Genomic DNA, 72,089 nt, shown 5'->3' with positions numbered 1-72,089 from the left:
CAAAAAAGAAAAATATAACTACAACCAAAATTCTCTCTCTGCTATAATCTACCATAAGGTCTCCATATTGACATCAAATAATAATTGTTATATAATAATAATAATGATAATATTGTGATAATGTACTTTTGGGATCTTTATTAAAGTGATTACCATAGTCTGTGAGGTATAGTACATTAAGCCATTACAAAACACTGGTATCAGCCTGTATAAGATTGGGCAAGTAGTCTTTTATAGTGACTAAAAGGAAATAGACAGCAGAATTTGATAATGTAGGGGGACCTGGGGAGGTGGCAGCTGAATAAGAAAAATCTGGATATAGTTACTCTATAAGGAAATTATACCATCATAGAGCACCAGGAGGGAACTGAGCTTGTGAGCTGTAAAATGCCAGAATTATTGAGGAATTGTGAGCAAATGGATGAGAAAACTTGTCAGTGTATTACTCATTCACAAAATGTCTTAAAGCCAACCCTCCTATTAATGTCTACTTTGAAGAAAACAGCAGCAAAAGTAGTCCATCTTGGAGAAGGTGATTAGGCATGAGATGAAACAGTTGAGAGAAGCGACTTCTATGAGAACTGAGGAAGAAAACAAAAACAAAAAAGAGAGTGTGATACATGGGGTTCAAGGTGGTAGGTGTGTGTGTTACAAAACATAGGAAAAAGTCAACATTTGTAGCCTGAAAATAAGCCTGTAGAATGACGTTGTCAGAGAGTACAGAAGACCCTTGAAGAGGACAAAGAAAATCCCTTCCTCTGAGACTTGTCCAGAAAAAACTGTCAGATTGCTGAGGACATAGATTATGATGGTAAGGAGGGGCTGAGTCAGTGGTCTTCAACCTCCAGCATCTAATGTCTGATGATCTGAGGTGGATCTGATGTAATAATGATAGAAATAAAGTACACAATAAATGTAATGTGCTTGAATCATCCCAAAACCATGTGCCCCACCAGTCCATGGAAAAACTGTCTTCCATGAAACTGTCCCTGGTGCCAAAAAGGCTGGGTGATGGGGCTGTGCGCTTTCACATTTTTTCTAGCAAGTAAAAGACAAAGTCACTGATTAAAAGTAAAAGGCCTGGTAGTTTTATTCTTAGTTTTTAAAGGAATCTCCATACTGTTCTCCATAGTGGCTGTATCAATTTGCATTCCCACCAACAGTGCAAGAGGATTCCCTTGTCCCCACACCCTCTCCAGTATTTATCGCTTGTAGATTTTTTGATGATGGCCACTCTGATTGGTGTGAGGTGATATCTCATTGTAATTTGCATTTCTCTAATAATGAGCAATATTGAGCATCTTTTCATGTATTTATTAGCCATCTCTATGTCTTTGGAAAAATGTCTGTTTAGGTCTTCTGCCCATTTTTTATTAGCTTTTTTGTTTTTCTGGTATTGAGCTGAATGAGCTGCTTATATATTTTAGAGATTAATCCTTTGTCAGTTGTTTTGTTTGCTATTCTTTTCTCCCATCCTGAGGTTGTCTTTTCACTTTCTTTATAGTTTTCTTCACTGTGCAAAAGCTACTGGGCATATAACCTGAGGAAACCATAATTGAAAAAGATACATGTACCCCATTGTTCACTGCAGCATTATTTACAATAACTAGGACATGGAAGCAACCTAGATGTTCATGAACAGATGAATATATAAAGAGATTATGGTACATATATACAATAGAATATTATTCAGCCATAAAAAGGAATGCATTTGACTCAGTTCTAATAAGGTGGATGAAACTAGTATAGAGTGAAGTAAGTTAGAAAGAGAAAGACAAATATTATTTATTAACACATATATATGGAATCCAAAAAGATGGAACTGATGAACCTATTTGCAGGGCAGCAATGGAGATGCAGAGGGCTTCCCTGGTATCTCAGTTGGTAAAGAATCCACCAGCAGTGCAGGAGACCAGCTGTAACACAGGAGATGCAGGTTTGATCCCAGGGTCGGGAAGATCCCCTGGAGAAGGAAATGGCAACCCACTCCAGAATTCTTACCTGGGAAATTCCATGGACAGAGGAGCCCGGTGGACTACAATCCATGGGGCTGCAAGAGTGAGATATAAACCACGAATGGAGATGCAGACATAGAGAACAGACTCCTGGACATGGCAGGGAAGGAGAGGGATGGATTGAGAGAGTAGCATGGAAATAAATACATTACCATATGTAAAATAGAGAGTGGAGATTTGCTGTATGACACAGGGAGCTCAAATCCAGTGCTCTGTGATAACCTAGAGGGGTGGAATGGGGTGGGAGGTGGGAGGGAGGCTCAAGAGGGAGGGGCCATATGTATGCCTACGGTTGATTCATGTTGATGAATGGCAGAAAACAACACAATATTTTAAAGCAATAATCCTCCAATTAAAAATAAACAAATTTAAACAAAGGAAAGAAAAAAATAGTAAAAGGACTGGAGTGAAAAACAATGTTGGCTAGAGTGGAGAGCAAAGGTATGGCCAAGGAGAATCGTGAGGTCAATTAGGGGTGGAAACCACTGTCAAACTCTGATCTTCTGAGGAAAAAGCAAATCCTAAAAACACCTACTTTTCTGAGGCTATTCATGGGGAAAGTTCATAAAACGTAGTCCTGGGACCCAACCAGGGTATTCAGATTTAACAATAGTATGAACATGACGGTCTCATGGAGATGAAACTCAAGCCAGCAGATGAAACAAGAATGAACCTATGTGCCAATATTGGAAGCGGGGTGAATACAAGTGGAATGAAGAGGCCATAGGTCAGAGCCTGAGCAGTATGCAAGAGAGCAGAGCCTGTGGGCAGTGGAGGCTTGTTTCAGGAGAATGCATTTTGGAAACAGAGTTATTTGGCTGCTCTATTTATTTTGTCTGTGGTTGGGTGAACTTGGGCTAAGTCCAGACAGTACAACTACAAGCATGCATGGCAGTAAAGAATCCGCGTGCAATGCAGGAGACACCAGAGAATCAGGTTTGATCTCTGGGTCAGGAAGATCCCCTGGAGGAGGGCATGGCAACCCACTCCAGTATTCTTGTTGGGAAAATTCCATGAACAGAGGAGCTGGCGGACTCTAGTCCATGAGGTTACAAACAGTCGGACACGACTGAACTGACTGAGCATGTATGCATACCTGGATACAGGAGACATGAGTTTCTCCAGAAGCCTCCATAGCCCAGGAGGAGGAACAAAGAAAATGGACTTTGAATAACTTAGGGCTTGATACTAGCTGGACAAGAATGTTGGCAAACCAATAAACACATTGATCAAGGCACGATTTTTTTAAACTAGTGTTGCCAGAAATCTGCTGGATAGATCAGAGGATGGGGGACTGGATGGCTAATGGAACAGGTAAGAAGAAGAAAAGGAGTGAAAAAGATAGTTATATCTAATGAAAAGGGAACCACATATCCAAACTCAATTTTTCAAGTCAGCTCTGGAAATAGATAACATGTGACTCACAATGGAAGCATAGGCTGTACATGAACAGTTAGAATAAGGAAGAGGATAGAAAATATATATATGATATAATTTCCATACTTTCCAGTTCACTGAAATAGAAAATAATATCAGACTATGAGAAAGATCAGATTATGTGTACTTTCAAGGAGCAGCAGGAAGAGTATGTCTAAGGAAGTAAATGAGATAATTTCACAAATAAGAGACATCACAATTTAGGTCTTTTATATGAATGATCATCCTTTGGCACTAGCCCTTGATCTTCCCTGGTGGCTCAGATAGTTAAGAACCTGCCTACAATGTAGAAGACCTGGGTTTGATCCCTGAGTCAGGAAGATCCCCTGGAGAAGGTCATGGCAACTCACTCCAGTATTCTTGCCTGGAGAATTCCATGGACAGAGGAGCCTGGCGGGCTACAGTCCATGGAATCGCAAAAAGTTGGACAGGACTAAGTGACTAACACTGTACTATATGCTTAAGGTGCTACAGACCTGAGATACAAATCATAAACTGACTGTTATTTCCATAGTCCTTTACTGTTTACAGATAGCCCCTGGTGGCTCAGATGGTAAAAGCATCTGCCTATAACGCGGGAGACCCGAGTTCGATCCCTGGGTTTGGAAGATCCTCTGGAGAAGGAAGTGGCAGCCCACTCCAGTATTCTTGCCTGGAAAAATCCCATGGACGGAGGAGCCTGGCAGGCTGCAGTCCACGGGGTCACAGAGAGTCGGACGTGACTGAGCAACTTCACTTCACTTTACTGTTTACAACTCATTCACTTTCTACTACATTCAGTGACGTGGGGTCATCCTGAGAAGAGCGGATCTCAACACCCTCCTCCCTGGTTATTACAGAAGCAGAAACTAGTATGAAGCAAATCCTTTAAGCAGATATTCTTCTGGCTGTACAGCCCAATCTACTTCCACGACGTCACTTAGCATGAGTAAGACAAGCTTTACGCCTCCATAACAAGATGGAGAAAAACAATGAGACCCCCTGAAAAACAGAAATATCAGCTCCTAAATAAATAGTGAGAATTTATGTGAATGTGAATAAATGGTGAGAATAAATGAGGATAAATGGTAAGAATAATACTTTTGGTATCTGAGTGTCATACATGAACAAATCTATAGTATTTAATAAGTGATGAAACTACATTGCTATTATGAGAACAAGTTCTCTCTTTCACCAGTCATTTGTGTAGGCATAAATCTATAGACTTGGCAGAATTTATAATGACTGTGTCTGCCCACAAAGAAAGCTCAACTGCTGTTTATTACAAGGCAGAGATTCCTTGCACTTTTCTATTACATCATTGAAAATATTGATCTTAAGCTATTACCCACATGATCATGAATCAAGTCCTGTGTGTTTACATACCACCACCGAAGACACTGATCCAACAGAATCATAATAGGACTCTCCAGTATTAAAAATTCTTAGGGAAATTTGCTGAAACCCATTGGACATACTTTGAATTATTTGTTTGGTTAATTATCAGTGGCTCCAAAGGAAGCCACTGTAAAATCTCTCTCAGTAAATTGCTTTCAAAGCCTCAGGCAGTTTGTAAGCATTACGCATCTTGTACACGCCGCACAAAGTTCTCTTTGTGTATTGCGCTGTGTTACTTGTATCCTTGCACTTTTCACTAATGGTTTGTAGGAAGCCTTGGCCCACTAACAGGCTGCCCTGACAACTTAAATAGTCTTCCAATCCTCTGAGTTTGAATTTGAACATAAGATCTTTACCGTCATGGTAAACACACCCATCAGGTCACTGGATGAAGCGAAACTTGCAAGTCTCTGATGCCTTATTACCCAATATCCTTCTTAAAGCTTCCAGATCCCAGACTAACAATTACCACATCTAATGGCTGTTGCTTCCCCTATTATCTTATTATCTTCTCTTAATATCCTTGGCAATTAAGATGATATCCAGTGTGTCTGGAGGAAAGGTGACCTGCATGAGACTTCCTGAGATGTTATCTGAGTGCAGGCACTGAAGCTATGATAAGAAGCCTGATGAAAACATCGCATTGACCAAAAGATAGTAAGTCTTTGTTCCAGGGAGAAAATGAGATTGTTTACATTTTTATTTCATTTTTGTTTTCAACTTATACAAGGTGATTCACTTACATGCAAGGTGTGTCAGCTCATCTTTGGAACTGTGATTCTCAGAATTCCTTTTCCCTGCATTGTTTCAGGTTCCTGTGGGTCACAAGACATATTTGGAGTGACATCTAAAAGGTAGAAAGATAGTGGGAAGCTGCTATACAGCAGAGGTGCTCGGTGATGACCTAGAGAGCTGGGATCCAGGGATGGGAGGGAGGCTCAACAGGGAGGGAATATATGTATACCAATAGCTGATTCATGTGGTTGTACAGCAGAAACTAGCACAACATTGTAAAGCAATTATCCTCCAATTAAAAGAAATCTTTAAAAAATAATAATAAAAATAAAAATAAATAAATAAAAGGTGGAAAGAGGGAGTAGTTATATGCTTCTATGATGGGAAATTCCATGCGAGGCATCGTTCTGACCTGCTGGCTTTCCTCGTCTAAGGGGATCTCAGCCAGCCCTTAGTAACTCCAGCAAGCTTAGTAAGCCCTTAGTAAGTCAGCAAGCCCTTAGTAACTCAACAAGTTACTAAGCCCTTACTAACTAAGTCCTTAGTATCTCAGCAAGCCCTTAGTAACTCCTCTGCCTTTGAGTTCCCTGAACCCCAGGCTTCCACGTGCAGCTCCTACATTTGCTCTTCCAACTCATAAAAGATCTCCCCTTTCAGTTTCTCTGACCCTTGAATAAGCTCCACAAGTTTGGCTCAACAGTAAAGAACACCAGCCTCACACTCAAGTCACCAGCAGCAACTATGCTGAGCTTCATGGGTGGGTTCCATCTTGCCCTGCCCCTCACTACTTCAGCATCTTTCCTTCCGAGTGGCCTGCGCTACTGACTTCAGGCCCAGCATCCAGTGTAGAAAAACAGGCTTGTATCTATTCATTCAGCTCCTACAGATGTGTAAAGTCAAAGCCCTTTGATAAATCCCCTAGTCTTTATCACTCTGAGTGGCTCCATTTTTCTGATCCAAACTTGGCTAATGAAAGATACATATCTGTTATACTCCAGAGGATAATAGCTAGTAAAATATGGTTAAACAATCTATTAAAATTTCAAGTGGTAAAGGAGAAAATTTCCCACTTACTGTTTTATGTTGGTATTTTGAAGCTTCTACCCTTTCAAATAATTTTATTTTTAAATAGGTTTCTATAGGTAAGATGTTATAAAATTATTGAAAACATAGTATTACCTCCAAAAGACTATTCTGAATGCTGAATTCATGCAGAAATTAGTTCAGTCAGATGAGAACCATGCTCTTCATTAGGACATGGATGACTTTTGTAATCCAAACCACTGAAACAATTTCCTAATTTTGACCTCACGAAGAATTAATTCTTCTCACACTTGGGAAAATAAGAGAATTTGTTAAATTCCTTTCAAGGTATGGAAAATATCTTGTAGTAAAGACACTCCAGGCAAGTGAAACCAGGAACCAAGCTAATAAAATTACTTATGAATATATGAACATTCTCTCCTAATATATTTCTCCATACAAGCTATTAATCTAATTTATATCACATACATGGTTCTCTTCTGCTTCTTTCTACCCTACAGAGGAAGGAATGGGCTGGTATAAATTCACAGAGAGGGGTGTTTATAATTGCTAGGATCCTTACAAGTTTAAAAGGCAGAACTAAAAATTTGATATGTGTTCCACAATTCTCTAGTTTTGTTTCTGTCTCTGTATTACTTACGTGTGTTGAAGCAATGAGACACTTAACATCTGAGTCACTCAGTGCCACTTAGCAATTTAACTGAGTGTGAGGCATGGTTATGGAAGATATAAGAACATAAGAACTGCAGAAGATACAAGGAGGACAAAGACCCAGCCCCTGAAGAAGGGTGTGGTCTGTGCCAAGGCTTCAGAGAAGGAAGTTTAAAGAAGAAAGTGGGAAGGATGGGGAATGTTGCTCGTTTACTTCCATAAAGCAACTAAAGGAGTAGAAGAAAAGTGGATGTTAAAGCAGAGTCCACAAGCTGGAGAGAGGGTGCTATAAGGAGAACACACTACTTATGTGTGCATTTTACGGCTTCCCTGGTGGGAAGCTCAGATGGTAAAGAATCTACCTGCCATGCAGGAAACCTGGGTTCGATCCCTGGGTCTAGAAGATCCTGCGGAGAAGGAAACGGCTACCCATTCCAGTATTCTTGGCCTGGAGAATTCCATGGACAAAGGAGCCTTGTGGGTTACAGTCCATGGGATTGCAAAGAGTCAGACCCACTGAGTGTACTAACACTTCACCTTTTAAGGAGAAGGAAATGGCCACCCACTCCAGTATTCTTGCCTGGAGAATCCCATGGACAGAGGAGCCTGGGTGGGTGGGGGCTACAGTTCATGGAGTCGCAAAAGAGTTGGACACAACTGAAGTGACTTAGCATGCATGTAGAGAACTACTGATTCAGGAGTTTTCTCTGGCAATAGATGTGTGGGTTGCAGCAAACAGTATAAAGGCAAGAATTGTAGGCATTGGTTCAGAAACAATATGATTGACCATAAATAATATGGAACTAGACATTCACCATAAGTATGAAGTGAAACTATTTTATCATAAAAATGTAGGATGGGGAGAGATAGAAGAAACACCAAATAAAGTTTTACATACATGGTCATTTTATTTTCATGATAGAAAGTAAGGTCATTTTTTGAGACTAGAATAATAGTTATATTTTAAGGAAAATAGATAAGGTTAATGAATCAATTATCTATGACGGTATTTTCAATCCCCCTCACGGCTCCAGTAATTGTCCTGTCCACTCTGCTTCATCCATGTTGCTTGTACTAGAACTGCCCAACTATTTGGTTGTAACTATTCCTTCTTGGCCACAGTTGATTAGCCCAGAACTGGCCACCAGACTATAGTGTAACCAGCCATTCATTGTGTTCTCCCAGAATTCAGGAACTTCAGTGTAAAAGTCACTGTCTTTCTAGTAATCCAGGTTTTACCATGGAAACCTAAATGTCATGTCTTGTTCTGTCAGTGTGTTTCCCACATTCCCCACCATAGGTAACATAGAACAGATGTGACCTGCACAGAAAAAATATTTTAAATAGATTCACAAAGAAGATAATAAACACAAGACAGAAACGGAAGTTAATCTCTCGGTTCCAGATGTTACTAAGAACCAGTCCTATTCCCATCCTTTGATTCTGTAAGATATCCCAGGAAGATTTTAATAAATACCCCCAATTGTTTAAGCTAGTGGTTTTCTGATCCTTTCAATAAGAAGGCTGTGGTGAATAAAAATCATTTTTTCTTCAGAGAATTAACAGTAGAGTTGAGTAGGGAGACATCTAAGCATAGCCAGACACCGTGATGGGGTCCCTATGAAGTTGGAAACCATAAACGGTGATGGTACTCATCTGCTTGGTGTGTGAGCTTCTGCAGAAACATTCTGCAGCCTGGAGCTAGACAAAGAGAAAACAGGCTAGTGAACTGATAGAGAATTGTGGTTTTCATCATAAAGAAACTCCACGGAAGAACAATAGGACAGGAGAGTTAGTGATATTGACAAACGTGTGATTGAAATTCAGGATGAAATGTCTCTCAAAGGGAATGATGTAATCCATTAGTGATATCAGCCCTGACCAGAAGAACAGGTGGCACAAGAATGATTCCTAATACATTCCTTTTTTTTCTCCCTTTCAGGATCTAAATTTATACTCCATCCTTTTTTTTAATAAAACCAAATTAACTTCCAAATCAAGATTATGGTAAAGAAACTGATATAAAAATCACTGAGCAAAACTGCAACATTTTTGTACAGAAAACCAGATGTCTAGGAGATCAAATCATGCAGTCTATCTTAGGCATAAGATACTAGAAGAAACAGTCACAAAGAAGAAATTAAAGTTCTAGTCCTGCTGTTATGGGAAGAAAAATTAGGCTAAAAAGAGAATTGTGTACATATCATTATCAAATGGTGACTGCAAACACCAAAGTTTTATACTTTCTATTTCTTTTTTTAAACGTATTTATTTTAATTGGAGGCTAATTACTTTACAATATTATGGTGGTTTTTACCTTGCATCAACATGAATCAGCCATGTGTGTACATGTTCCATTTCTATTATTCCTTTTCTGTAAGATTTTGAAGTGAGAGACAATTGGTCTTGATGCCCACTCAAATCCCCTTTTACTTACCATTCTAATACCTGTTGTCTATATTTCCAGCTGTCTACACCAGTGTTTCATTGTCTGTAAATTTTATCTGGCCAAAGCCACAATAGCCTAAGAATTAACATCCTCTATGAACATTCTTCGGAGAAGGAAATGGCAACCCACTCCAGTATTCTTGCCTGGAGAATCCCAGGAACAGTGGAGCCTGGTGGGCTGCCATCTATGGGGTCGCACAGAGTTGGGCATGACTGAAGCAACTTAGCAGCAGCAGCATGAACATCCTTCAACCAATAAGGGAAGGGACTTTGGTGCATAAACATTCCAGCTTGCTCTCCCGACTTGGTACTAACTCTGAAATGCACCCAGATTTTCTCAGTGAGGGCAAAATCTGGTCATGCCCAGTAACAACCTGGTAGCGCTTTTGTTACTGGCTGTCTTTCCTTCCCTATTCTACTTTCTTGCCCTCTATTCATGTTTCCTGAAATTATCTCTTGAATTAGCTCTTAAACTTGAATACTTGCTTCAGGATTTGCTTCTGGGGATATGAAAACTACAAAAAGATTTGGAATAGAGTCGATAGGGCTAACTCATCATTCTAGGACCTCTTTTGTGAGAGTTCAAGATTTAGAGAATTTCCTTTTCCCCCTGAGAGAAGTGTCAGCTCTTTAATTTTTGGTAGGACAAAGGTGTGTGAGATCTTTGAGGTATTATTTAAGGTTTATATAAAATTAAACTGGATGTGAGCAAAGGGGCTAAAGGTTAAAATTATATTAAGAATTTTGTGTTCAATAAATACAGGTTCTTCTAACTGAAGTGCTGTTGTTGTTGAGTTGCTCAATCATGTCTGACTCTTTGAGACTCCATGGACGGCAGCACGCCAGGCTTCCCTGTCCCTCACCATCTCCTGGGGTTTGCTCAAACTCATGTCCACTGAATCGATGATGCCATCCAACTATCTCATTCTCTGTCGCCTCCTTCTCCTGCCCTCAATCTTTCCCAGAATCAGGGTCTTTTCCAGTGAGTTGGCTAGTTATAATTGCATTAAGAATTTTTTGGTCTATACATACAGGTTCTTTATAATTCAAGTGAGACAACCTATATGTTAAATTAAAGGCTATTACAATATATCGAGGCTAAAACATTGCAAAAGAGCTTTAAACAGTATATCATAACTTTGGACTGTATTTGTGACAATTAAGGAAGCAGTTGAGAATATGTACTTATAACTTGCTTCAATAACTCCCACAATTGAATGGCTTCACACAATTAGAATTTCATTTTACACTATTAATATTCAATGTAGGAGTTCCAAGTACAGGCTAACAGAGATGCTTCACCCAGTCTATCAGGAAATCAGCTTCTAAGGCTTCTGAGGTCACCCCAGGGGTCTCCTCCAATCTAGACAGCCAGAAATAGAAAAGGGCAGAAGGAATGAACCAGGACATAACTTTAAGGAGCAGCTTTAAAGGAGGAGGAGTTCATTCCACTCTCATTCCATCGGCTATGATGCAATCACGTGACTATGCTGAACTGCAAGAGGCGGGGTGGGTTATAGATGGTATTCCCACTGGGAAACAGGACCTGCTTCTCCAAGTGACACCTCTCCTTTAGAAGAGACAGTACCCATTTCTGGCAAATAAATAGCCATCTCTTCCACCACCTGGCTTCCACGGTAGCACTGGGTAAAGAACCGGCCTGCTAATGCAGGAGACACAAGAGATGCAAGTACAATCCTTGTGTCAGGAAGATCCTCTGGAGAAGAAAATAGCAACCCACTCCAGGATTCTTGCCAGGGAAATCCCATGGACAGAAGAGCCTGGTGTGCCATAGTCCATGGGGTCACAATGAGTTGGACACGATTGAGTGACTGAGCATGTGCTCCACCACCATGTTTGCCTTATGCAAAATGAATATGTGAAATAAATTAATAATATAAACAAATTAGAACTGAATATTAAGTAAATCAAACCACTTTCAAGAATTGGAGAAAGATGGATGATCATGTCAGCAATTCACATATATTTTAAAATAATCCTTGCCCAATTATTAAAACTTGTCTCCTTCTGCCAATAACATATTTAAGAGTTTAATTCTCTGAAATGGAAAACACTAATATTTAGTCACTTAAAAAATCCATCAGTGAAACATTTCATTGATTCATATTAATCTTCTCCTATGCCACTTCGCTAAAACAACTACTTTATATACAAATGAAATCCAAGGAAATTCTTATCTCTTCTTTGCCACATACCTGTATATTCTTTATGGGGAATATGAAGACCATGTCACAGTTACCTTTTCTCTCCATAAAACTGGATCTGTTTTCTCTGATCTGAGGAGATAAATGCAAGGAGGCAGAGATTATAGCAAATGTAAAGATCAAAACTGAGTCAGGCAAGTATTTGGTCTCAATGCCACAGGCTAGAATAAATGGATAACAAATTGAGATTTCTGTTATGAATTCATTGTTCTTCCCAGTACAGCAAACTGCCCTCTTAATTTTTGATATAGCAACAATCATTTGTATTAATATGATATCTTAATTATGAGTATCTACATGGGATCTGTTAAAAGAGAAAAATAAATGCAAAACAAAACCCAACTTTTATACTTTGAAGTAATTCAGAAAAGATACTAACTTTATTTTGGAAAGTGGACTTATGCTTCATGTATAAGTGATTCTCAAACATTACATTGTCTAGATTTTAAAGGAAAGAAGATGGCTGTAACAATAGCGTTGCTGACTGCTATCATGGTGCTTATTAATGGAACTGTTGACTTCTCCAGTCAGTACGGGTGGTGGTGGTTTTCATGATCACTAACTTATAAACTATGTGCCACTTCTGAATGGGAGAAAATAATAGCAAATGAAGCAACTGACAAACAACTAATCTCAAAAATATACAAGCAACTTATGCAGCTCAATTCCAGAAAAATAAACGACCCAATCAAAAAATGGGCCAAAGAACTAAATAGACATTTCTCCAAAGAAGACATATGGATGGCTAACAAACACATGAAAAGATGCTCAACATCACTCATTATTAGAGAAATGCAAATCAAAACCACAATGAGGTACCACTTCACACCAGTCAGAATGGCTGCGATCCAAAAATCTGCAAGCAATAAATGCTGGAGAGGGTGTGGAGAAAAGGGAACCCTCCTACACTGTTGGTGGGAATGCAAACTAGCACAGCCACTATGGAGAACAGTGTGGAGATTCCTTAAAAAATTGCAAATAGAACTACCTTATGACCCAGCAATCCCACTGCTGGGCATACACACCGAGGAAACCAGAATTGAAAGAGACACATGTACCCCAATGTTCATCGCAGCACTGTTTATAATAGCCAGGACATGGAAACAACCTAGATGTCCATCAGCAGATGAATGGATAAGAGAGCTGTGGTACATATACACAATGGAGTATTACTCAGCCGTTAAAAAGAATTCATTTGAATCAGTTCTGATGAGATGGATGAAACTGGAGCCAATTATACAGAGTGAAGTAAGCCAGAAAGAAAAACACCAATACAGTATACTAACACATATATATGGAATTTAGGAAGATGGCAATGACGACCCTGTATGCAAAGACAGGAAAAAAGACACAGCTGTGTATAACGGACTTTTGGACTCAGAGGGAGCGGGAGAGGGTGGGATGATTTGGGAGAATGGGAATTCTAACATGTATACTATCATGTAAGAATTGAATCGCCAGTCCATGTCTGACGTAGGGTGCAGCATGCTTGGGGCTGGTGCATGGGGATGACCCAGAGAGATGTTGTGGGGAGGGAGGTGGGAGGGGGGGTCATGTTTGGGAACGCATGTAAGAATTAAAGATTTTAAAATTTTAAAAATAAAAAAAAATAAACTATGTGCCAGGTACTGTAAGCACTTTATATGCTGTCTCATACTATTATTATTTCGGATTTATAGAAGAGAAAGGTGAGATTTAAAGAAGGTAAGCATCTTGCCCCAAATCACATCAACAGGACACAGATGAGGTATAAACATAACCTGCTTGACAACACTCTATGCTATTAACCATTATGTTGTGTGACCTTCCCTAAAGGTACATCACTGTTTGGTACTCTGTTAAGTACAGGCTGACAACAAAGAATTAATTTAATGAAAATGAACAGAAACTAACTACAGTGGTTCCCTCTTATCCAGGAGAGATAAGACCCCCAGTGGATGCCTGAAACCACAGATATCAGTATAATAGTACTGCACCCTACCCTATATATACTAGGTTTGTTCCTGTACATGGGTACCTATGACAAAGTTTTATTTATAAATTAGGCACAGTAAGAGATTAACAACAAAAACTAACAATAAAATACCATACATTGTAAATAACAGTTATTAATCGTGGTCTCTCTCTTTCAAAATATCTTATTGTACATACTTAATACCTTGTCCATCTTAACTGAGCACTTATCACACACTGTGGCCGAATCTTCTGCAGTTTGAGGTACAACAGCAAAACTGGTATGAATTTCTTTTCCCTTCACCACAGATAAAAGATTGGTTCTTACTGTGGATTTTAGCAACTGCAGCATATTCTTTTTTTCGTTCCCTATTAAGCTGAGAACTTTCACCTTTTACTTAAAGAAGTCACCTCATGGCTTCTCTCTGGCATACTCACATGACCAGCATCACTACTCTTGCTCTTTGGGACCACTAAGTAAAATAAGGGTTATGTGAACACAAGTACTACAATATCATGATGACAAATAACTGAGATGGCTACTAAGTGATTACTTGGCAAAATCTACTTAAAAAAAAAAACAAAAAAACAATGATGCTAGTCTGGGGCAGGACAGAGTTGAATGGCACAAAATTTCATTGTGCTACTCAGAAAAGTGTTCAGTTTAAAGCTTATGCATCGTTTATTTCTGGAATTCTTCCTTTGATAGTTTCAATTTCTCTCCATTGACTGTGGGTAACTGAAACCAAGGAAAGTAAAGCCATGGATAAAGGGAACTAACTAGTATAAACTATAAAACAGGAGATAATAAAAGAAAATTAGGCACTTTCACATCAATACTGCTATTTCATTTTGTTAATTCATTTTTCAATTGGAGCATAACTGCTTTACAATGTTTTGTTTCTACTATACAATGACAGTGAATCAGCTATAAGTATCCATATGTCCGCACCGTCTTGAGCCTCCCTCTCACCCCTACTCCACTCCACCCTGTAGGTCATCACAGAGCACCGAGCTGAGCTCCCTGTTCTATATAGCAGCTTCTCACTAGCTACCTATTTTACACATGGTAAAGTATATATATACATATCAATGCTACTCTCTCAATTCAACCACCTTCTGATTTTTAATATGACAGCCTTTGGAAATGGGTAACATTTTCCATTTTCCATCAGATAATTGAGACTTAGAGAAGTTGGGGGACACGTCCCTCACTACCACGCAACAATTAAAAGACAGAGTCAACACAGACCCATGCCTTTTAACTTTACAACTCTACTCCTGCTACCACACTCCTTCACAGCGCATGGAAAATGAAAGCAGTGCTCGGTCGTGTCTGACTGTTTGCAACGCCATGGACCGAGCTACTCTGTCCATGGAATTTTTTAGGCAAGAATACTGAAGTGGGTTGCCATTTCCCACTCCAGCAAATTGACCTGACCCAGGGATCGAACCCGCGTCTCTTGTGTCTCCTGCATTGGCAGGCAGATTCTTTATCACTGTGCCGCCTCGGGAGCTCTTTTAGAGCACATTGTGTTCTCATTTAATATTTTTGTTTCATTTCTTATTACCTAAGTTTACCTGAATTTCAATGTTTACATTAACTATGACTTTTCATTTCCTTCTGAAACAAATCAACCAATCTAATTTAGTGTTACTCTCCTAGCAAAGAATGAAGATGCTTGTCAAAATCCAAATCTGTGTCTTCAGAGTATAAACTTTTATTAATATGATCCCAAAAAAGGAAGATGAAGGAGACACTTACAACCCTGAATGTTCACTTCTCTGACACACAATAGAAATTGTCATCTTGTTTTTCAAATAAGAAAATGAAAAATGAAACGTAGAACAGGAAACAAATAGAGTGATTGCAAAATCAGTAACAAGGTCAGAGTTATGCAATTGAGACTACAAGCAATTATATGCACAAGTGCTTTGAGAAAATTGTGCACTCAAATTGTAATCTGGGGCATATTAGGAGGAAATCAAACAGTCCATAATGTGAAAATCTGAAGAAAGAGAGGGATGTAGTATAAATTACCCAATAGTAACAAGGAAAGTTGGAGAAGGGAATGGCAACCCACTCCAACATTCTTGCCTAGAGAATTCCATAGACAGAAGAGCCTGGTGAGCTACAGTCCATGGGGCTACAAAGAGTCAGATACGACCGAGCTACTAACACACAGACACACACAACAACAAAAAAGTATCAAGAAATATAATATTCAGGATGGGAGAAGATATGGAGGAGAATCTAGCTAGGAGAAGAATTCTCAAAGATGTAGAACCCCATATAACAGAAAACAGTAGCAGAATGAAAAAGCTTCTTTAACTGAAGAGAGAGCTTAAAAGCTGAGAATAAACATGATTACTGCAGGAAATTTGCAGAACTAACACGTAAAAAAAATAGATTCAATCTTTATAAGAATGATGAAAAATCTCAATACATAAAATAATAACCCACAAAAAAAGTAAATGAGATGGAAGGGTAGTTTTAGAAACTTTAATTTTTATTCAGATATTCTAAAATAATTTAAAATCAGACACCTAAGAAAAATTTTATATAAAGCATTGTTAAAAAGAAATAAACTGTATCATACAAACATATTTTTAATCTTCTCAGTGACATCATTGTTTAGTGTGATAACCACATATAGAGCCAGTAATAGGCTCACACTGTGACAAGAGAGAAAAATCAGAAAACAAGAATGATGCTATAGAAGACTACCTTTGGAAGGCTACATATAACTTTTTCTAGCAATGTACAAACATAAGACTTTTAAAAATGTATCTCTAGTAATACCTCCTTTGTTGTTTTTCCAGACAGTTGGGCAACAGAAATGTCATTTGATCCATGCTTAAGTTCTTAAGAGAACCAGAAACATAATGGGCTACAAAACACCTTAAACCACTGGCATCATGAACACTTCCTGTCTAATTCTGTTGGACAACAGAGACAAAGTAAGCCCTGTAATTACATCCCAGCCTGATCTATGCTTGCAGTCATGTAATTAATACTTCCTCTGTAAAGCAATGGAATAATTTAAAGAGCAGATTTTTTTTTTCAACCATGGTCTGAAAAAAAGAAAAAACTCCAAGAGGAGAATAAATGTGCATTTTAGCTATGTGCAGACACTTCTGGGATTCCATTTGCTAAGAGAAATTGTAACTAGATTCTCAGAGCTTTCATTGTACCAAGAGATGAAAATGATACTTCCTTCCTGCGAAGGGCTATAGTTGGGGGGGGGGGGGGGGGGAGGGGGGTGAGTAGAAGAAAGGGCGACCAGAACCTATATTTATTCCGTGAGGTTTTATGAAAATGGTAAACATAATCTCAGTTCCTGGCTACCTGAGCCACCCTAGCATGGTGCCAACCACATTTGCAGAGCCTCAGCCAGGAAAATCACTGCAGAAATCTGGCTCTAGAGGCTAGACCTCAACTTACAGAACAGAAATAAAACACTGCACCCCAGCAAATCTATAGTGACTTCCCAAATGCCTGCATAGTTTCTAATGTCCATTTTAGAGAGGTATTCACAATCATGAATGTAGGTCCTACAGAACTCAGAGACAATAAAACTGGGCTGTAACACAAAGGCGGGGGACAGAGTAAGAGTGAGAATGTAAAGCTAACAATGTGGTTTTTCCAAGAGAGCTGCATTTTCAACAGTTGTTCCGATTTTAAATACTTTTACATTATTTTCTTTTAAATGGCTCACACACATGCCCAGAAAAAAAGTCTATATTTTCAAAATCCCTCTCCATCGCCAACCAATCCCAAAACAAATTTCATCTTTGTCATTTTGTCAACTATCTTTATTTAACATTTAGAGTACACAAAGAGTGGTGGTAGGGTATACACAGGGTCAGTGCAATGGTGATTACCTATTCCTGAAACAGTGTCCCCATCTTACCCCTTATAACACTAAATGACCTTATTTTCGACTCAATGAGGTCTTCTCTGGGACTTCCCTGATGGCTCAGTGGCCAAGACTCCATGCTCCCAATACAGGGGGCTCCTGGTCAGGGAACTAGTTCCCACATGCCACAACTAAGACCTGCCACAGCCAAATAAATAAGTACATAAATATGAATTTTTTTTTAATCTTTCAAAAAAAGGTTAGTTCTACTCAGATCACTTTTCTACTTCTCTAAACATCACCCTGTCTATATGCTATAAAATAACTTACCATCACTGAACATTTTGTTTATTGATTTGTCTATATTTGAAATATGAAAAAAAAATCTGAAAATGAAGAAACAAGGAAACAGCTAAGCGAATATCATAGTTATCTTGATCTGCCTGGGCTTCCATAACAAAATATCATAAACTAGGTGAGTTATTAACAGAAGTTACTTTTCTCACAGTTCTCAAGGCTGAGAAGTACAAGATCAGGGTGCAAGCCAATTCCATTTCTTGTGGGCATTCTCTACCTGGCTTGCCACCTCCTGAGTGTATTCTCATCTCCTCTTTTTGTAAGATCACCAGTATTCTATGATAAGGGCCCCACCCTCATGACCTAATCTAACCCTAATTACCTCCCAAAGGCTCTTCCTCCAAATACCATCATATTAGGCATTAGGGTTTCAACCCCCAGTGAATCTAGAGGGGATACAAATATTCAGTTCATAAGTGCCAGATCTGGATCCCCTCAACAGAAAAGAACAGCAAGAGAATATTTTGCTTGATTACTAAACTGAATCACCTTGCATCTATCATAGAAATCATCTGTTTTGTTCTGGCAGGAAAATATAGTTCTCAGTGTCCAGTAATTAATATTCATTTCCAGAGCAACTTGACTTGGGCATTTTCACTCTGGTAGCTTGATAGGTTACATTTTATATTCGTAAATTCAATTGATTGGCTCATAAATTCTTCAAGCTCTTCATTTTAATCTAAGAATTATGCCAAGAAAAACATAAAAATTTTAAGGTAATATATGGCCCTGCATGAAAATTTAAAGGTAATAAGCCAGATTTATATTCTGTGAAACAGAGAATAAAAAAATCTTAACAAAAAAACAAAATGATGGATAGGATACTTCAAAGCACACTTTTCTTTTGGCGCAACGATTTTGAGCTCACATGTAAGTAGTCCCCTGTTCTTCCGGCAAGCCCACAGAAGAGGGAGTCCCTCTCTATTGGAGATCGCTTCATTTTTTTTCCACTAGAAAAGAGCAGTTGGGGATTTTTAATATACTTTTGGCTGAGGAACTCTGAAATTTAATATATGTTCCAATTTGAAAAAACTGGAAACACAAAATAGGACAATGGCCCAAGTCCAAATATTCTCAATTTTCCAGAGTCAAACACTGAAGCAAAGAAACAATAAGAAAACTCTCATGAAAATTACCAAGAGCAAGGGATGTCTGAATTGAACATTTTATTCACTGAATTCATAATTTTTTTACTTCCTTTAATTATTAGTCTTATCTCACAGAGCAAATTCACATTGAAATGATTAAACAGGGTTTTGGGAACCTGTGTTAGACTGACTAGCGATCATGCCCACATGCCTATTATAAAAAGTATTCATTGTCATCTGCCACATGTAGGTCATATTAACTGGTTAATAAACATATGACAGCTACATCATTCACCCAGGTGGAGCTAGTGGTAAAGAACTTGCCTGCCAAAGCAGGAGACATAAGAGATACAGGGTCGATCCCTGGGTTGGAAAGATCCCCTGGAGGAGGACATGGCAACCCACTCCAGTAGGCTTGCCTGGAGAATCCAATGGACAGAAGAGCCTGGTGGGCTGTGGACCACAGGGTCCAAAGAGTCGGACAGGGCTGAACTGACTTTGCACGCACAAGCTATGTACAAAGCACTGTACTACAAACTATATCCAAATACTATTTCAGAAACAACTTCATGTTAAAATGGAAATATCTCTCCAGAGATTATTCTGAGGACTCAAGAGCTCTTCACAGTCTTCACAAGGACAAGTGAACACTCTCCAGTTAAAGAAAGAGACGTGTGATGTGAAAGCTTCATCAACATCACAGCAGAAGACAGACACATGCACCGCATTTGCACAGAAAGAAGAAAGCTATTAACACAGCCTACCCTGTGCCATCCTTAGGAAACTGCAGCCAAGCCTATAAAGGCAGATTGAAATTGAAGGGCAGTCCCAGATTGGTAGGGTTTTCCACCAACCTGTATATAAATCATCTTGTTCCTCATCTGCCATGTGAATAGTTCTGCAGCTCCCGTGGGACTAGCTCATGAAATGTACTCATGCAACCTCAGAGCATTCAGTATTTTTTTCTTCTCCAAATTTCCATGGCATTATTCCTGTGTTTACCTTTCTAGTTCTTGGATAGATCTTTCTCTGTTTCTTGTACAATGCCTATTCTTGCAGTTCACTTTTTAAATCCTGATGTTCCTCTCTCAAAGAATCACATCATCCAGTCCAGATCCCCAGCCTCTTTATCTCCTCTGAATTCCAGGTCCAAATATCTAACTCTTGGAGAGCTTCTTTGAGATGCCCAAAGGGTACCAAAAAGCCAATGTTAACAAAAATCCAAGTCAAAATCTGTACTTTCAGAGGCTGTTGTTGTTGTTGTTGTTTAGTCGCTCGGTCACATCTGACTCTTTGTGACCCCAGTAACTGCAGACATGCCAGGCTCCTCTGTCCATGGGATTTCCCATGCAAGAATACTGGAGTAGGTTGCCATTTCCTTCTCCAGGGAATCTTCCCAACCCAAGGATGAAACTCATGTCTCCTATACTGCAGGTGAATTCTTTACCACTGAGCCACCAGGAAAGCCCCAGAAGCTGCTAGCTCCTTTCTTTTTCCTGCTTTGTCAATAATACTATTAACCACTCGAAAAACACAACATGAAATCTGAGAGTCTGTACTTCTTCCTTCATTCTTCTTCCAAAGAGTGGTCAGGTACAGTGATTACAACTTCTCCCTCATCCTTCCAAGTACTTGATTTAAACGCTATTATTTTCCCTTTATACATTGAAATACTGTTTATTTGCCATCAGTTACATTTCAGATGTTATGATAATTAAATTATCTTAATAGTGTCTATACTGGGAGAAACAGATTAACAAATGAGGCTTACTTTCTCATGGCATTTCTTAAACTCTCTCTAGCCTTCTATTCTATCCTTGACATTGTCAGTTTTCTCATCAGGACCTTCTCCAATCTACTCAAAATGTTCCAGTTGTTTCTAATAATCTATAAAGAAACAACAGTTCTGCAAGGGTTTTAAGTAAATTTAAATAAATTTAAATTCTTAATTTGAATTTTTCTAAGGCAATTTAGGGACGTGTGAATGGCAGTCCCTGTGAGACAAGCTCTGAAAACAGAAGAATACGGCTGCCAGAGTTGGGTGTGAACCAATGTCAGAAAATAGGGAAAATACTCAGAAGCCATGAACATAGGTCAAAAGAAGAAAAATGGAAGCAAGCACAGCAGCAAAGCAGCAAAACAGAGCTCTGGGGGCAATGAGAGACTTATAGCTGTAGCATTTGATAAAGAAATAAGTCAAGGAAACTGGGAAATGATCCTGAGGGACCAGAGGGAAACCATGAGTATTTAACAGCTGCTTAAAACGGGCAATCTGCCCAGTGTACACGATCTATCCTCAGCCTGCCTGCAAAAGGCGGAACTCTGCCCTGATTCACACTCCTTAGGTAATACTCTGCACAAGCATTATCCTAAAAAATAAAAAGTCTTGAACTGTAGGATTATCAACAGAAGTTGCTGGGTTACCCAACAGGTTGTATTTCCCAGTTTTCTAGATGGTGGCTATAGCCAAGAGAATAGTGATGATCTCCAAAAAGGCAGACATACAGCCCTGACATTCTCTGTACCCTTATATCCTTGAAGTATGTATCTGTATCTTCTGTATGTCACTCAGTATTATGGTGACGTATGTTATTTGTCTCCTTTATTAAAAAAAAAAAAAAAAGTTGTAGTATGTCTGAGACTATGTCTTCTAATCAGTACAGAACTAAGAACACTGCTTTTTAGTGAAGGCCCTTTACAAATGTTTTAAAATGACAGAAGTTTGGAGTTAGGTTATAAGAGCTTATTTTACAGATAATAAGCTCTCTTTTGCGACCCCAAGGAAGGTAGTCTGCCAGGCTCCTCTGTCCATGGGATTCTCCAGGCAAGAATGCTCGAGTGGGTTGCCATTCTCTTCTCCAAGAGATCTTACCAACTCAGGGATCGAACCTGCCATCTCCTGTGTCTCCTGTATTGGAGGTGGATTCTTTACCACTGAGCCACCAGGAAGACCTACATGACGCATAATAGTGAAGTGGATTTATGTAGGGAAATGGGAAAACTTCATTTGACAATGTGGTGATTCTGTTAAGACAGTCAAAATCACTGGGATTACTTAGGTCTGTATGAGGTAAAGTAAGTAATCAAACCTCACAGGTACGCTTATTTCATCAATTACCTTTTTAACTCACTAAAGAAAACCTAAGTCTCAAAACCTAAAATGCTTTTGTGTGTGTTAAGCTGCTTCAATTGTGTCAGACTCTCTGTGACCCTATGGACCATCGCCCACCAGGCTCCTTTGTCCATGGGATTCTCCAGGCAAGAATACTGGAGTGGGTTGCCATTTCCTCCTCCAGGGGATCTTCCCTACCCAGGGACTGAACCCACATCTCTTACATCTCTTGCATTGGCAGGCAGGGTTCTTTACTACTAGCGCCACCTGGGAAGCCCACAAGGCTTTTAATATCACTTAATAGATTCAAAGTTTTATACTTGGCCTATTTGCTTTCTTTAAAAGCTAACCATAACTGATTTTAAATATCTTTATGAGGATCTCTGCATTTGGACATAGACCATATTCACAAGTTTGCCTTTTTTCAAACTGATCTCTCTCTAAATGAGACATGTAAAATAAGATAAAATTTGCATTTATCAGAAAGTTTGGTGGCAATGACTGATACTCAGTAAGAACAATTTTTAAAGGGGCCTTTTTACTGGAAAACTACTAGGGAATCTTACCACCAGGCTACAGGCAAAGCAGGGAACCAAGAACTCAAATAATTCAAAATAATGCAAATGACATCAGGACCATTTATTACTCTTCTACTTTCTTAACTTTCTGGGTCTATTTAATAGCTCTCCATCCCCCCCTTAATGCCCTTTCACCTTCCCTATCATTCTTCTGCTCTCATTTTCTCTCTCTTTATCTTTCTACCATCTCTCTCCCACATCACCCTCTACCAAAGAATCCACCTTTCTTCTTCCAGCCAAAAAGGCATGACAAGTGTCCATCTGCCATTTTTGATCTCTTTCATATTAAAACTTTAGCCACAAACAGTGCACATAGTATCAAGAAAATACTAGAGAAGGAACACACTGGCTAACTCTGACCATGTACCCATATCTAGACCAACCAGTCTCAGGCCAAGAGAGGGAAGTACTATAACTCTTCCAGCATGAAATGAATCAACTATTGTGTAGTAAAATGGCATCTCTAGGACAATGAGGTGGAGGAGGGCACAGTTTCCAGCTGAAAAGACAGGGCCTACATTTTCAGGAAGAAAATATTCAGCAGGTCTTTGCCCAGTTGTGTTTTTGTTTTTGTTTTTTAAGCAGATATTTAAAAAGACTTAAATGTGACACTCACATATTCAGATGGCCTATACATTGGTACTTAGTAACTTGAGCATAAATTTCAAGGGTTTCATGTAAATGAAATCCAGGCTGCTAACGGACCTTCTCCTTCATTTTACTTCATTAGTATTTATTTCATGTTCCCAGCACTGTAATAAAACACTAAACAGTGCTTAACTTCTTTCTGTGAAGTACTTTTTTGTCTAAATATTTTCAGTAAGTAGTGGTTTTCTTTAAAATAAATGGAACAGTCACACTATTAAATTTAAATTGATTTTATGAATGAGAATGATTTTCTCCATCCATTGTCTAGAACAGTGCTTCAAAGAAGTGGTAACATAGCAGCTATGCACTTAATAGGATAATGGCATCATTTAAGAAAGACATTTAAAATACAATCATGCTAAAATTCCATCCAAATGCTGTAGAATTTGTACTAAGTATTTCATAAGAATTTTAAATAAAACTGTTTATACTGGAATAAGACTTTTTTAACCCATACAAAGGAACATTACATTTCTCTATTATATGAACGGAGGTTTTAGTGTAACTATTAAGATCCCCAAATATTCAAGAATTAAATAAAGTGTCAAAACAAATACAAAGACTACAAACAAATTAAATTTTGAGTCAAAAGTAATACAGCTGATCCTTGAACAACACAGGTTTGAACTGCATAGGTCTACTTATACACTGATTTTTTTCAATAGAAAATACATTGGTATTACATGACCTAAGGTTGGTTGAATTGGAGAATGCAGAACCTAGGAAATAGAGGACCAAAGTAAAGTTACACTCTTTTTTTCAACTGCTCAGAGGTTCAGTTCCCCTAGTCCCTGTGTTGTGCAAGGGTCAACTATATTTTCTATTGTGTTTGTAAGACTCGTACTCAAAAATTACAATGCTTTTAATCATTTTCTTTTGTTATTTTCTGTTCTTGAAGTCATGTCTACTCTTTTGAGATCCCATGGACTGTAGCCCGCCAGCCTCCTCTGTCCATGGGATTTTCTAGGCAAGAATACTGGAGTGAGTTGCCATTTACTTTTCCAGGGGATCTTCTCAACCCAGGGATCCAACCCAAGTCTCCCACATTGTAGGCAGATTCTATATCAGTGAGCCACCAGGGGAGCACAATCATTTTCCTTAACCTTCCTGAATGAGGGAGAAGAGGCTATTTGGTTCCACTCCATAGATTCCTATGTGGACATCCACCCTACCCAAGATTCCAACCCAAGCTGGTCTACCTAAGAAAAAAGAGGACTCAGAATGGAGCAGAAATTTCCTAGCTAGGCCTGTTCTTTTATTGTTCTTTAGACATAGTCCAGCTCCAGGGCTAGGTCTTCCCAGATGGTGCTGGTGGTAAAGAACCTCCATATAAGAGATGAGGGTTTGATCCTGGGTAGCGAAGATCCCCTGGAGGAGGAAATGGCAACCCACTCCACTATTCTTGCCTGAAGAATCCCATGGACAGAGGAGCCTGGCAGGCTCCAGTCCATAGGGTCACAAAGGGTCACATACAACTGAAGCAACTTAGCAGCAGCTGCTCCAGGGTTACTGCTAATCATATCTGACAGAAAACACTGAATAAAGACGTCCTCGCAAGCTGCCCACCACACCCTCTGCAGGCTGTAAGGCGCCCTTTGCTTAACAGACTTGTAAACACTAGCAAACAACTCTTTCTAAAAACAAAATTATAGGTTCAGAGAGTTTTAACCTCCCAATCTTCTTTATCTTCTTCATCAAACTTCATAAGAAATAGGAGGTAAGAGGAAATGGAAAAGAATATACAAAAGAAAATCTCATCTCCACCATCAAAACTGTGTCAGAGGACTTTGTTGAAATACTTGAGATAGAGGCAGAAAAGAAGATAATTAGCTAGGTAGCTAGATAGATGGATAATAGCTTGACAGATAATTGAAAGCAAAATAATAATAGTAAGGGTAGACAAAATGTAAGGAAGAAAAGGAGTGAAAATGATAAAGCTCATTCATCAAGAAAAGAAAGAAGAAAGAATGCTTCACTTCAGTCATGTCCAACTCTGAGATCCCATAGAATTTAGCCTGCCAGACACTTTTGTCCATGGGATTTTTCCAGGCAAGAATACTGGAGTGGGTAGCCATTTCCTGCCCCCAGGGGACCTTCCCCATCGATCCAGGGATCAAACTCACATTCAACAAGAGGAATGTGCAAAAAAAAAAAAAAAGAATGTGCAAATGAAGGAGGAGATGGAGTGTAGATTAAGGCAAGCTAATATTACTCACAAGCTCATGCATGGCATACCCATCCAAGCCTTACACACTGTGAGGAATAAATGGTATATGTTAGCTCATTACTGGTTAAGCATGAAAGTACTGTCTTTTTAAAATAAATCATATTGCCCATCTGTTGTGAGGTGTTTTTTTTGACATTTTCTACTTTTTTAAATTGCTTTCAGTTTAATTTTTAGTATCTAGTGAGCCTTCTTTAGCTAGATCAACACATAAAGTTTAAACTATAACATTATCTTGTCAGTTATAGTCTCTGTCATTGTAATACACACAGAACTATGGAATAAAAAGAAAGACTAAAAAGAAGTAAGTTTAAAATGTGAACATGAATTATCATTTTCTTTTTCGAGTAAAATCTTGATGAATAGCTCTCTGTCAAAACAATGCTTTGAAACATGAAGAAAACTGTCAAAGTAAAAGCAAATGAGTATAATAAATGAAGAAAGATAGATTATGGCATGAATAATTCTGGGGAGAATAAAAAGCAATGAGGATAACTTTCAATACAGCATCCACTTAATTGTAACATCAGAAAGAAAAACAGGTCAGGAAATGTATATGAGGACAAGGAGATTCCTTTTAAAGCTTTCTAAATAGCTCCACTGAGAAATAGTTTTAAATTCTTATATATGACTTTAAAATGAGTGTTGACCAAAATTCTCATCCACAAAGACAAGCTATTTTTTACTAGGAAATTAAATCTTGCCTTTATCACAAAAGACTATTTTCTAAATCCCCCTGTTTGTGTTCAATTTGCCGTATACAATTGCAGATTTGAACCTAAAAAAGTATATTTTAATAGCAAATGCATCATAAGGGTGAGGCAAAGTGTTCATTAGTTTTCAATTTCAAAATATTTCTCCCTTTTGATATTCATTTTGCCTCCTTTGACTTAAAAAGGTAGTTATATTTAAGGCCTGGAATAATAAAAAGGCAACAGAAAGGGAAAGGATGGGTTTTTTATTGTTTTATAACTTAATATATATTGTTGTGATTCATAAATTGTCTTGGTTTAAAAGTAACAGAAATAATTTGATGATGGTTTTCCACTTACTAGTTTTCTGGAAGTGCCTGAAAATAAACACCTCCAGTGAAAAGACAGTTGATGGTGGTGACTTTAAAGGCAAGCCTAGACTGAGATAGCAGTGAAAATTCTGGGTAAGCACAATTGCCTAAATGAAGCCCCCCAAAAGTATTAATTTCATTCAAAATGTCAGCTTGAACAATGTCAAATCCTTCTAGATAATAGAAAATATACTTAAATGAATAAACATAGCATGTACAAAGATAAAATGAGAAATCTCCACAGAGCAGAAACTATATAGTATTCCTAAGTAATGACACTGTAATAGAGATAAAAGGAATGGGAAAACATAACACAGGAAATACAGGGTAGAAGACAGACTGAAGTGTAGGTGCCCCAGACCTGGGAACAGGGGAGGCCTCATGAGAGGACTTGCAAGGACAGCAGAGAGATTCATCTTTGTGCCACTGCCCTCTCTCCAGGGAGCAAGAGGTCAACCTGAAAGATGGAAGATAGGTAGGCGGTATGTGTTAAACAGGGGACACAGCCCTAGGTGGGTGGCAGTGCTTAAGGGCAACAGAAAATACCCAGAACAAGAAAACCAGCCGCTAAAGAAATATATGTCTCTTTAAATTTAATTGAAAACGCAATAGAATACAAGTCTTAGCAGAAGCTCATGATGCATCCATCAAGCACTTTGCACAAATGTTTGCAGACAAATAAAAACACACAATCAAGAAGCATGTCACCAAAGAATGAAATAAAGCCATACAGTGAAGTAGACACAAAACTCAACCAACAGAATAATCTACACTGGAGGAAACAGAGTTGCTAAAACAATCAGAAAAAGACTCTAAAATCAGTATATTCCTAGAAAGATAAGAAAAATTATTTTACTTATACGAGGAGAATAAGCTGTTATAAAAATGAAATGAGAAAGGAATCAATTGACCTCCCTTTCTAGAAGGAACCAATTTAAGAGCTGACTCCAAATCAACTACTGAATGATTCCTTAAATTACCCTTTAGTTCTACTCCACAAAGTTTCTCAAGTTTTCATGAGCTTAAGGTCTTCCACATTGTTTTGTTTTAATTCAGTAGCCTTCTGTCCCAGAAAAAAAAAAAAATGGAGTAGAACCAAAAAAGCAGGTCACAGAGTTTTCCACCATCACCCCCAATAGTATCATTGTCTTACATCCCTGAGGTGGTACCCACTTCTTCATTACCAGAGAACACATGCTTAAAAATTCACCTTTACATATTGTTGTTCAGTCGCTAAGTTGTATATAACTCTTTGTAATCCTTCGCAGCTCTGTATTATGCTTAATCAAATAAGCTATTTATGAAAGTCCAAAAACATACGTACAGTACAACATCTTGATTACCCATCCTAGGCTGAAGTTTATTTCATTTTTATAGGTAAGAGACTCACAAAATCCCTTTCAATAGCTATTTCCTGAGAAAACCAGCTTTGCATATCCCTGATTTAAGTGCTTTGTCAAATCATTTCCTCTAATGAATATGAGGAACTGCTGAAGGCAATGACATTCAGCTCAGCAATTCTAACTTTCAGAGGAGTCAACATTCCAAATGTATTTATGTCATTAAGAAAAGAAATAGAGACCATCAATCAGACTTTCAGGTTCTGTTTTAATCAGAACACATTCAGGAAACAGTCTGAAAAGCCAGAACTTTGAACGCCCCTGTTCAAGAAGGGTTTTTTTCTTATCTGATTTGCAGCCCACAGAGGAAGAACAAATACTGGCAATGCTTTCTATTTAATTTAGTATAAGTTCATAAAACAAATTGCCCAGATAATTGGACATGTCTTCAATTCTGCACTACATTTTCCATAGATGTAAAGCAGATTTATATCTTAGAAGTGCAGCAATAAATGAGCATAGCTTGTAATAGACTTGTGCCAAGTCTTATGTCAAAGTGAAATAAAAAATGAGACTGACCACTTTGAGTAATTAAATCTGTCAGCTCAGTTAACTCCTTCTAAAGGATGAATGAGAACACTAAGTTCTGCAAAAAAAAAAAAAAAAAAGTTGAATGATTTCTACTAGCACAAATATATACAAGCAAGAAATAGCTGTTTTAGTAGATTCTCTAAAAATAAACTTATCATCCTAAATTCTGTAAATGATTTTTTTTTTGTTATTCCTTTTTTTCCCCCCCTTTGGAGAACTGAAAACCCACTCACACATGGAAACTACTATCTTGAAGCTAAATTCCCATTTTCCTCTGAGGAGTTTTTCCACCCCTGCTTAAATCAGAGTTGGCAATTATGCTTTTTGAGATTGAACAGTCTGGTCACCATTTGTCTAGTTTCTCATCCAAAAAAAAAAAAAAAAAAAAAACAGAGAGAGAAAGAGAATAACAATGTTCTGTTGGAAAATACAAGGTGTTTTTCAAGTTCATCTCTTGGTCCCACAATAACTAAATGCATCTAGTTGTTATAAGGCAAAACTCAAGCCAACAGGTGTCCTTTCATTTAATTCTTCCTTGTTCTGGTCAAAAAAGGGGAAGGACATTAATAATGATGAAACAGGGAACTCAGAATTCCCACCTGCAAAGACCTTCTTAAGTCCACATACTTCTCTGGGCTATTTGCCAAAGGCAACGTTCCAGAAAAAGTAAGTTTAAATAATAACCTATTCCAGGAATGGGAAAGGATATGTGCAGATCAATTGGTGTTAGTAACACAGTTCCAGGATTTTTTTAAAAAAAGAAGGAAGACTTACTTATTTTGGAAGAAAACTATTTTTTCCCAAAATTCTCTTTGTATTTGTATTTAAAGAAATTGTTTTGCTATTTTTAATATATCCAGTTTATCCCCATACAAGAGTATTATCTTCCCTCTGCTTCTCTTCCTCTCCTTACTGAGTAACAGAAGCATTGTTCACCATCTGGACAAACTAGAAACCAGGTAATCACTCTTGGTTCCTTTCTCTCTTCCCTCTAAATCTAATTAATGATGAAGACCTGATCAGTTCAGTTCAGTTCAGTCACTCAGTTGTGTCCAACTCCTTGAATCCCCATGGACTGCAGCAGGCCAGGTTTCCCTGTCCATCACCAAAGCTCGGAGCTTGCTCAAACTCGTGTCCATTGAGTCAGTGATGCCATCCAACCATCTCATCCTCTATAGTCCCCTTCTCCTCCCATCTTCAATCTTTCCCAGCACCAAGGTCTTTTCCAATGAGTTGGTTCTTCACATCAGGTGGCTAAAGTATTGGAGTTTCAGCCTCAGCATCAGTCCTTCCAATGAATATTCATGGTTGATATCCTTTAGGATTGACTGATTTGAGTGCCTTGCAGTCCAAGGGACTCTCAAGAGTCTTCTCTAATACCACAGTTCAAAAGCATCAATTCTTTGATGCTCAACCTTCTTTATAATCCAACTCTCACATCCATACATGACCATTGGACAAACCATAGCTTTGACTAGACGAACCTTTGTTGGCAAACTAATGTCTCTGCTTTTTAATATGCTCTCTAGGTTGGTCATAGCTTTTCTTCCAAGGAGCAAATGTCTTTTAATTTCATGGCTGCAGTCACCATCTTCAGTGATTTTGGAGCCCAAAAAATAGTCTGTCACTGTTTCCACTGTTTCCCTATCTATTTGCCATGAAGTGATTGGACGAGATGCCATGATCTTAGTTTTCTGAATGTTGAGCTTTAAGCCAACTTTTTCACTCTCCTCTTTCACTTTCAAGTGGCTCTTTAGTTCTTCTTCATTTTCTGCCATAAGGGTGGTGTCATCTGCATATCTGCGGTTATTGATATATCTCCTGGCAATCTTGATTCCAGCTTGTGCTTCCTCCAGCCCAGTATTTCTCACGATGTACTCGGCATATAAGTTAAGCAGGATGACAATATACAGCCTTGACATACTCCTTTCCCGATTTGGAACCAGTATATTGTTCCATGTCCAGTTCTAAAAACCCCAGTTCCATGTCTAGTTCTGAGAACCCCATGAACAGTATGAGGATCTGATAGCTCCAGCTATTAAGTATTTCTCTATTATTTCCTCTTTTATTACAATTGCTACTCATTTTTCTGCCTAAATGCTCGATCCTTTCCAGTTCACCCTTCGAGGTGCTGCCAGAGATCTTTCCCAAAGCAAGTCCAATCACGTCTGTCTCCCTCATAAAATCTTTAAGTGACTCTCCAATCCCTGTGCTAAAATGCAAACTGCTTGACTTAGCACAGAGAAGATCCTTCAAACACCTTTCTTTGATCTCATCTCCTACCACTTCCTGAAAATCTGCAGTGCTTATGCTGTCGTTTCCAAAACAATCCATCCCTTCCATAATCTATGCTGTTGCACATTTTCTACTATCTGAAATAACTCCTCCACTGATGTATTGTTAAGAACTCAGTCATACTTAGATTGAAATCAAGCATGACTTCTGAAACCTTACTTTACTCTCCACCACAACACTTAACATCCCATCTCTGTGAAAAGTGATTGCATAGCAGTACCACTGTTACATGCCCTGTATCTCCGACTGTCTGGACTCCTGAAGAATAAGGAGTATATATTTTTCCTCTTCAATGTCTTGACACCCAACAGAAAATAAGTACTATATAGTGAATAAGTTAAGCAATGAATGAGTGGTAAGATAGAAAACTCTTAGGTAGTGAAATCTCTGTCCCAACTGTGGTCAACACAATACAATTTTCACCTTCTTAGGTTAAATGGAATTGAATAACTGGATCAGTCTTGACAAATCACTACAATGGATTAGATATCTCTTGAATCTGAGTTCATGAGTCAATGCAGTGAAATAGTCCCACTGATTTTTTAATTAATATAGTTTGTTTCTTTCTGAGAATTGATTCTGCACTACACTGTTCCCTTCTGGATTATAACGTTTTTTCTATAACGTTTTTTATATTCTGTTTTTAATTTGTTTACTTAGCTTTCTCTATTGGCTTTAAAACGCAGCATTGGACGTAACTGTCAATATATCTTTCAATTTCTTTATCATTTATCTAATGGAATTACATGGCATTCAGCACTTAATAAATATCTTTCTATGTTAATTTGAAAGTGCATATTTAGAAATAGAATCAAAAGAAAAGAAACATGAATATTATCTTTCTATTCTGATTACTTAATTTTGGAAAATTTCACCAACTGCCTTCTCTTCACATCAATCGTTTTGCTTTGCTTTCATTTTTTACTCTATGCAATAGGAACTTTATATATATTCTATATGGAGAGATAAGTGGCATAAAATACATAAATTTCTTGGGGAAAAAGAATTCATGTAAATTTTTAAAAGAAATTAATATAATCTGAACTGCTCATTAGGAGGAAAACTATTTGGAAAAGCAGTACTTTCTTTTCTCTTACCTCATATTTTGTTTGTTTTTTAATGTTTACCTGAGGCCTTATTTGGGCACATATCCCATTAATTTTAATAAGGCTGGTTAGCCATCTGGCAAACTGATACTTCTTCAATTTCTTTTGCCATATAGTGATTTCCTATAAAACCCACTCACTGTGTAGACAATTTTAACTCATGCAGGAAGTACTCAAACCTCAGAATTCATCTTACAAAGATGGAGGCAGTTCTTCGATGCTAATTTACATGTTGTTTATTCTCTTCTACTAGCATACTGGCTGAAGCCATACTGACATCACTTGATACAGATATTTTCATCTCTGCCTTGGTTTTGATATTTATAATAGTAATAAAGTAAATAGTAATAAAGCCTACTTCTTTGACTCAACAGTTACTTATTTTTTGAAATTGTTACATATTTAACCAAGTTCTTGAAAATGAGGAGCACTCCACTTTTCCAATGGTTTTTAACTCTCATTCACTTTTATTATTTGTTTAATATATGTTTAGTGTTTCTGCTATAGAATGAGCAAATTCAACTAATTCACCTCACAACTAGCATGCTGTTTCTAATCTGAATTCACATTAGAACTCTGAACCTACTCTTACTTGTGGCAAGATTGATTTTTTTCACTCCCTCACCTCACATATGAAGGTCATTACAAAGTTGATGAGGATAATCAAAAGTCATACTGGAAAGAATGTTTTGGACCGTGAATATGCAGCTGCAATGAGGAGATATTTTGGCATTCCCAGCATTATAAAAGTTAGAATGATTAATAAGAAAAAGTATGGAATTGATCTACTGAGAATACTCTAATCCCTTCATGGTTATTAAGAGATGTGTGAAGCACATTAAAATAGATGTAGATTATTTGTTACTAAAGGCATTCATGATTCAATTTTATCACCTTTAGAAACTTATGTTGCTTTTTTTGCACTTCACAAAACATTCAGAAGTTATGACTTCCATGCTTAGATCAGTGTTTTTATTTCTTTTTTTCTTTCTCTTATACATTTTATTCATCATTCTAAACAAGTCATAATGCAAAATTGTTCAACTTATAAAATGTCCCCAAGATAAATTTTTTTCATATTCTTTTTCTTTTCTCCCCCTCTTTATTTTTTTAAAATTTATATTGAAGTACAGTGCTTCACAATGTCATATTACTTTCCACACAACAGCAGTTTGTACAGCAAAGTGAATCAGCTACATGTATACGTATATCCCCTCTTTTTTGTATTTCTTTCCCAGTTTAGATCACCACAGAGCACTGAGTAGAGTTCCCTGTTCTATATAGTAGGCTCTCATTAATTACCTATTTTATACGTGTGTGTGTATGTTTATCAATCCCAATCTTCCAATGCATCCCATCCAACCCTTTCATATCAATATGTTAGATATTTTTAAATAATGCTGTATCTTAAAGAGGTTGTCTCAAAAAAACATATATTCCACGTTGTCTAAATTTATACAGCAAAATGAATACATGCTTACGTGTGTTACCTTATGACACCCTACCAGAGTATCAGTAGGTTTTCAAGGCAGTAAGTGACAAATGCAAATGTCATGCATGAAAAGACAACCGCCACACATTTTTGGAAGCTTGAAAGCAAATAGACATATATTTTAGTAATTGCCTTAGATGGGAGAAAGGTAAATGCCAAGACAGTCATAAAGTCTAGAAGTAAAATGATGTGTACTGCAAAACTCAGAAATCCTCCAGAATTGACAGTCCCAGCTATCCACAAACCTGAAGATAAATCAGAGTTAAATACAGAAGGATTTTGTTGAATGCAATAGAGAGACCGGTCCCTAACTGCATCCCAGATGGCTAGGCACATTCTCTTCTCTTGTGCAAGGATGAGTCAAGGAGGAGGAGTCAGAGTGATGCTGGGGTGGAGAACATGGCCCGGCTAGAACCGCAAGAGCTCCCTGATATCATCCCTTACCTGACTAACAGCCTGTATTAGACCCTCCTAATAAGTGGGTGGGTAATTCTTCTCCAGGGAATCTAACCAGATTAAGAGAAAAGACCTGAAAATCACTAACAGTCAGGAGTTTACTGACCAAATAGCAGGGCCCACCAAATAGCAGATCACCCACCAAAAAGGCACACCAGTTGACAAGCTCATAAGTTTCTAATCAGATATTTAGTCACTCATTTCAGTTCAGTTCAGTCACTCAGTCATGTCTGACTCTTTGCGACCCCATGAATCGCAGCATGCCAGGCCTCCCTGTCCATCACCATCTCCCAGAGTTCACTCAGACTCACGTACATCGAGTCCGTGATGCCATCCAGCCATCTCATCCTGGGTCGTGCCCTTCTCCTCCTGCCCCCAATCTCTCTCAGCATCAGAGTCTTTTCCAATGAGTCAACTCTTCGTATGAGGTGGCCAAAGTACTGGAGCTTCAGCTTTAGCATCATTCCTTCCAAAGAAATCCCAGGGTTGATCTCCTTTAGAATGGACTGGTTGGATCTCCTTGCAGTCCAAGGGACTCTCAAGAGTCTTCTCCAACACCACAGTTCAAATGCATCAATTCTTCGGTGTTCAGCCTTCTTCACAGTCCAACTCTCACATCCATACATGATCACAGGAAAAACCATAGCCTTGACTAGATGGACCTTAGTCGGCAAAGTATTGTCTCTGATTTTGAATATACTATCTAGGTTGGTCATAACTTTTCTTCCAAGGAGTAAGCGTCTTTTAATTTCATGGCTGCAGTCACCATCTGCAGTGATTTTGGAGCTGAAAAAAATAAAGTCTGACACTGTTTCTACTGTTTCCCCATCTATTTCCCATGAAGTGATGGGACTGGATGCCATGATCTTCGTTTTCTGAATGTTGAGCTTTAAGCCAACTTTTTCAGTCTCCTCTTTCACTTTCATCAAGAGGCTTTTTAGTTCCTCTTCACTTTCTGCCATAAGGGTGGTGTCATCTGCATATCTGAGGTGATTGATATTTCTCCCGGCAATCTTGATTCCAGCTTGTGTTTCTTCCAGTCCAGCGTTTCTCATGATGTACTCTGCATAGAATTTAAATAAGCAGGGTGACAATATACAGCCTTGATGTACTCCTTTTCCTATTTGGAACCAGTCTGGTGTTCCATGTCCAATTCTAACTGTTGCTTCCTGACCTGCATACAGATTTCTCAAGAGGCAGGTTAGGTGGTCTGGTATTCCCATCTCTTGAAGAATTTTCCACAGTTTATTGTAATCCACACAAAGTCTTTGGCAGAGTCAATAAAGCAGAAATAGATGTTTTTTTTGAACTCTCTTGCTTTTTCCATGATCCAGCAGATGTTGGCAATTTGATCTCTGGTTCCTCTGCCTTTTCTAAATCCAGCTTGATCATTAGGGAGTTCACGGTTCATGTATTGCTGAAGTCTGGCTTGGAGAATTTTGAGCATTACTTTACTAGCATGTGAGATGAATGCAATTGTGCGGTAGTTTGAGCATTCTTTTGCATTGCCTTTCTTTGGGATTGGAATGAAAACTGACCTTTTCCAGTCCTGTAGCCACTGCTGAGTTTTCCAAATTTGCTGGCATATTGAGTACAGCATCATCTTTCAGGATTTGAAACAGCTCAACTGGAATTCCATCACCTCCGCCAACTTTGTTTGTAGTGATGCTTTCTAAGGCCCATTTGACTTCACATTCCAAGATGTCTGGCTCTAGATTAGTGATCACATCATCATGATTATCTGGGTCATGAAGATTTTTTTGTACAGTTCTTCTGTGTATTCTTGCCACCTCTTTTTAATATCTTCTGCTTCTGTTAGGTCCATATCATTTCTGTCCTTTATCGAGCCCATCTTTGCATGAAATGTTCCCTTGGTATCTCTAATTTTCTTGAAGAGATCTCTAGTCTTTCCCATTCTGTTGTTTTCCTCTATTTCTTTGCACTGATTACTGAAGAAGGCTTTCTTATCTCTTCTTGCTATTCTTTGGAACTCTGCATTCAGATGCTTATATCTTTCCTTTTCTCCTTTGCTTTTCACTTCTTTTCTTTTCACAGCTATTTGTAAGGCCTCCCCAGACAGCCATTTTGCTTTTCATTCCTAAATATTTATGTGCAGTCAAGTGTCCCCAGATATTTGAAGAAAACCTCTAACATGAAAGACAGACCAAACAGAAATAACAAATTGGGAGAAAACAGAGTTATGGAAGAAGAAAAAAATTGTGTGTCTGCATTTAATATGTAGTACCCCAGAGACAGGAAATCTTACTTCAATGAAAAAAACACCATGATGTTAAAAAAATAAATAAATATCCATACAAACAGAGGAAAACTTTGGAAATTAGAACTTGCTCAGTCATGTCCAACTCTATGCGATCCCATGGGTCGTAGCCCACCTGGCTTTTCTGTCCATGGGATTTTTCCAGCAAGAATACAAGAGTGGGTTGTCATTTCCTCTCCAGGGGATCCTCCCCACTCAGGGATCAAACCCATGTTTCCCGTGTCTCCTGTATTGCAGGCAGATTCTTTACTACTGAGTCACATGGGAATCCCTGTTTGAAAGTTAGAACATAATAGCAGAAATGAAGAAAAACATAGCTAGAAAATGTTGAAATTAACTTAAAGAAATCTCTAAGATATTAGAATAAAAAGTCAAAATGTAGAAAATTTTTAAAAAGTAGAGCACCCACCTCAAATCTTCATTATACGAATAATATGAAAATCAGAAAGAACAGAAGAAATTATGCTAAGGAGATTACTAAGGAAATAACAAACGTTTCAGAACTGAAATTCATAGTGAAAAGTCCACGGAATGCCTAACACAAGTGGGAGAATAAATACCCACATCAATGCATATCACTTTAGGAAGCAGAACACTGGGGCAAAACTTCCAGAGGGAAAAAAGAATGGCATCCAACCTTTCAGCAGCAACACAAGACAAACAAACACACAAATAAATAAAACAATATCTTCAAAATTATGAATGAATATTATTGCTATCTTATGTTTTTACAGAAGCCAAACAGTATAAGAGTGGAATAAAGATAATTCATATTTACAAGGTATCTCAAATTTGATTTCCCATGAGCTCTTTCTCAGGAAATTAGTAGAAAACATGTCACCAAAATTAGGGTGTAAATCAAGAAAAAGAAAGACATAAACCTATACATAGGGAATCCAATGCAGGTAAAATACGATGGAATTTCTAGGATGATGGTGAAAGGAGATCCCAATACAACAATAGCTACGCAACGGACTAGGAGGATAGTAAGCCCAAGAGGGACCAACAGGAAAAAGCTCTCCTGGGACCATATCTTCAGGAAGATAAAATGAATAGAAACACCTAAATGTTTAAATAATTAAGACATTTACACTTTGGCAGTGGAGGTGTCACTCCACTAGTTGAGCTAGTGGAGGTGATGGCATTCCAGTGGAGCTCTTTCAAATCCTAAAAGATGATTCTGTGAAAGTGCTGCACTTAACATGCCAGCAAATTTGGAAAACTCAGCAGTGGCCACAGGACTGGAAAAAGTCAGTTTTCATTCCAATCCCAAAGAAAGACAATGCCAAAGAATGCTCAAACTACACACAATTGCATTCATCTCACATGCTAGTAAAGTAATGCTCAAAATTCTCCAAGCCAGTCTACAACAATACGTGAACCGTGAACTTCCAGATGTTCAGGCTGGATTTAGAAAAGGCAGAGGAACCAGAGATCAAATTGCCAACATCTGCTGGATCATTGAAAAAGCAAGAGAGTTCCAGAAAAACATCTACTTCTGCTTTATTGACTATGTGAAAGCCTTTGACTGTGTGAATCACAATAAACTGTGGAACATTCTTAAAGAGATGGGAATACCAGACCACCTTACCAGCCTCCTGAGAAACCTGTATGCAGGTCAGGAAGCAACAGTTAGAACTGGACATGGAACAACAGAATGGTTCCAAATTGGGAAGGGAGTACGTCAAGGCCACATATTGTCACCCTGCTTATTTAACTTACACGCAGAGTACATCATGTGAAATGTCACGCTAGATGAAGCACAAGCTGGAGTCCAGATTCCCAGGAGAAATATCAATAACCTCAGATATGCAGATGATACCACCCTTATGGCAGAAAGGAAAGAAGAACTAAAGAGCCTCTTGATGAAAGTGAAAGAGGAGAGTGAAAAAGTTGGCTTAAAGCTCAACATTCAGAAAACTAAGATCATGGCACCTGGTCCCATCACTTCATGGCATCTTGTCCCATCACTTCATGGCGAATAGATTGGGGAAAAAATGGAAACAGTGACAGACTTTATTTTGGGGGGCTCCAAAATCACTGCAGATGGTGACTGCAGCCATGAAATTAAAAGACACTTGCTCCTTGGAAGAAAACTTATGACCAACCTAGACAGCATATTAAAAAGCAGAGACATTACTTTGCCAACAAAGGTCCATCTAGTCAAAGCTACAGTTTTTCCAGTAGTCACGTATGGATGTGAGAGTTGAACTATAAAGAAAGCTAAGTGCCAAAGAATTGATGCTTTTGAATTGTGGTATTGAAGAAGACTCTTGGGAGTCCCTTGGACTGCAAGGACATCCAACCAGTGTATCCAAAAGGAAATCAGTCCTGAATATTCATTGGAAGGACTGAAGCTGAAGCTGAAACTCCAATCCTTTGGTCACCTGATGCGAAGAACTGACTCGCTAGAAAAGACCATGATGCTGGGAAAAATTGAAGATGAGAGGAGAAGGGGACTACAGAGGATGGAATGGTTGGATGGCATCACTGATTCCATGGACATGAGTCTGAGTAGGCTTTGGGAGTTGGTGACGGATCGGGAAACCTGGTATTCTGCAGCCCATGGGGTCACAAGTTGGACATGACTGAGCGACTGAATTGACTGACTGACACACTTTGGCAGAGTTTGTGGATGAATCAGTGATAGATATGCAGAAAATAAAGCAACCGACACACACACACACATCACAATTTTTAATTCAAAGGCAACTCCCTAAAAAAGTATCCAAGAAAGAAAATATGAATATAATAACTTATATGGGTTACATGAAAAATAGTTACACTCACAATAACATAAGGACTGATTATTGATTGAATAAGCAAAAATAAACATTGGACAATGTTGGAAGAAAGTGAAGGAGATTGGGAATATAAAAGAATTAAATATTCATCTTTCTTTGTGGCAAGTGAATGCTGCTGCTGCTGCTAAGTCGCTTCAGTCATGTCCAACTCTGTGCAACCCCATAGATGGCAGCCCACCAGGCTCTGCCGTCCCTGGGATTCTCCAGGCAAGAACACTGGAGTGGGTTGCCATTTCCTTCTCTAATGCATGAAAGTGAAAAGTGAAAGTCAAGTCGTTCAGTCGTGTCCAACTCTTCAAGACCCCCATGGACTGTAGCCTACCAGGCTTCTCCTTCCATGGGATTTTCCAGGCAAGAGTACTGGAGTGGGTTGCCACTGCCTTCTCCAGTAAGTGAATATATAATATCTAAAATTTGAAAAATAAATTATCAAAGTAGCTTAAGAGTATTTTTTTAAACATATAGGTAAGATACCAAAGAAATGGATAAAAGATTTGAATATGATTGGGAGAGGTTAAAAAAAAAAGAGAGGATATTAGATAATGTTTTCATTTAAAAAAAAAAAAGACAAAAATCCCCAAATAAAACTTTTTAGAAAAACTGGAATGTAAATTTTTATGAAAGTTTACATTTGTTTATTTGCTTATTAATTAGTATATTTATTTATAAAGTGGGCTTCCCTGACAGCTCAGTGGTAAAGAATCTGTTTGCAATACAGGAGACACAGGAGATGTGGGTTTGATCCCTGGGTTGGGACGATCCCCTAAAGGAGAAAATGGTAACCCGTCCAGTATTGTTTCCTGGAGAATTCCATGGACAGAGGAGCCTGGTGGGCTACAGTCCATGGGGTCCCAAAGAGTTGGTCGTGACTGGTCATTAAGAACTGAGTTTTTGTAAGAAATCAAGTGCCATATTGGAACAAGATTGGAACATGTTCTGAGCTTAAAGAAAGAAGCTCTAGCTTAAGATTAACCAGGTGTGTGGCTATTGAGTGTGGAGGTTGATGAAATAATGGGCAGTGATAGTAACTGAAACAGAATCTATACTAATATTTTTTTTGGAGGGAGTATTTTTAGTGCCAGTTAGACTGGGGGACAGGGAGAAATAGATATGAGTATTTTAAAAAAGAGAAGTATGAGGTTTAGAGCAAATGGATGAATCAGCAATAATCACCTGATGTGTGTTGAGCACTTTTATACATATCTTACAAAATGTTCTCAGAAACGGCTCCCTTAAAGAGGCTTAGATTTTTAAAAAGAGACTCTGCATTGACCATATCATCTGTCTTTAATATAGGATGTTGTCCTAGTTTTCTCCTCAAAGCTAATTTTACCCATGATAGGAACTTGGTCCTACAACTGTATCCTCTTTCTGTATAAGTGTTCACTCCTTATTTTGCCTTTTAATTTATAGACTTCAAACATGCTCAGAATTGCTCTCCTATTTTATAGATTAATTAATCCAAAAAAATCCAAAAACTCAGGCCCTCCCTTGTCAGCTCCATTAATTACTTCTGCATGTCATACTAGTTCTCCCCTTGACAAGCCGGTCTTTGAAAGAATGATTTGAAATTGCTGTCTCCGTTGTCTCATATTTACTTCCTCAAATGACTTAAAACAATTTCCTATCCTCCCCACAGCCCAGTAAATGTTCCGTAAGTGTCACTCTTCCCTAACGGGTTGCTTCAGCCTTGTTCCACTGACCTAAATTCACTCCTTGTCATTGCTAACCTGTCTGCTAATCTCAACCTCACTTCTCTAAATATCCCCTAATCTCTTCTGCTCACCCACTTCCTTTTTTCAAACTTATTGGAGTACAATTGCTTTATAAGGTTGGGTTCATTTCTGCTATAAAACAAAGTGAATCAGCTCACTTTGTGAGGTATATATGTACCCCTTCCCATTTGAACCACCCTACCAAACCCCCATCCCACCTTTCTGAGTCATCACAGAGCACTGAGCTGAGTTCCCAGTGTTACACAGCAGCTTCCCACTAGCTATCTGTTTTACACACGGCAGTGTGTACACATCAATGTTACTCACTCAATTCTTTCACTTCTTAAAGCTTGGAATCCCTACAATTTAGTCTTCAGATGTCTCCTCTTCTCTCTACACATTCCCTAACATTCTCATCCACAACATTAGCTGAAATAGGTGCCCAGACACCTACATACCTCCTTTATTGGAGCTCTGCAACACTATGGACTGCAGCCCACCAGGCTGCTCTGTCCACAGGGATTCTCCAGGGAAGAATACTGGAGTGGGTTGCCATGCCCTCCTCCAGGGGATCTTCTCGACCCAGGTCTCCTGCGTTACCATTTGAACCACCTGCGAAGCCCAGGAATTGGACACAGAATTCTCCAAATCTCTGTCCTCCCAGGTTTCCTTTTTTTTTTTTTTCTCTCTCTCTCTTGAAAAGCACCAGGATTCACATGGAAATAAAGGACCAAACCTGGGAATAATCTTGGTCTCCTGCTTCATCCTTAGCCCCTCCCCAGTCACTTATAATTGTCCATTGCTAATCCTTGTTCTTTTACTTTGCAGGGGCCTTCTTTCATTCATTGCTGTCTCTTTTGAGAGTCTCATCTTAGCAGCACTTTTACAAACCATGTTAATACCCTCTCCCAGGATCATTCCTCAGGTCATCCCATTTTAATTCATCTTCTAGACTGCTATCTGGGTTATCTAACCTCAGATACCAAACTTATTATTTTAGTCAATGACTTGAAACCTTTCAATAGCTTCCTGTACTTGCACAACAAAGTCCAAACCTATTATAGCACATGACCTTCCATGATTTGGTAACTTGCTGCTTATCCCATCTTTTCTCCTGTTGCACTGCCCTTGCTGTCTACGCTTTAACCATAATACATTTCATCCAGCTTCTGGATCACACATCTGTACTTCCATTCAGATTGTGTCATCTGTCTGAAATTGCATTCCCCTTTCCTTCCCTGTTTCCTTGGTGGTTCAGATGGTAAAGAATCTGCCCACAATGCGGGAGACCTGAGTTCAATCCCTGGGTTGTTAAGATACACTGGAGAAGGGAATGGCACCCCACCACAGCATTCCTTGCCTGGAGAATCCCATGGACAGAGGAGCCTGGCAAGCTACAGTCCATGGGGTCAGAAAGAGTCGGACATGACTGAGCAACTAACACTTTCTTCCCTACCTCAGCACTCAACTGTGAATGTCTACAATTAAGATGCTTCTTCTAAACCAACCTTCCTATGAAGCCTTATTAAACTCTCCAACTACAGTTAACCACTTCTTCACCACACCTCTACTTATATCTCTACATAACTATATTTTTAGCAAAAAGAAAAAAAAGTTTGCATTTCTACATCAGACTGTGAGCTAGCTCCTTTCAGACAGAATTTATGTCTATTTATTTTATAACACCAATGTTTCAGAGTTCCTAGAGGATAGTAGGCGTTTGCCCTAGGAAACTCATAAAGCTGTAAGTATCCTCTACACAAGCAAACAATGGACTAGAAAAAGCCACTCTACACAGTTCTTTATATGGACATTATTGTGCTTTGAGTTATGTGATAGCAAAGCCCAAGCACAATTGAATGGACCAATGATAAGCCATCTCTAGGTTAGACATAAAAGAAGCTGTCTCCCATGGCAGTCTGGAGAACACCAAGCAGGAAAATTGTTTTATGTTGCATGTGGAACATATAATCCAATTGCCTCTGGGTGTTATATATAAAACCAAAGCAAAAGAAGCAGCCATAGTCAAAGTAGTTAACAATGAAAGAGGAAGGAGCTTCTAAGGAATGACAAGGTGATGGTATGCTGTTGGATGACAAGTGATGTTATTGATGCTGAAAGGGCTGCTATATACTATAATTTGATCAGGGTAGATGACATTCAGATTCTTCATGGAGCCTGGCTATGCTGTAGTTGAGACAGCATGGATGGCATACTTTGAATATATTCCATGATCACAGATGGTTATAGAAATTTCACAGACTGGACTTAGACTACAAAATTCAAACTTTATTAGGATTTAAACCAATTTATTATCAGAGTTGCATAATGTGTATCTTAGAGATACAACATTTGTTTGATGGGGGAAAAAAAATGCCATCAAATGCCTAATTCACATATTTTGTAATAGCTCAACCTTATATTCAGTTCAGTTCAATTCAGAAGTCATCTAAATCAGGCCAACATTTACTGCTCACCTTCAGACTGATTTTAAATCAGTCTTGAACTTGGGACTTTAATTCCCCAATTTCTAGTCCATATTCCCTTTCACATACACATTTAAGTCCTCTCTTTTTTCTCTAGTCCATAAATATGGGGTCCAAATGCAGGTGATACATGATAAAGGAAGAACTGATAGAATACATTAGATAAAAGGGAGTCTTTGCTTAGAATATTCAGTGCATATAGAATAACCCACTGTAATGAGGAAACTGGACACTGAGTAAGGCAGCCATATTCATGATGTTGAGTCTGAATTAATATAAAGAACCCTAGGGACTTCCCTGATGGTCCAGTAGTTAAGAATCTACCTGCCAATGCAGGGGACACGGGTTCAATCCCTGGTCCAGAAAATCCCAAATGCTGTGGGGCAACTAAGCCTGTGCCCCACAACTACTGAGCCCATGCTCTAGAGCCTGAGAGCCCCAACTACTGAAGACCCTGTACGCCTAGATCCCGTGCTCCGTAACAAGAGAAGCTACTGCAGTGAGATGCCCGCTCACGACAAATAGAGTAGCCCCCACTTGCTGCAACTAGAGAAAGCCCCAACACAGCAATGAAGACTCAGCATAGCCAAAAATAAATTATTTTTTAAATCTATTTTAAAAAAAGAACCCTAGAGTCATGGAAGAGTAGATGTACAGGAGACCTTTGAAACCATCTAGTCAACATTCCTTTGTTTTACAAATTTTAAAACCAAGGCTCAAAGGCTTTGATTTACAAAATGTTAGATAGCTTCCTAAGACAAATAAATTGTGATGGACATTAGAAATAAATGGAGCAAATGTGTGAATTATCTGCACACAGGAAGTTGCTGAGTTTCTTAGTAAAGACTGGATGGCTGGCACATAAAGAGGCAATAAAGAGATAAGGAAGATTCATAGAAATAGCTTATGAAAACTTCCACAGGGAGAGAGAAGGTACCTCATCAGTCTCCCCCAAAGCAGATGCAGAAGAAAAATCACCAGAAAAAAACAAACTGTTGAAGACAAGGTCCTATAAAAACATATAAAAATATACAAAATGTATATATATTATATAATATATAAATATACTTTTAAAATATATAAAAATATAATGTGAGACATAGAGAACAAACTGGTGGTTTCTAGTGGGGGGGGGGGAAGAAGTAAGATAGGGGCAGAGGAGAAAATAAATGATTATTATGGGATTATATGAAGTCATGTGTGTGAAACTTCTGAAAATTGTAAAGCATTCTAGAATTTGAAAAATCTTTAATTCAGTAAAATAAAATAAAATGATGGATTTAATCAGCAAAAACTATAATGTGCAGCTGTGTATTTTCTTTTTTTTTCCATACTCCTGATTTATCTAAGTAATTATGCATTTTCTAGTAGTCACATTAAAAAAAACAGAAACTGAAATTAGTTTAATAATACATTTCATTTAACACAATATATCCAAATAATACCATTCCATGCTTAGGAATATGGAAAAAATAAAGTAAATACACAGCTGTCACATTATACTTTTTGTTGATTCAATCAATCATTTTATTTTACTAAATGGAAGATTCTTCAAATTCTAAGGATATATTTTATTTAATCCAGTATATCTGAATAATACCATTTTAGGATGTAGTGAATGTATATCATTAATCAAATATTTTATATTGTTATTTTGTACTGAGTCCTCAAAACTGTTATGTGAAGATATTACATAAAGCATATCCCAGTTTAGACTAGTCACCTTTCAAGTGCTCAATAACTATACATGTCTAGTGGCTACTATACCGGATGGCACAGTCTGTTTTCTTATTCAATTCTGCAGATTTTGTTATTCAATTCTTCAACATCTTTTCCTGATGTTTTTATATCTTACAGTCCTGGTACAGAAAATATATGGGAAAAGGTAGACAACAAACATGAATAGTCTGCATGGGCTGGGCATTTTTATTTATGTTGTTTTATCCTAATAATTTCAATAACTATTATTCTTTTGTCTGTTTGTCCAAGGAACCTCCATGTTTTCTTTCTCTTAAAATTCCAAAGGTCAGGGTAAAGCAAATTAAATAGAATTCTCTCCATTATTGCAAATTTTATTCTGTTTATAGTATAAGGCAGGGAAACAATATTTGAGACCCTTAAAGTGATAAATATTGTGCTATCAGTTGCTCTGGTATAGAAAATATGTCCAAGAAAACCTATTCTTAAAAGTTGAATTATTTCAGTTGTAAAAGAGAAAACTGGTATTGTTACCCCACTGTGCTAATTTACATTAAGATAACATGTGGATGACTGTGTCCCGCCCTTCCTGGAGAGTTTTAATTGGTATGCTCACTGCCTTTCCCTAATGTATCTTATTTCTTCCATTATCTATAAAAGAAGCAAGTGTTCTTTCACCTTGAAAACTGAAATACCTCTTCCCGATATAATCAGATGCTTTCCAACCCCTTTTAAAGGAAAGGAAATTGCTTCGCTGGCTGCCAGCCATCTTGAAGCTGAGAACATGTCTGCTGGAAAAGGTAAGGCACCCTAATGAATGACTTTCTTTTCAAAGAAGGAGAGACAGTTCCTGCAGTAATTCAGTACAGGCTGCTGTTATTTAGGTGCTAATGGAAGAAACAAAAATAGATAAATAAAACACAACTTCCCATGTGTAACTATCAAAAGTGACAGCAAGACAGGAGCTCATTTCCAACCAACCAAACTTTGGAATTTAGTTACTTAAGGAAACATGACCAAAATTCTATTTTGATACTTATTCTTTTCTTCTATATATGATTAGCTCATCTACTCGAAGGACAGAAGAAAAGAAGGAAAGAAGGGAGAAAGGGAGGAATCAAAACTGTTAAACCTTTAACAATGCACACATCTGCTTTAAAATGTTATGTTTTACTCACAGGTTAGCTTTTGTCCTTTGATAAAAGACCATAGATTTTGTGTAGTCTCTTGGTGTCACATTTTGCTATAACTGTCATTTAATAGTTACTTCCTCAATTTGTGGTGTTTTTCTTAGTTACAGAAAGTATGCAGTTATGTGGGAGACACATTGTCACTCCTATACTTTCAATTTTGCCTTATTTGATATTATTTATTTTACTCTAAAATAGAAGGCCAAAATATACAACTCAGAACGAATAAATTAAACTCCCTTAAAATTCAGCATGGTTAAATTTACATTCTCGTCTTCCCTCCATTGCTTTATACCTACATTTTTTTTCCCTCCATTTTATTAGTGGTTCTAGCTGGGGCTGGTCACAGGATTGTGGTTTCACAAAATTTCAGGGTGGTGGTAGTCAGAGAGCTTGATTTATAGCACCAAGGTTTCCATGTAATCCACTGACTTATACAAGGACATGCATTAAAATATCAAATTATAACAAAGCTGCTTTTCCAAAACACACTAACAGTCCCTGAACTTTATCAACCTAATTTTGAGAAATTTTCTCTGGACATCTGAAGTGGAATTAATTCACTCAGTCACAGCTATTGAGCCATCAATACATTGCTTTGTGGAGAAACATCATAAAAATGCACTGGACATGGTTCCTGTCCTGAAAAACAATGTAATGTCAAGAAAAGGAAGAGACAGTTCCAGAAATCTCTTGCTGTGTTAACAATCCACTCCAAAATGTAGTGGCTGAAATCAGCAGCCATTTCATTGCTCATCATTCTGTGGGTCAGGAACTTGAACAGGGTTCACAGGAGACAGCTTGGCTTTCACTCCATACGATGTTGGCTGGGATGGATTGACTGGGACTGGAGGATCCAAGATGGCACACTTTAATATCTGAGGATCTGTTGCTGGAAGCTGTACTCCACGTAACCTTTATCTGCACTTGGCAATCTTAGTCTGCTCTCATTCTATAATGGGTAGTCTATGGTGAGCATCTTTCCAAGGTCGAAAATGGAAACCTCAAGGCCTCTTAAGACTCAGAGCTAGAAGTCACACGGTCTCACATCTGTTGCACACCATTGATCACAGCAGGTCATAGGACCAGCCACAGAACAAGGCGACAGGAAAGAGACTTCATCTTTTGATAAGAGTGATAAAGTCACAGCAGTAGGGAGCTGGTAGGATGGGAGAAATTGTAGCTACGTTTGAAAACAATGTGCCAAGTGCTTGTGAAAGAAATTAGAATAAAAAACAAAGGAAAGTGAAAGTCACTCAACAGTGTCCGACTCTTTGCGACCCCATGGACTATACAGTCCATGGGATTCTCCAGGCCAGCATACTGGAGTGGGTAGCCATTCCCTTCTCCAGGGGATCTTCCCAACCCAGGGATTGAACCCAGGTCTCCCACACTGCAGGTGGCTTCTTTACCAGCTGAGCCACCAGGGAAGTCCAAAAACAAAAGAATAGATAGAATAGATACATATATCTTTTTTTCTTTTCCCTTATAATCTTTAGATTTTTGCTTTATATATCTTTGTTGTTACATGTCTAATGCTTTATGATGTCTGTCTTCTCTGTGAATTGTACCTTTTATCATTAAAATATTCATCTTTGTTTAATTTAAAGATAAGTTTTAAAAACAAGGGAGTAAATACAAGTTTCACATTTGTATAAATAATTATGGCACAGAAGAATTTTAAGAACCTGCTACAGTAATGAGATATACAAATCTTCTTTAATAAGAGAATATTATCCATTTTCTTATTGGCTTGAAATCATCAGGATATGTTCCTACTGATAAAAATGCCTCAAAAAAGTAAGTTGAAGGTAAAGTAAGTAGGCATATACATGCTACAAGCAAAAAGATCTGTTACATCAAGCCAAAATGAGATGGTACTTTAACAACTTTCTCCACTTTTGTGGAGAAAACACCTGCCTAAAAAGAAAGCTCAAGGCCACTATATTCATTAAAATCAGAACTTTATGACAAAAGTCTAATTTAAAAACTATATATTACTTCACACACAAAATAATTTTTTAAAACTGAAAGCTTCCAGTAACTCTGAATCAAAGAAAAAATAAATTCTGAATATCCCAAATAAGCCTATTTTAAAAATAATGAAGTATAGAAGCTACCTGTCTATCAGGATTTTTTGACAAATGTAATCCTGGATTACTCAGCTATAATGTGTTTATGTTTTCTTTAGAGAAAACTTCTGTTTTCATCTCAAAGAAATAACACAAATGCTTTTGCAAAGGAAATGACATGAATAATTTGTTACTCTATTCTCAATGTTAACTCTATGCAAATAATTTAGTTATATGAACTGTGTGAGGTTTGAGTTAACACTCAGAAAACAGAGTAGGTTTGGCAGAAAACTAAATGACCTTATTGGCCATTCTCATCTTTCCCAGTCTTGAAGCTGGGCACATGGGCACATGGGCTCACCCAAAGAACATATTTTGCAACATCCCTAAAGGCTAGAGGTGACCTTTCAGCAACAAGCAAGGATTTAATGTATGCTCAATTCCCAGATATTCCTATAAAACGGCTGTCACAGTCCCCCTTCATCCTTTTCAATTTTCTGCTAACTGGAGATAATGAAAATGATAGTAGCCACCTTGAACCCACAAGGTGTAGCTATGTGTGAGAATTACAGGACCACTTTCCTGAGTCGTATGTTCCCCTGCCTTTGGACCATTATGTCAGTGGGAAATAAATTCTTACATTTAGGGATCTACTGGAGCTGAAGGTTATGTTTTTAAGTTATGACCAACCTAGATAGCATATTGAAAAGCAGAGGCATTACTTTGCCAACAAAAGTCTGTTTAGTCAAGGCTATGGTTTTTCCAGTGGTCATGTATGGATGTGAGAGATGGACTGTGAAGAAAGCTGAGCGCTGAAGAATTGATGCTTTTGAACTGTGGTGTTGGAGAAGACTCTTGAGAGTCCCTTGGACTGCAAGGAGATCCAACCAGTCCATCCTAAAGGAGATCAGCCCTGGGTGTTCTTTGGAAGGAATGATGCTAAAGCTGAAACTCCAGTACTTTGGCCACCTCATGTGAAGAGTTGACTCATTGGAAAAGACTCTGATGCTGGGAGGGATTGGGGGCAGGAGGAGAAGGGGACGACAGAGGATGAGATGGCTGGATGGCATCACTGACTTGATGTAACTGAGTTTGAGTGAACTCCGGGCGATGGTGATGGACAGGGAGGCCTGGCGTGCTGCAATTCATGGGGTCGCAAAGAGTTGGACATGACTCAGCAATTGAACTGAACTGAACTGAACTGAACCCTATACCTTAGCAATTACACATAGGTACTATCACTGTCACCATTCTAAATATGGAGAGCAGAGAAATTAAGGTACTCAACCACAGCAACAACTAGTAAGTTGTAAAGACTATGCTTGAAAGTGTTAATAGCTCAGTCATGTCTGACTCTTTGCAATCCCATGAACTGTAGCCCACCAGGCTCCCCTGTCCATGGGATTTCCCAGGCAAGACTACTAGAGTGGATGCCATTTCATTCTCCAGGGGATCTTCCTGACCCAGGAGTCGAACCTGGGTCTCCTATATTGCTGGCTGAGTCTTTATTGTCTGAGCCACCAAGGTCACACCAAATATAAGGTCAGGTCCCTTGTGCTGGCCACCAAGCAATACTACTTCAATGGCTAGAGTATGTAAAAGCCTTTGTGCTATTACAACTGCATGATTCCAAGAAACTTCTAAAAGAATTTCAAAGAAAATTAACATTTCCAAAGGGGACGAAGTAGTTACATTACATTTGAATGAAGCAACAGTCCCAATTCTGTTAAAAAGTCCTGGTACTCTATGGCTGATTCATGTTGAGATTTGACAGAAAAAGAAAAACCAAATTCTATAAAGCAATTATCCTTCAAATAAAAAATAAATAAATATTAATTAACTATTTTTTAAAAGTCCTGGTACTTTTTAGAGTCAGTAATACAGAGTGAAGTAAGTGAGAAAGGGAAAAACAAATGTATATTAACACATATATATGGAATCTAGAAAAATGGTACTGATGAACCTATCTACAGGGCAGGAATAGAGATCCAGACGTAGAGAATGGATTTGTGGATATAACGGGGGGAAGGACAGGGTAGAACGAGTTGACAGAGTAACACTGGGATATATACATGGCCATGTGTAAAACAGATAGCTAGTGGGAAGCCTCTGTATATCACAGGGAGCTCAGCCCAGTGCTCTGCGATGACCTAGAAGGGTGAGATGGGAGGTGGGGTGAGAGGGAGGCTCAAGAGGGAGGGGATATATGAATAATTACAGCTGATTCACACTGCTGTACAGCAGAAATGAACACAACATTGTAGAGCAATTCTCCAACTTAGAATATAACCCCCCCCCCAAAAAAAAGAAAAAAATTATTATAACACAGGTATTACATAAATTCAGAACAAAGAGGAAAAATAATTTAAAGAATGAAATTTTTTTTAATCAAATTTATCTTTTCCTCTAAAAGGAAAAAATTGAAGAGCTCTTGAATAAGTTGACCACAGAGCTCTTGAATGTATCACACAGAATTGTTGGGCAATACTGACTATAGCTACCAACACCTATTTTATAGTGGGTACAGATCACCACTAGCTTGACCGTAAGATGAAAAGGTAACCTAGGAAGAAGGGAAGGCATACACAAAGCCAACAATTTAATAAGAAACCACAAAGATAACAAGAAAATCCCCATGGTATTGTAGCTCATACATAGTGACTGTAAACTGGCTTAATGGAAATAATTCTGATCTCCTACACCCAAAGAGGAGAATTATTGATGTTACATAGGAAGTGTTACCTGCTTTAATTAGGAAATTTTGGCTTCACAACTCATAGGGAAAACGTGAAAGATACATAAAGATCCCAGAAAATTGAGAGCAGTGGTTCTATACAACTAACCTCATAGAACTAGACCAGGAAACCAAAGGCTCCCTCCCTATCTCCCCCTCAGAGATCACATCTTCATGACTTTCTGCTTTTTCCTGCTAGTCTGCTTCATTTATCAGCCTCTCTTCCAGAGGTCCTTCCCGCTTCAGCTTGTACTTGTCTCCAAGTGAGTATTTCAGCCCCTTCGACACAATAGCAACTTTTCATCCATCATTTTGATGTATGTCCCTAAGGTTAACTGCCTTAGGCAAGGTCTGTTTCCCAACTCTAAATTCTTAAGAGACGGATCTGATTGGCTCTCTTCACGTTTTTTTGAGCCAGACTAAGCAAGTTTCTTGCCTTGCTGAAACATGGACTTGCTGCCTTGGGGTACGTGCACATCCCTGGCCCAGTAAGTATCAGCCAGATGGTGTGGTCATGTGATACATGACTATAACACACCCACTCATCAGTAAGCAAGGACCTCAGCAGCTTCCTTTGGCAGGGCTGAGGAAATAGGAGGCCACTATAAGCAAATCTAGTACAGTTCTGGTAATTCTGCTCAACTGAGAAATCATTTCCCACTCAAGATAGCAATCAAGAAATGACTCTTTCTACCAAAGGCATTAGAATGAAATATGCTTCCAATGCCTTCAGTAGGAAAGAACACAGAGGCAGCTGGCCAGAGGACCCAGAATACAACAGATCAAAACACCAGGGTGGGCACAGAACGTGGGGACAGAAAGCAGAGTTGCAGCACTAACACAGAAGGAAGGGATCTGTATCAGGGAGGAGGCATCAGTCTCACGTAAAAGAAATTTACTCCAGCCAGCTTGGGTATATACAAAGACACTGTATTGGATAGATATAGGGGGACATTCAGGGCTAACAGAAAAACTCAGGTAGCCATCAGGTATCCTCTAGAGAGTCTAAGTTAGAAGTTTATCCAAGCACACTGCAGCTGGAATGGAGAGACCCAACCCATTTTAGTGTGTTTGTCACCCTGTCCACTACTTCCGTTCTCAGAATTCCAGGAGTGCCCACTTGGGCTTGAGGAGGAGAAGTAAGCACCTTCAGAACTGACAAACCACCTAAAGATGGTGAGAGAATTCCCCCAGAAAGAAGCCAGGTGCTATTTAAAAGTAAAGAGGGACTTCCCTGGCAGTCTAGTGGTTGAGACTGTGCTTCCACTACAAGGGGGTGAGGGTTCGATTCCTGGGGATCGAGGATCTGGGGAACTGAGATCCTGCATGGCACATGGCATGGTCAAAATGTCAATAAATAAATAAACAAAACTATGTAAATGTTAAGAGGGAAGAGTTGTTGAACAGAAAATAGTGATAATGACAACAATAATGTCCATTATAGAAACTACTTCTTGAGCCATAAACCATTAGTAGAGGCAGTTGGCAAGAACAGCCTCTTCAAGAACACTGCTGAAATCAAACTAGATAATATAACAAAAATGAAGCAGATATAGAGAAGATAGAGAGACATGTTTGCTCTATAGATATAGAGAACAACAGGTGGTTATCAGTGGAGACAGGGAGGAGGGGTAAAATAGGGACCAGGGAGTGAGAGGTACAAACTGCTAGGTTTAAGACAAGCTCAAGGATGTATTGTACAACATGGGTAATATAGGCAATATATGATGATAACTGTGAATCAAAAGTAATCCTTGAAAACTGTATATATTTTTTAAATTGTTTAATTTTAAAATACATAATTAAAAAAAAAAACATGGAAGTCATGGATGACCTTGACAAGGATAATTACAGTGGAATGGAGTGAGTGAAAGATTAATGAGATGCTGCAGATCCTGGCTGATGACTTTTAATACGGGAGTTACCTGTTGGAGCGAGGTTCACAATTAGGCAGGGAAGAGGGGATCCAGTGTTCAAGTGGAGAATAGTGGTCGTAGGTGGAAGACCCGTTTATCCATTGCAGTTGGAGGAGGGCAGAAGAGAGTGCATTTTAAGTAGGTTAGCAGATGTAACCAGAGGTGTGGAAGCTCATTTTTCATTGAAATAGAAAGAAAATGTCTTCTAATTTCATCACTGCAGTCACCATCTGCAGTGATTTGGAAGCCCAAGAAAATGAAGTCTGTTACTGTTTGTACTGTTTCCTCATCTATTTGCCATGAAGTGATAGGACTGAATGCCATGATCTCAGTTTTATAAATGTTGAGTTTAAGTCAGCTTTTTCACTCTCCTCTTTCACCTTAATCAAGAGGCTCTTTAGATCCTCTTCACTTTCTGCCATGAGGGTGGTATCATCTACATAGCAGAGGTTACTGATATTTCTCCCCGCAATCTTGATTCCAGCTTGTGCTTGTTTCAGCCCGGCATTCCTCATGATGTACTCTGCATAGAAGCTAAATATTCAAGGTGACAATATACAGCCTTGATGTACTCCTTTCCCTATCTGGAACCAGTCCATTGTCCCATGTCCGGTTCTAACAGTTGCTTCTTGATATGAAGACAGGTTTCTCAGGAGGCAGATCAGGAGGTCTGGTATTCCCATCTCTTTAATAATTTTCTATAGTTTGTTGTGATCCACATAGTCAAAAGCTTTAGCATAGTCAATGAAGCAGAAGCAGATATTTTTCTGGAATTCTCTTGCTTTTTCTATGATCCAACAGATGTTGGCAATTTGATCTCTGGTTCCTCTGCCTTTTCTAAATTCGAAAAGATGCTTACGCCTTGGAAGCAAAGCTATGACAAACCTAGACAGCATATTAAAAACCAGAGACATTACTTTGCCAACAAAGTTCTATATAGTCAAAGCTAAGGTTTATCCAATAGTCAGTATGGATGTGAGAGTTGGACCATTAAGAAGGCTGAGCACCAAAGAACTGATGCTTTCAAACTGTGGTGCTAGAGAACTCTTCAGAGTCCCTTGGACAGCAGGGAGATCAAATGAGTTACTCCTAAAGGAAATCAACCCTGAATATTCATTTGAAGGGACTGATGCTGAAATTGAAATTCCAATCCTTCAGCCACCTGATGTGAAGAGCCAACTCACTGGAAAAGACTCTGAGGCTGGAAAAGATTGAAGCCAGGAGTAGAAGGGGATGACAGAGAACGAGATGGTTGGATGCCACCACTGACTCAATGGATATGAGTTTGAGCAAGTTCTGGGAGATAGTGAAGGACAGGTAAGCCTGGCATGCTGTAGTCCATGGGGTCACAAATAGTTGGGCGCAACTGAGTGACTGAACAACAATAATACAGAAAGCAAGGTCATTATCACCTGAGAAGTGGAGAATAGAGAGGTCTTGGAGAGAAAAGGAGAAAGAACATACAAACTAGTTACGTAGGTAAGCAGGAAGGTGAATTATGCAGGAAATTATAATAGGATCATTTGACCCGACAAAGGTGAACTTGATTTGCACAACTGAGGTCCTGAAGTGAGATCAGGTACCTGGCCTGTATGCTTTTCCTGTATCTGTGCTTCTTTGCACAGGGGCAGATGAAGAGTCAGTGCAATTTTTTTTAAGATTATTTTTTAGAATTTTATTTATTTTTTACTTTTTCAAACTTTTTACTTTTTATTGGGGTATAAGTCCATCCTAAAGGAGACCAGTCCTGGGTGTTCACTGGAAGGACTGATGCTGAGGCTGAAACTCCAATACTTTGGCCACCTCATGCGAAGAGTTGACTCATTGGAAAAGACCCTGATGGTAGGAGGGATTGGGGGCAGGAGGAGAAGGGGATGACAGAGGATGAGATGGCTGGATGGCATCACCGACTCGATGCACATGAGTTTGGGTGAACTCCGGGAGTTGGTGATGGACAGGGAGGCCTGGCTGGTGCGATTCATGGGGTCGCAAAGAGTCAAACACGTGATGCGATTCATGGGGTCGCAAAGAGTCGAACACGACTGAGCAACTGAACTAAACTGAACTGAACGATGTTGTGATACAGTTCCAAGGGAACAGTGAAGGAACTCAGCCATTCATAGACATGTATTCATTCTCCCCCAAACTCCCCTCTGTTCCAGGCTGTCCCATAACATTGAGCAGAGTTCCTTGTTCTATACAGTAGGTCTTTTTTGGTTATCCATTTTAAATATATCAATGTGTACAGTGTGTACATGTGTACATATTCATCTCAAACTCCATAACTATCCCTTCCCCCTAGACTTCACCCTGGCAACCATAAATTTGTTCTCTGTGAGTTTCTTTCTGTTTTGTAACTAAGTTTAAATTAAGTAAGTAAGCTTATATTTTTAAGTAAGCCATCATTTTAAGTATTTTTTTTTAATGTGGGCCATTTTTAAAGTCTTTATTGAATTTGTTCTTTTATGTTTTGGTTTTTTGGCCACCAGGCATGTGGGATATTAGTTCTCTGACCAGGGATCGAACCCATTCAAAGTCTCAACCACCAGACCACCAGGGAAGCCTCATGATTTCAACTTATATTTCACCAGGTTTGAGGTTTTGCCAGGCAAGTTTGATGGAGAGGTGCAAGGGAGCTGAAGGTGTGGCGACATGGGGATTACATAGTGATGGGTCATCTCAGCAAATGCGCTTTGTCATCACGTCATTCCTCCACTCAAAGACATGGAACTCAACTTCAATTCTTCCCTTTTTTCATTCCCCACAACCATTCCATTGGACATCCCTGGTGGCTCAGGCAGTAAACAATCCGCCTGCAAGGCGGGAGACCTGGGTTCGATCCCTAGGTCTGGAAAAACCCCTGGAGAAGGGAATGGTTAACCACTCCAGTATTCTTGTCTGGAGAATTCCATGGACAGAGGAACCTGATGACTACAGTCCATGGGGTCGCAAAGAGTTGGACACGAGTGAGCAACTTTCACTTCACTTCTAACCATTCCATTAGCAAATCCTATTGTTACTTCCACTTCTGGCATCTATCACTTTTCCTCAATCCCCATGCCCACCACCTTGGCTTAGCCATTCACCTCCTTTTGTGCCAGGGTCTTGGCCATCTGTTTTCCCTGTCTCAATTCTTACTATCCAGTAATGCATCCTTCATGCAACGACCAGAGTGGTCTTCTTACATCTTCATTCGATTACATAGTCCCTTATTGCATCCTTTAGCAGTTTCCCACTGGACTTCTGTTTTCATCCAAATGGTGGCCACCAAAGTCCTTGCTCCTCTGCCCAGCTCTCCGACCTTCAGCACTGCTTTCTCTGAGGACCATGTTCTCTGGTTCCACTGGCCCCACTCAGCTCTGGTTCCCAAACATGCACACCCTTTTTGTGTTTGATTAATGAAATTCTTTCTCCTTCTACCTGAAATGCTCTTCCTCTGGCTCATTAATTGGTCACTTTACCAAGCTTTAGGTCTCCAGCCACATTGTTAACTTTCTAGAGAAGACGTCGCTGAGCTTAGTATCGGAAGTACTTTTACCAATGATGTATTACATCACCCCATTTGTTTTAGAGCCTTACACAATCAGAAGTCATGTTTACACATTTGTTCACCTGCATACCCCAACTAAAATGAGGGCAAGGACTCTGACTCTCCCATTTTCTTGCCTAGTCTTAGAGCAGTGGTTCTCAAACTTATTCATCTCAGAAACTTTATACTCTTAAAAAGTATTCAGGGGGACTTCCCTGGTAGTCCAGTGGTTAAGACTTTGCTTCTACTGCAGGCGTATGGGTTCAGTCCCCAACAGGGGAACTAAGGTCCCGCATGCCTAAGGAGCTTTAGTATATGTGAGTTATTATCTACTACATATCAGAAATTAAAACCAATAGATTTAGAAAATATTTATGCATTTCTTTATTTAAAAACAGCCATAATAAATCCACTGCATGTTGACACAATATTTTTATGAAAAATAATTGTATTCTGTAAAACAGTGATATGGTCAGAGGAGTGATATTATATTTTTGCAAATATGTTTAACCTCTGATTTAATAAAAGGTATCTAAATCCTTCAAAAAAAAAGAGAAAAATAAAGAGTACTATTGAAAAAACTTGTAAAAGAAAGCGAAATTTGAACAAAGACAGATGAAACTAAACCACATCTTCCACTATAAATAAATATTACAGCTAAACTTTACATCAACCCTGTGAAATTGGAAGATAAGTCTCATTTAGAAGGAGAAAAGCAAAGCACTTCAAGGTTCAATGACTTATGAGAAAAACCACACAGGAAGCAGCAGGGCAGGGATCAGTTCCTGTGCATCTGGCCCCACTTCAGATTCTACCTAAGAACCATGACAAGGTGCTTAAAAAAGGAAAGGAAAGGTGCCACTGAAAGGCCCAGGCACTCAGAGAAAGGAGTCAGCCGAGATTACACAAAGCAAGGGGAGAAATCCAAAACTAGATATAACCAGAAAATACCTTGTTGATAGGTCAAGCTAAGGATCTAACTGAATCTTTTTTTTTTTTTTTTGGCGGGGGGTGGGGTGGGGCAGAGAGGGTATAGTTGCTTTACAGTGTTGTGTTAGTTTCTGTTGTACAATGAAGTGAATCAGCTATACATACACATATATTAATATCTCCCTCTTGGACCTCCCTCCTGTGCTCCCCCACCCCCAGCTCCAAACCCACCCATCCAGGTCACCACAGAGCACCAGACTAAGCTCCCTGTGATATAGAGCAGGTTCCCATTTACACCTGGTAGTGTATATATGTCAACACAATCTCCCAACTCATCCCAGCCCCCTTCGCCCCACCCAAGTCTACATGTCCATTCTCTGCATCTGCATCTCTGTTCCCTGCTTCTGCTGCTAAGTCGTTTCAGTCGTGTCCAACTCTGCGCGACCCCATAGACGGCAGCCCACCAGGCTCCCCCGTCCCTGGGATTCTCCAGGCAAGAATACTGGAGTGGGTTGCCATTTCCTTCTCCAGTGCATGAAAGTGAAAAGTGAAAGTGAAGTCGCTCAGTCGTGTCCAACCCTCAGGGACCCCATGGACTACAGCCTTCCAGGCTCCTCCATCCATGGGATTTTCCAGGCAAGAGTACTGGAGTGGGGTACCACTGCTCTCTGTTCCCTATCACACTGTAAATAGGTTCATCAGTACCATTTTTATATGGTACAAATATGATTAATATACAAATTATGTATACTAATTCCACAATATGTGTTAATAATATACAATATTTGTTTTTCTCTGTCTGACTTATTTCACTCTGTATGACAGACTCTTTAGCTAACAGAAAAAGAACTGCTTGTGGCTTATGATTTCTTGAATCTGGAAGTGCTGTAGTTCATTATGTAGTAGATTCCTTACTCTGAATTGTAAGGTCAGACATTCCCAGCTAATCTTGTCCTTATATCTTCCCAGGTTAAAGCCTTCTGCACCACCAACCCTTCCGTCAAGGGTTGTTATCAACAGCGGAAGTGGGGACTGAGATCTGGCTATCTTCAGTTTAGGATTTTATACAAGGAAAACATTTTGTATAATTCCCCATCCTTGTTTTAAATAATCTTTAAACAAGAGGAATTCCTTCTAACCAGATTAATTTCATTCTGGTTTAATTCCAGGAAAAGAAGAGAGTGAAAGAGTAAGAGGGCAAGGGAGAACCTGGCTAGAATGGTCTGTGTCCCTTCCTCGGTCAGTTGTTTATACTGTCGAGTCTTAAGAATTTCACTTCTTCCTCTTCCTGTTTGTCTTCTTGAGCAAACTGAGATTCCAGATTGCAATTGTTTGTAAACAGAGGATTATTTGGTTGGTAGGAAAGGCTTGTCTACAATCTCAGATAAACTTAAATACTGTGTACTAGAAACAGGCAAACATTAGTTGTGAACTAACAAGCTGTCTCCATCTCAGGTTTGCTGCTTATAATATGGCTAATTGCTCACTGAGGGTAGACTAAACTGTGTAGAGTTAATGAATTCCACTAAGAGTACACATTTAATCTTATGGTTAATAAAAGAGGGAATTCTAGTGTGTTCTCTTTCCTCTTCCTCTTCCTCTATTCATACGCGCATGTGTGTGCTAAGTCGCTTCGGTCATGTCCGACTCTTTGTGACCCAATGGACTGTAGCCTGCCTCTGTCCATGGGATTCTCCAGGCAAGAATACTGGGGTAAGTTGCCATACCCTCCTCCAGGGGGTCTTCCCGACCCAGGGATCGAACCTGTGTCTCTCACATCTCCTGCATAGGTAGGCAGGTTCTTTATCACTAGCAAAATCTGGAAAGACCCTATTCATACTTGAATTGCTTCAGAAAAGTGCAAGATATAGAGCAAATGCTATAAAATAACAATCATGGTTTGTTTCAAATATAAAATTCTGAGTAGTAAATGTTGTGAATACTCAAACATGATAGTAAGCTAGAGACTAGCTAGCAGGAGACAAGATAATCAGAATAGCCTCTGAGAAAAGACTTCTCTTAGGAAATAGTATTTGAGCTAAGATTTGAATGAGGAGGCAGTACCAGCAATGTAAAGGCTGGATGTAGACTATTCCAGGTAGAGAAAAGGGCTCATCAACACACTCTAAGAGAGGAACATAAAGGGTATATTAAAGATAAGCAATGATCCAATGTTCTCAGACCTTGATTAAGAAATGAGGGAGTATAAGAAATGAGTTAGAGACACCAGCAAGGATCATATTATGAAAGGCAGTGGACGCCAGGGTGAGCTACATGGATTGTATACTAAGGAAAATAAGAAGTCACTAGAGGGACTTTCCTGGTGGACCAGTGGTTAAGACTCCACACTTCCAATGCAGGAGACGTGGGTTTGATTCCTGTTTGGGGAACTAAGATCCCACCAGCTACACAGTACAGCCAAATAATTAAAAGGAGGCGGGGGAAAGCCACTGGAAAGTTTTAAGGAGCAATTTGATTTAGGGCATGATATATTTTTATGATAAATTTAACATATATATTAACATATACATATGAATTGAATTTTAAAGTAAACAAACCACTTAGTGGTTTGTCATGACCATTGTTAGGAAAAGGAATGGGATTAGATTGGCATGGTGTTACAGGGAGGGACTTTTACTCTATCTGTATCGCTTACATCATTTGCAGTGAATATATTTATGTATGACTCAAAGGATTAAATTTAAAATAGAGTAAATAATTAAAACAAAATGTTTTAGGTATAAGCGAGAGAAATAAGTCATTATCAGACTTGGTCTGAAATTCACATTTTTTCAGAAAGAGGCACAAAATCTGTGCCCAAGCCCAGATTTCAGCATCAGTAAGTTTAGAGGCTAAAGATGAAATTAAGTCTAAAATTTAAAAATCATAATATGTATTTATATTGTCTGAATTAGGACATATATGCTAATGCCCTACTCCAATTCATACTCCAGGGTATCTTCCTGATCCAGGGATTGAACCCTCATCTCCTGCAATGGCAGGCAAGTTCTTTACCAATAGTGCCACCTAGAAAGCCTCATATATATGCTAATACATAAAGAAATTATTCTCATTATTAACCTTTGTTAATTTGAAACCTTGGAAAAATGATAAGGAAGAAATAAAAGCAAGACATATTCTGGAGTTTCTGCTGTATCATACAGTCTAGAAAGAAACATTGGAGCAATTTAATTAGCAGTAACTGTTTATAAAAATCCAGTCTGGTATGCAGGTCCAAACATGAGCATCTTGCTGTATAATCACATACAGGCAACAAGTATTACTTAAATCAGGTGTAACAGCAGATGTGATTCCTGTGGCTTTTTCTTTCATTGTAAATAGATGCCCTTTTGGACTATATGATATGTTTTTAAAAATTACATATATTCCAAACCCTGAGAGGTTATAAAAACATCGCCATTAGTAAATAGGTGAAACTTTCCCCCTAGACAAGAAAGAACTACGAACATGGTTTTTAATCTGCATCTCTTTTTTTATCACTCATGTTTAATTGGGATACCATCAATATTACACTCATTAAAAGTGTGAAAGTGTTAGTCGCTCAGTAGTGGCCGACTCTTTGCGACCCTGTGGCCTATAGCCTGCCAGCCTCCTCTGTCCATGGAATTCTCCAGGCAAGAATACTGGAGTGGATTCAGTTCTGATTTTAATGGCATGGGATTAGTGGGCCCTGTGACAGGTAGAATGACTAAGGTACTTTGGGTCTGAAAAGCAGCTTTGACTTGATGTGCATGGTCACATTACCTTTCTAGATAATTTAGCAGGTTGAGAAGTAACTCACTCAATTTAAGAGGATAAATGGTTCAAAGGAAAAGAGAGTAGTTGTGAGTAGAACCCAGTGATGTGTCATTTAAAGTACCTTTCAGTCCAGTTCCTTAGGAAATGTGTACCAGATTCCTAGAATTTGGAGTTTAATATTAAACCAAGAGAACAACCAAATGAAACAGCTAAATTGATAGAGATGCTGAAGACAAAAAATTAGGGCAGTGGAAAGCCTTCTAAAGCATTTATTTTAAAAATCCACCAACCATTCACCTATGTATATTGTACAGGCATCACATAGAAATTAAAAGAAAAAACATAATTTCCTAGGAACAAGCTATTAACATGAGCAGTTTTGTTTACACTAAAAAAATAAGAGAAAAATCAGAATTTTTATATGTTGTAAAGCTTTAATAGTATAATCAGAAACTTTTAGAGTTATCATTCAAGTTTACCTTATTGAACCAAATGTCATGCACACACTTCAAGAGACATTTAGCAGATGACAGATAAATATATATTGAGTACTGACTGATTGCAGTGCTCCAAGCTAGAGAAAACTGGTGTAAACATGGTAAACAAGATACAGTCTATGTTCACTTGGAGCTTAAAGTCTACAGGAAAAGACAAGCATAAAACAGTTAATATCAATGACAACTGATTAAGTGAATTGTGCTGAGAGTATATAATTAGTGATCTTGCCTATTCAGCAGGTATGAACTAGGGTCAAGTGAAGGGTTCACTGAAGAAAGGATATTTAAGTTAAAAGTGAAGGATTGGGCTTCCCTGATGGTCTGGTGGTTAAGAGTCCACCTTGTAATGCAAGGGACACAGGTTCAATCTCTGCTCTGGGAAGATCCCACATGTTGTGGGGCAACTAAGCCCTTGTACCACAACTACTGAGCCTGTGTGTCTAGAGCCCATGCTCTGCAACAAGAAGCCACTGCAACAAGAAGCCACAGCAACAAGAAGCCACAGCAACAAGAAGCCTGTACACAGCAACTAGAGAGTAGCCCCTGCTTGCTGCAAGTAGAAAAAACCCGAGCAGCAATGAAGACCAAATGCAGCCCAAAAAAATAACTAACTATTTTTTAAGTGAAGAATTAGTAGGAGTTGACTGAATAAAGAAGTAGTTGCAGGGTACAGAAGAGTATTCCCTAAAGAGGGAAGAGCCTGTGCAAAGGTCCTGAGGCAGACAGGAGGAAAATCTCAGGAGAAGGCCAGGAATCACAGCCCAAGGCAGGTCTCAGACCGAATAGGGCCTTAGAGACCACATTATGGATTCTGGCTTTGTCTGAAGAATAATCAGGAGTCACTGATGTGGTTTCAACTAGGAGGAGAATATAATAAGATCTGTACTATTATAAAGTTACCTTGGCTATTGTTTGAAGAATGATTGGAAGGGATTAGTGGTACATGTGGAGATATAAAAGATATTTTTATAGTTGGTGGTTCAGCTATGGTAAAGGTGCTTGGTTTCAAGAGATTGTTAAATAGGTGGAATGAACAGGACTGGATATGTGACTATAAGAGAGAAAAAAGACAAAGTTCATAATATTTCATGGATTTATGGCAGGGACATATGAAAAATCAATTAGGATTCTTACTATGGCTGGGTACCAGAGTTTGGACACTTCCAGTCTGCATAGCTTTGCAGTGCAGTACCTGTGAAGATATTTTAAGGGACCATTTGGATAATATTCTTCAGACATCAGGAAAATGAATACCCTCTGGGCAATATCTAAGGATTCTGAGAAACTTTACTGCAGTAAATTAGTTCTTGAAAGAAGCTTGTGATTCTGTTCCTGAGAGCATGGGTATTAGCTACCTGTGGCTCAGTCATAAAGAACCTGCCTGCCAGTGCCGAAGATGCAGACGACGCAATACGATCCCTGGGTAGGGACATCCCCTGGAGAAGGAAAGGGCAACTCATTCCAGTATTCTTGCTTTGGGAATTCCATGGAGTGGGGAGGCTGGTGGGCTACAGTCTGTGGGGTTGCAAAAGAGTTGGACATGACTGAGCGACTAAGCAACAGAGAGAAAGTAATAACAGAATGACAACTTTCAATATGACAACAGAAAGAAGGAAACTACAGAAAGAAGGTGACAACAGAGAGAAGGTAACCCAAGGAAGCAGGGAAGCATCATTGTCTCCGGGAGATCTGAGAATGCCACTAAGCTCATGGCAGGAGTACGAAATTACAATTCTTTGCCAAACATTTCTGGGGAAGAAGAAGCTGTTCTCTATAAAAGTTCCCCCAAGTTGCTGCCAATTATCTACCTAGAGTTGGGATCCCAGAAATCCTGAATCAAGATTTTTAAGTTTTATTTATGGCTGTGCTGGGTCCTTGTTGCTGCATGCAGGCTTTCTCTAGTTGCGGCTAGCAGGGGCTACTCTTGGTTGCGCTGTGCAGTCTTCTCATTGCAGTGCCTTTTCTTGTTGTGGAGCACAGGCTCTAGGTGCGTGGGCTTCAGTAGTTGTGACTCCAGGACTCTAAAGTGTGAGCTCAGTCGTTGTGGCGCACTGGCTTAGTTGTTCCTCGGCGTGTAGGATCTTTCCGGACCAAGGATAAAACCCATGTCCCTTGCATTGGAAGGGGGATTCCTAGCCATTAGACACCAAGGAAGCCTCTGAATCAAGATTTAAGACTGTGGCAAACAGTGTGATGTAGTCTCCTAATTATTCGTAACAGAAAATCTCCAGGAAGAAAGTAAACATGGAATATGATGCAGGTATCCATTTGACTTAGCTCAGGGAAATAATTATATGTATATACAGAACACTTACGAGGATGCATGCCTGTGTAGTATGTCTGAGCCCCCTTGTTATATAATCTCTACTTCCAACACCCCCTCCTAATATCTTGTTAGTTGGATGATAATTCTTTTTCTTAGGCTCCTTCTTGAGGATACATTTTTAAAGAAAATTCTTAAGCCTTTAGGAGGTATCTTTTGTCCTGTAGTTAATCTCTTAATAAGACCAATTTAGCTGTAATATAAATGGTAATGCATAGTGTATTATTTACTGCACAATTCTGAACTTGCTCAGAGATTGCCTATAAGCAGGCTGGCATTACCCGTGGGCAGCGTTGGTGAAGAGAAATGTGGAATCATTTCAGAACCATAGAGGAGATTTAGGCTTTTTACCCTTGTTCTGGGAAGAGTGATTTCAGACTTGCCAGCTTTTCAAAGAGACTACTGTATGTAAGGACTGTACTGGGCATAGTGGTGTCTGTTCTTAAAATCGGGGATACAGGACTCAGATTTGGGTTAAAGGCATAACAATAACTGGCTTCTATTTGCAAAAGGGCCAATGGGCACAGACCAGGACAAACAATATGACAGGAAATCACCCATGTGTGTTACAAAATTACCTCTGTATTCCTAGGTGTGAAACACAGTAAAAATATTCCATTTGAATTTCTTGGGTTATATGTCTACTTCCTTTTATTCACAGATTCACACTATCATGATTAGTTTAATTCCATTTGCCACTGTTGAGTAGTCTGCCATTTGGAACAAGCGTGCATTCCATCTGCTGTAAGTGAAGGATTTGCAAGTGGCATCATTCCATGTTTTCTTAAGGATTTAAGGTGTCACTAGCTTTCAACTAACTCTGCTAAAGGGCTTTTTGCCAGAACCCTACCTGTTGCCAATTTTCATTCAATCTCCATAAATGTTTATTAATACAATAGTGCACAAAAGTCTTCTTGAACTATTGAGCATGCCAAAAGAGGTATTTGTTTTTCTGCTTCTCGATGCCCATATTTAAACATGTTACGTAAAAACGTCCACACCTAAATCTGTCCCATCTTGTTGATCCATTTTTAAAATTCACACCCTGTCTTGTATAAACGCAACCCAACCATGAAAGTAACTTGTTCATGAGTCATAACCGTACAAACATTGAAGCAATTGTAAAGCATCTCTTGTTAGTTTGCAATTAGGGTATTAACTTCTATACCATGCTGTATTAGATTTTAGAAGAAAAGTCATAAAGGATTTTATTTAACACTCAATAACATTTAATCATAAACATATACAAAGACAAAGATAAATATATATCCATTTCAACACCTACAGAAACAATTAGTTTTCCTGGGTGTATCATGGCAGATGGTGCTGTTTTTTTAGAGTTTATGCACAGAATACATAAACTGAACAGGTACTTATAGACATGCCACAGTATGGTGCCATGGAATGGAAATGGTATGTTTATTTGATTCACATAATTGTAAGGTCCTCATCTTCAGTATCAGAAGAAAAAAACCATGGTGTATAATTATGAATTTGCATCAGATATGCTTTAGAATTCAACAACAGTTTATGTCTAATAGCGATTCAGAGAAGGTGCAAGTCAAAGGTAAATCCACCCTTACAATTCACATTAAATAAGATCTGATTAGATCCCTGTTCTTCACAAAGTAGGGATGCCATGAATGGGTTTCTCCTAGAAATCTCTGCAGTAGGCTGAGTGAGTGAGTGAAGTCGCTCAGTCATGTCCGACTCTTTGCGACCCCATGGACTGTAGCCCACCAGGCTCCTCCATCCATGGAATTTTCTAGGCAAGGGTACTGGAGTGGGTTGCCATTTCATTCTCCAGGGGATCTTCCCAACGCGGGGATTGAATCCGGGTCTCCCACATTGCAGGCAGACACTTTACCGTCTGAGCCACCAGGGAATACCTGCAGTAGGCTAAGTCCTGTCAAACCTTTCCACATGAAGCCAACTGGAGAATCTCGTTAGCCACTCTTCCTCCTGTATAAAGAATCTCCTTTAACAGCTCCTCCCTCTTTCTCTCTTGTCTACACTGAACGTGCTATCTGTCAAAGTTATCCCCTGCTCTCCAATGTCACAACCATTTCCTACACTGGACTTCTTGACATCGCTTATCATTTATTAAAAATATTTATTAATTGATATATTAGTTTCCAGCTGCATTCTTTTCCAATTCATTCACTCTAAGTTCTAAACACAAATCGCACATACCTGCTTCACATATTCTAATGATGTCCTTAATAACTCCAGGACTTAGGGTAACATTTTTACTTATTAGCTCAGGGATCTCAAATTGCACTTATTTCAAGCTGCATTCAAGATTGCCAGGAGAAATATCAACAACCTCAGATATGCAGTTGATACCACTCTAATGGCAGAAAGCGAAGAAGAACTAAGGAGCCTCTTGATGAAGGTGAAAGAGGAAAGTGAAAAAACTGGCTTAAACCTCAACATTCAAACAACTGAGATAATGGCATCCAGTCCTATCACTTTATGGCAAATAAATGAGGGAAGAGTGGAAACAGTGACAGATTTTATTTTCCTGGGCTCCAGAATCACTGTGGACAGTGACTGCAGCCATGAAATTAAAAGAGGCTTACTCCTTGGAATAAAAGCTATGACAAACCTATACAACCTTTTAAATAGCAGAGACATCCTTCTGTGTAATCAAAGCTATGGTTTTTCCTGTATTCATGTACAGATGTAAGAGTTGGACCCTAAAGAAGGCTGAGCGCCAAAGAACTGATGCTTTTGAATTGTGGAGCTGGAGAAGGCTCTTGAGAGTCCCTTGGAGAGTAAGTAGATCAAACCAGTTAATCCTAAAGGAAATCATCCCTGAGTATTCATTGGCAGGACTGATGCTTAAGCTGAAGCTCCAATACGCTGGCCATCTGATGTTAAGAGATGACTCACTGGGAAAGACCCTGATTCTGGGGAAGATCGAAGGCAAGAGGAGAAGGGGCCAACAGAGGATGAGATGATTGGGTGGCATCACTGATTCAATGAACATGAGTTTGAACAAACTCAGGGAGATAGTGGAGGACAGGGAAGCTTCGTGTGTTGCACTCTATGGGGTCGCAAAGAGTCAGACACAACTTAGCAACTAAGCAACAAAGCCCCTGCTCCATGATCATGTCCACTCTGTGCCTACATTCAAATGCCTGCTGCTCTGGCTTTTCTTAACTGGTTGCGCTCTCCCTTTCAGGGCCCTTGGCCCAGAATGCCTTTCAGAAGTTAGCTCAAGTATCTGCTCTTTCCTGAAGATTTCTCAGAAAACGTGTTAGAGAAATGTGGGATGTGGCGAAAACCTCGCCCTGCAGAGCAGCTGGTGTTTGAAAGTGCTGGGATCCAATTCTAAATCTCTGATGAGCTGTGTGAGCCAGAAAAACCTGGTCTGTCCCCACACATAGTGGTCACCCATATTCATCCTCATTAAGTGAGTGCTGCCACTAAGGAAGAGGACAGGCAGCTGATGCCTGAGCACCCGTGGTCCTTCATGCTCTGGCTATGACAATTCTTTCAACTGAGATATAATTGACATATAACATTGGTATGATTAAGGTGTACAGTGCATTGATGCATTTATATTTTGCCATATGATTAACTACCATGGCATGAGCTAACACCTTTCTCACGTCACATAAAAATTTTTGTGTGTGGTGAGAACATTTAAAATTTAGTCTTTTTTTTTTTTAATGGGGTATAATTGCTTTGGGTTTCCCAGGTGGCTCAGTGGTTAAAGAATCCACCTGCAACGCAGGAGACACAGGCAGATGTGAGTTTGATCCCCGGGTCCAGAAGATCCCCTGGAGGAGGGCATGGCAACCCACTCCAGTATTCTTGCCAGGAGAATCCCATGGACAGAGGAGCCTGGTGGGTCCATGGGGTCGCAAAGAGAGGGACACAACTGAAGGAACTGAGCACGCATGCACGCATAGTTGCTTTACAAGGTTATATCACTTTCTGCCGTATAACAAAGTAAATCAGCTATATGTATGCATCTGTTTCCTCCCTCTTTCCACCCTCCCTCCCCATCCCTCCCCTCTAGGTCACCACCGAGCACTGAGCTGAGCTCCCTGTGCAGGTTCCCACTGGCTATTGATTTAACCCCTGGTAGTGTACATATGGCAGTTCCACTCTTTCAATTCATCCCCTCTGCCATGTCCACTCATCCATTCTCTGCATCTGTGTCTCTGTTTCTGCCCTGCAAATTGGTTCATCTGTGCCATTTTTATAGATTCCACATATATGCATTAACATATGATATTTGTTTTTCTCTATCTGACTTACTTCACTCCGTATGACAGACTCTAGGTCCATCCACATCTCTAAAAATAACCAAACTTCATTCCTTTTTCTGGCTGAAGAAAAATCTAGTCTTTTTGCTAGTTTGCTAACCTTCATCTTTCAGGACTTTTCCCATGTCATATACTACCATCATTCCTGGACTAGGATTCTCTCTGCTTCCTTCTAGACAATCTGATGCCTACAAACCATCTCCAGTACTTCTTGCCTACTGCCTCTGTTTGGACCCACAGTTTAATCTTTGATCCTGGTTTGGTCTTAAAGAATACATAATATACTTAAAGTATAGTGAATATATAGTGTGTGTGTATATATGTATATTAGTAGTATATATATAAGTAATCAGAGAAGGTAATGGCACCCCACTCCAGTACTCTTGCCTGGAAAATCCCATGGACAGAGGATCCTGGTGGGCTGCAGTCCATGGGGTCACTAAGAGTCAGACACGACTGAGCCACTTCACTTTCACTTTTCACTTTCATGCATTGGAGAAGGACATGGCAACCCACTCCAGTGTTCTTGCCTGGAGAATCCCAGGGATGGGGGAGCCTGGTGAGCTGCCGTCTATGGGGTCGCACAGAGTTGGACAAGACTGAAGCAACTTAGCAGCATATAAGTAATGTATATACTCTTAAATATATTTATATAATTTATATATACTATAATATATATAATAATATAGTTTTTACTAATATATTAATAATATGTATGAATATACATGGGCTTCCCTGGTGGCTCAACTGGTAAAGAATTCCCCTGCAATGCAGGAGACCCTGGTTCAATCCCTAGGTTGGGGTGATCCCCTGGAGAAGGGACAGGCTACCCAGTTCAGTATCTTGGGCTTTCCTGGTGGCTCTGACAGTAAAGAATCCACCTGCAATGAGGAAGACCTGGTTTTGATCCCTGGCTTGGGAAGATCCCAGAAGATCCCTGGAGGAGGGCATGGCAGCTCACTCCAGTAGTTCTCTGACCCAGGGCCCCTGCATTGGGAGCACAGAATCTTAACCACTGAACCACCAGAGAAGTCCCTGGAACTCATACCTATTCTAACTGAGTTATATAATAGCAATAATTATCATTTGGGGTATATTTACTGTGTACTAGGCAGGATACAAGACATTTTGTAAACCCTGTGTTATTTAATTTTCCTCATAATTCCAGGGCTAGGTGTTACTAGCACCACTTTAGAATCAAAGAAATGAAAGCAGAAAGGTACTTGTCCAAACGCTTCTCATAAGGGCAATATTAGTGCACACACACACATAGGCAGGCAAGTCAGAAAAAAGCAGCAGAATGGAAAACGGTGTGTGTGTATCTGGTGGAGTAATGGTCAGGAAACTAAAAAAAGGAAAAATCAGGGAGAAAAATAACACACCTCAGAAGGATTTCTAGAGTAAATACTGCTGCTGCTGCTGCTGCTAAGTTGCATCAGTCATGTCCGACTCTGTGTGACCCCATAGATGGCAGCCCACCAGGCTCCCCCGTCCCTGGGATTCTGCAGGCAAGAACACTGGAATGGGTTGCCATTTCCTTCTCCAATGCATTAAAGTGAAAAGTGAAAGTACTACATTGAGTATTTGACCTGATTCATGTGACCCCAAATCTCCAGCCCAGCCTACCTTTTCCAATCACACTTGTAGACCCTGACTTCAAACCTGTAAGGCCCACAGTCTCATGACATCTGCTTTTCCTGTCCAGACCTAAGAAATATGTGTCACACAGAGGTAAAGCCAGATGCCTCAATCCTGAGGGACAGGGTCAAAAGCAGCTGGAGACTGGGAGACAGAAAATCAGAACTGGAAAAGGAGAAACAAGAAAGTTGTGATAGGTCTGTGAGACAGGGAGAAACTAGTCACCTGGATTTCTTTCCGTAATGCAGGAAAGGTTTTGCCAGTGTCCACAAATTTCACAGCCTCAAGTAAATCACTTGACAGTTTAATTATATTCAAATAAAGAATAAAAAATTAATTTGAAGAAGATCCTCCCTTACACTTGCAATGGTGTCTCTCTTGCAATGGCTCAAGAGAAAAGTGAGAATCACTTTTTTTTGTCGTTAAAATAAGAAAGCTGACCCCCAAAATATAAGTAATCAACAATGGTATTCTGTCCAAACAGCTTAACAACTTAATGGAAATCAAATGCCAGGAAAATGTTAAAGAACTAGTTGATTGAAATTATAAATCAATTCTGTCCCTTCCTCTGCCCCATGGTTTCATGTGACACTATCTTCTACAAAAGGGGAAACATAAGCTCAAAATAAGCCTGGTTTGGGATATATCTGCAGGTGTAGAAATGAAAACTCCCTGATAAATGAAACAGTTCTTTGAAGGCTATTCATAGAAACCACTAAGTAATATAACCATATGCTCTTTTCTCAGTACAGTTTTACTAAGTACATACTATTTTTAAACTTGTCTGAGGTTTTCTGAACAAATCAGTCGTCTTTTAATTCCATCAAGGTCCAATGATAAGCCTTAAAGACTTCTTCAGCATTGGAAGATATTTTTCCAGAATTTTTTTTTTCCGGAAAAAAAGAGAGAACAGTCTGATCAGTGAAAGAACAAAATTCATCAAAATGGAAACAATTGGATGCCTAGAGTGATTGTAAGTCTGAGCACTAACAATCAGTTGTGCTGTGCTACTTCTTTAAAAAGATACTTTGAGGTTGTGAATATCATCTGTCTGTTTTGCAGAAATTTGCTGAAGTCAAACAGGTCTGATCCAAAGCACGTTTCACTTTTTCTGCTTTCTTCAGGTAGCTATCATGTAAGAAATGCTACTTAAAATGGGAAGCCCTGAAAAAAAAAAACGTAACATCTTAGTAAATATGAGGTTGGAGGTTACTGTTATGAATTTATATAAAGGTAAAATAAATTAAAATTGGGGCAAAAATGGTCATGTTCATACTTCCTAAAATGGGAAATAGCAGTAGAGCTGGACAGCACTGGACTAAGTTGAGTCTGAACTTTGACTTCTGAACCTTAGTCTGACTTCATTTTCAGTGACATACTCAGGTCATTGTCCTTCAGTTTCTTTACCCAGAATGCCTACTATGAGAATCATCATGTTGTACTTCAAATGTATACTATGATGATTCTATAGAAAATAACCAGGGAACAAAACGAATGAGAAAACTCCTACAGTCATGACAGCAGGCTGGACGTGAGTAGGCAAATCAGGAAAAAACTGTTGGCACTAAAGATCTGGATGAGGAAGGGTAAAAGGAGGGAATTCCCAAATGGTCTAGTGGTTAAGACTCTGCGCTCTCACTGCAGGGGGAGTGGGTTTGATCCCTGTTGAGGAACTAAGATGCTACATGACGCGGGGCCCAGTCAAAAAAAAAAAAAAAATGGGTAAACGAAGAAAGACTCTCAAGAGTCCCTTGGACAGCAAAGAGATCAAAGCGGTCAATCCTAAAGGAAATCAACCCTGAATATTCATTGGAAGGACAGATGCTGAAGCTAAGGCTCCAATACTTTGGCCACCACAACAAGAGAAGCAAAACATGGAATGGAGTCAAAAGAGCAAAAACCAGTGTTTCCAAATTATACTAATTATAGATGTGTAATGAGGGAGATTTAGAAATCCCTGAGACTAGAGGATTTAATGCTTTGTAAGGTCCATCTATTCAAGGCTATGGTTTTTCCTGTGGTCATGTATGGATGTGAGAGTTGGACTGTGAAGAAGGCTGAGGGCTGAAGAATTGATGCATTTGAACTGTGGTGTTGGAGAAGACTCTCGAGAGTCCCTTGGACTGCAAGGAGATCCAACAAATC

The sequence above is a fragment of the Ovis canadensis genome, chromosome 10, assembly GCF_042477335.2.
Source record: "Ovis canadensis isolate MfBH-ARS-UI-01 breed Bighorn chromosome 10, ARS-UI_OviCan_v2, whole genome shotgun sequence".
Taxonomy (NCBI): domain Eukaryota; kingdom Metazoa; phylum Chordata; class Mammalia; order Artiodactyla; family Bovidae; genus Ovis; species Ovis canadensis.
Note: the sequence above shows the minus strand (reverse complement) of the source record.